This window comes from Tasmannia lanceolata, unplaced genomic scaffold, assembly GCF_043159265.1.
Source record: "Tasmannia lanceolata isolate RefF3 unplaced genomic scaffold, GAP_Taslan_0.1 ptg000002l, whole genome shotgun sequence".
NCBI classification, from domain to species: domain Eukaryota; kingdom Viridiplantae; phylum Streptophyta; class Magnoliopsida; order Canellales; family Winteraceae; genus Tasmannia; species Tasmannia lanceolata.
The window spans coordinates 39,699,221-39,762,140 of NW_027518679.1; the positions used below are offsets into that span (position 1 = coordinate 39,699,221).

Below are 62,920 nucleotides of genomic sequence, written 5' to 3' on the forward strand. Positions count from 1 at the left end.
GTGGTGGAAATAGCAACAGAGTTTTGTTTCTTATTAAACCAAGACAGCAAGGATCTCCCTAAAAACTTACAAGTGCCAGTAGTACCATTTCTATCATTTCTACATCCGAAAAAGTCAACATCCGAGTTTCCTACTAGGTCAAAAGTGTTTGACTTTCCATACCATAGACCTCGAGTAGGGGTCCCTCTCAGGTACTTAAGAATCCTTTTAACATAAAGTAGATGAGATTTCCTAGGATTTGACTGAAATCTAGCACATAAGCATACACTAAACATGATATTCGGTTTGCTAGCAGTCAGATAGAGAAGACTCCCTACCATTCCTAATGAACACATTTTAATGTGTGAATTTAGGTATTAATTCATACATTTTTAATACTTGGAGCAGAGTTACTCTACTTGTTTTCTCTTGTTTTTAGGTTTCAGGTCTAATGAGGATAATGTCACAGAAAAACACAAAAATCCAAGGTTTTGGCCTCTTTCTAGCCCAAGACAAAAGGGTCGAATCTTATTAGTGATGCCCACATGGATCTTTTCTAATTCATACATGGTTTAATTTGTGATGCGCAAATGGAAAAAGGAAACATTCAATTATTAGAAAAACAACCACTTTGGTAATTGAATTAAGAGAGGGAAGAAATGATATATAAGGCGATATATATCATTAGGACTTCTCAAATTGGTAATTAGTGATTTTTGGGGAATCTCTACTTATTCTCACAAATAAATATTGTGCAGCTCATAGGAATCGATCTTAATTTCCTATTGGTGAGGGGTGTCAAGTTGTGGCAACTTTCTCTCATAAAAGTCAACCACTCCTCTCCACGTGGGAGATTTTTGGCAGTTGTATCGCAAGGCTTTGAAGAAAAATCTTGAACCACTCTTTTATTATAAAGATTGCCATAACCTTGGGTCTATCCAATGAGGAAAAGATTTTTGGCAATCTTCTTTGATAAGCCTTAAAAGACAAATTGCCTTCTATCTTGAGGGCTCTCTTAGAATTTGAGAATTTTTATGTTTAGATTTGTCTTTCGATTTTTAGGGGGATGTAATCAAGAATTCAATTGGAGAAGATGCTTTGTTCTTTGGAGATTTATTGGTGCATTACAATACCTTCTTCAATCAATCTTTTTTTCTACTTCGATTCCATGAATGTTCTTCTTTGAGATAAGTTTCTTATATTTAGATTTATTTTGGGCAACATAGAGTTTAATTTTCAGCATAATAGTGTAATGATTTACATTGCTTCAACTCATGCTTCTTCAACTCTCACCATGGATAACTAAACCCCTCAACTTAGGGTTTGGATGAAGCCATGAGAGAAGGGAGGATTGATGATCTTCATAAAGCTGTGTGCTTGTTTTTATTAAAATAATATATTAGAATTTATATTTACACAATCTAAATTATACATGCCATCCTTTGAGTTCGTATGTATAATTGCCGATGTGTCTCATATAAATTCACGTATGTTCATTTATTTGAATTGCTTGTTTAATGCGTTACTCATAGGAATAATTGTCTTTTGACCTTATTCCCTAGTGACCTAATTCATCATACTTGTAATTCAATGGTGTGATGATCAGTAGTTTGATGCTCTCTCATGGTGGATTTCATCCCCAAGTATTTTCCTTAATTGAATTTTTCTCATCTCGTTAAAATTTGCCAATTTTATTTCACTTGAGCCTCGTGATCAGTTAATTTGTGACAAATCCTTGGATAATTTGTGCGTTCTGCCTTAGTTGAGAATTAAAACTAATCAAGATTACCTTCTTGTGTTCGACCCGCAACTACACGCGATCTGTGCGCTTGCGGTATAATTTTGTGCAAACAAGTTTTTGGTGTCGTTGCCGGGGAGGTGACTCTTGTTTATTTAAGTTCTTGACTATTCAGATTTTTTTGTTTATTTTGTTTCTGAAAAAAAATAATACTAAAAGAAGGAGAGTGTTTCTAATTTTGGTTTCTTTATTACATGCATGTTTGGGTTCGAAATTCTAAGAACCGTTTGCAAAGAGTTAAGATTCCAACTATGGGAGAAGAACAACCTAAGACACTTAAGGATCGTTTTTACCCCGTGCGAGCAGCTCAACCTTCATGCATTAGATTGCCAGTGGCCCAAGGGAACAACTATGAACTTAAGTCCCACTTCATTAGTATGCTACCACACTTTCACGGGATGGCTAATGAAGATGCTTATTTGTTTCTTCGGGAATTTCAGGAGGTTATTGTTCTAATTAAGGTCCAACAACTGACCGATGATGCGGTGAATTTAAGATTTATAACTTTTGCAGTCAAGGACCAAGCCAAGAAGTGGCTCTATAGTTTCCCAAGAGACTCAATAACCACTTGGGAACAGTTCACAGTTGTCTTTTTGAAGAAGTTCTTTACCTTGCATAAGACCAATAAAATCTAGAATGATATTCTTTAGTTTAGTCAAAAACCCAATGAGTCTTTTTTCCAAATTTATGGAGAGATTTAGGAACTTACTCCAAGAATGCCCTCATCACGGACTTGACACTTGGCACTTGTGTCAAATTATTTATGAGGGTATTGACTATCAAACCAAGTAGTTGTTAGAGTCTATGTGCCCAACAGGATTTACATCATACACTAATGAAAACAATGCTTGGAACTTTTTGGTCGACCTGGCTGAAAAGACTCGTGAATGGGAATCAACTCAGGAGAGTAAGAGAACAGTGTCGGGTAAGGGTTTCTTTGTCGACGGAACTGTTTCCAAAGAGGCTCAGTTGGATTGTCTTATCAAAAGACTATAGGCCATAGTCGTTAAGGGTCCAGCACAAGTCAATCAAGTGAATCAAGTGAGTCAAAATGTCCCTATATGCAATTGGTCCCATTCTCTAGTCCATGTCATGGAAGAATTCCCCAATGTTTCTAGGGTAAATAATGGTCATGAGAATGTGAGTGCTATGTTCCAAAATAATCCCTATAGAAACAATTACAATCCGGGATGGAGGAATCATCCAATTTCTCATGGAGCCAAGGGAATTCCAAGCTGGACCATCAAACTTCCAAAATCAAGGTCAGTTTGGTCCTCAAAGGCCCAACCCTCCTTCTAATCTCATTAGGCCACCACCCCAAATTCCAAGTCAGCAACCCCCAGGGTTTCCAAAAGTGGGTGACTCGGCCAGGATCAGCTCCTTGGAAAAGAGTATGGAACTTCTCATGAGTACCTTCATGACTAGTCAGCACAATATGGAGAAGCAAATCTCCCAACTTGCTACGGCTTTACATGAGATGGAAAAAGGAAAAGTGCCAAGCCAACTTGTTCCAAATCCTAGGAATTTGAATCTGAATCAGCAAGGATCATCAAATCAACTGAATTCAATTCAACAGAGTCCACAACAACAAGAGCCCTCCAACTAATGTAATGCCATTTATGCATTAAGGAGTGGTCGTGAGCACACAGGGCCTGCGGCATCTAAATCACCTGAAGATCCCAAGGACGACTCTGTTGAGATTAGTGCTTAGCCTCCTTTACCAGGTTTGTCTTAGAAATCTTAAGTCATGAGTGATGAGTAACCTGAGCGAGTCCATGTACCTAAGGCTCCCTTTCCCAAGAGGCTTGAGAATAACAAGAAGGTTGCTACCATAGATAAAATTCTTGATGTTTTTAAGCATGTGCAGGTCAACATTCCTTTGTTGGATGCAATTTCCCAGGTCCCTGCTTATGCTAAAGTCCTCAAGGACTTATGCACTCAAAAGCAAACCACTAATGTGCCCAAGAAAGCTTTCTTGGCTACCAATATTAGTTCCATCTTGTCCCAACAGATGGTGGCTAAGTACAAAGACCCTGGATGCCCAACAATTTCTTGCATCATTGACAGTACCAAAGTTGACCATGCCCTTCTTGATCTTGGAGCAAGTGTCAATCTCTTGCCATATTCAGTTTATCAGCAGTTACACATAGGAGAACTCAAACCAACCAATGTCACGCTACAGTTAGCAGACAGGTAGGTTTACTCCTAGAGGGATAGTTGAAGATGTTCTTCTAAAGGTGGGTGAATTTTTATTTCCTGTGGATTTTACAGTTTTAGATACCTAACCTGTTGGTTGCAATAAAGATCAAATTCCTATCATCCTGGGTAGATCATTTCTTGCCACTAGCAATGCTTTGATTAACTGTAGAAATGGTTGTGGGAGCCGATTTTTCTCGCGCGTGTAGGATGGCAGGGGATCTCCACATCGAGTTCTCCGGGGATGTTTATTTGATCTTCGTTACTTGCGAACTCGGGACCGAGGTCCTCACTTCGCAAGAAAGAGAAACTCAGAGTCACCACTTAGGTCAGGGCCTAGGACCCGTGCCTGTTCTTCCGATAAAAAGGGGAGTAATACCCGAGTTTTATTGGAGAACAGTAACCAAAGGGATTCTTTTTCTCTGGGCCTAGAGCCTTATATTTTGCTCTGTTTGTTTAAGGAATGGTCCTTACAGATATCTTGGTAAGGGTTATGGTTACAATCGGAGAAGGTGTTAGAAACCCCTCTTGCGTGGATGAATCCGGTCTCTGAACTTAGATTGGCATTTTTCGAAGAACTTTGACTATGATAACTTATCTTTTTATCCTTTATTTAGGTTATACTTAATTCCAGGATGTAAAACAATTGAAGCATCTGAGGTTGCATCAATCGGGGATACACGACAGATGGGTGGTTTCGCTAGAATAGGCAATAATGAGATATTAAATGAATTTACGAAAATCCCGAAAATAAGCGATAGTTATCCCGATCGAGATCATTTTTTGGTTATGAGTCCCGGAAGATCTAATAGAAATCCTGATCGAGATCATTTTTTGGTTATGACTCCCGGAAGATCTAACAGAAAATAAGCGGTAGTTATCCTGATCGATCAAATTAACTTAAACCTAACAGAAAAGACAGTGCGGAAAATAAAAGAAAGGCAGAGGGATTTATATCATAAGTTTTGATGGCAATATGAGCCGGAGATCTTATGATGTCACCACCTCGTACCTTACTTTGTAAAGGAAATAACATAAAGCTGGTAAATAAATGTAAATTTATCAAAAACTGAGGAGAAATAGGCAGAGTAGCTGCACTATTCTGAAAAAGAGGGTTCCGAGATTGCGAGGAAATCGACGGCGTAAGACACAATTCGGAAAAGGGTTTCCGAAGTTGCAGAGAAATCAGCGGCGTAATAGCACTAGTTAGAAAGAGGGGCTCTGATGTTGCAGAGAAATCGACGGCGTAATGCCGCAATTCGGAAAAGGGTTTCCGAAGTTGCTGAGAAATTGGCGGCGTAACTGCGTTGTTTTGGAAAAGGGCTTTGGAGTTGCCGAGATTTCGGCTCAACAACGACGCTATTGTCTAAAAATAGCTTGTGGTTCTGCGAAATTCGACAGAACAACGACGCTAATTAAAGGATGTCGCTCTGAACCTTCAAAATTTCAGCAGAATGCCGACGCCCAGTGTGAACTACCTAGAGTTTCTCCACTTTCTCTCTTCTAAAAAATAAGGAAACAAGGGTCTTCTTGAAAATTTGGGGGGTGTGTGGATTGGGAATACTAGAAGAGGAGAAAATCAGGGTTTTCAAAAAACAAAAGAGAGGAGAGAGAGGGTGAAAACTATGTGATTTACACTTACCCCCCTATTTATAGGTTTGGGGGGCAAATTGTGGTAATTTCGAACACAATTTCGTTGGGGGAGCAATCCAGCGAAATTGTGATGTCATCTGTATGACATCATCCAGATGACATCACATTTCGAAGGGTGTGATGGTTCGTTTCTTCCTCGTATTAAAAAATGTGATTTTTCATCTTTTATCAGTGAGTTTTGAGCGTCCGTAACTTCTCCGATTGAATTCCGAATCACACGCAGTCAGATCCATTGGATTTCTCGTTCTTGGGACTTTTCAATGAATCTAATATCGCTTACTTTCTGAAAACGAAGTGCCATTTGGGTAAAAACAGATATTTTCGACTCAAAGTTAACTTACCGATTGAAATGCCGTGTGAAAACGGGCATACCGGTTTAAGCCGTAAAAGGCGGGTGCTATGTAAAAATAGGCTTTCGATTTGCCAAAAAGGCAGGTGCTGTGTAAAAATAGGTTTTCCGGTTGTAAAAAATGATTTTCGGAAATCATTTTGTTCTGAAAATACCCTAAAGAGAGATTGAGAGAAACTAAACTGGTGGTCTGGGACTTGTCATAAGGTTCTTCCTCGCAATAGCTATCATTAGTACCGCCTTGACAAACTTGGGTGTCTACAATGGTCTAATGAAACTTTCTTTTGGTATTGCCTCTGTTGATTTCAATATTTTTAGATTGGGAAAGCAACCTAATTTGCATGAAGAAATTAATGTGTTGCAGGAAATTCCAGATTATATTGAAACTAACTTCGACATTAATTTTGATTCAGGTTTTAAGGAATGTATGGAGCAATTGAGAGACATTGTTGGAGATTTGTTTTTTGATGTCTGGAGCATGCAGCAACCATTGGAACCAGTAGGACCCTTGTCTACAGTTCTTCCTAAGCTGTCCATTGAACAGCTTCTGTAGCTTGATTTGAAGGCTTTGCCCTCAAATCTCAAGTATCCTTTCTTGGGTAATGATCAAATTCTTCCAATTATTGTTGCTTCAAATTTAACTACAAGTCAAGAAGACTATTTGATTGCAGTTTTAAAGGAAAATAAGGAAGCCATAGGATGGACCATGGCTGACATCAAAGGAATTAGCCCTTCTATAGTCCAACATCACATCAACCTTGTTGAGGGGTCAAAACCTTCAAGGGAACCTCAAAGAAGAGCTAATCCTGTGATGAAAGGAGCTATTCAAAAAGAGATTTTGAAATGTTTGGATAATGGGATCATTTATCCTATTTCTGATAGTCAATGGGTCAGTCCAGTTCAATTGCTGCCAAAAAATCTGGAGTCACTGTAGTGCAATCCCCCGCCAATGAATTAATTCCTACCCGTATCCAAACAGGGTGGTGAGTTTGTATTGACTACTGTAAGCTTAATGCAGCAACTTGGAATGACCATTTCTCATTGCCATTCATTGACCAGATGTTGGGACGTCTAGCTGGTCATGAGTACTACTATTTCTTAGATGGGTATTCCGGTTACAACCAAATCCCTATTGCCCTGAGGACCAGGATAAAACGACATTCACATGCCCTTTTGGAACGTTTGCATATCGCCGCATGCCCTTTGGGCTATGCAATGCCCCAGCGACTTTCCAAAGGTGTATGATGAATATTTTCTCAGATACGGTGGAAAACTTCAGTCTTTATGGACGATTTTTCCATTCATGGGTCTACCTATTTTGGATGTCTTTCTCATCTCTGTTTGGTCTTGGAGAGCTGTAGAGAAAAGAATTTGGTCCTCAATTGGGAAAAATGCAATTTCATGGTGAAAGAGGGCATTGTTCTCGGTCATGTAGTTTCCAAGGAAGGGATTAAGGTTGATAAAGCCAAAGTGGACACCATTGTCAATTTACCACCTCCCAAAACCATGAAGGACATCCGATCGTGTTGGGACATGCTAGTTTTTACCGAAGTTCATTAAGGACTTTTGTACAGATGCTAGACCTCTAAATCACAACACTAGAGAAGCCATTAGCTGACTACAATCAATTTGGTTGTTGATCATCAAGACATCAATCGGTTGTTGATGCAGGTGAATCTCACACTATCACGAGATCAACGGTCAAAGATGATCGGAACATTAATCGAATCATCCAAGACACGACATCTAAATCAACTGCCTGCGTTGATCTCTAGTGTTTGATTTATTAGACTTTTTCCTTTATAATTTTATTGGGACGAATTTAGGAGTAGTCGCTCAAAAGTATCTTGGATTTTGGATACTTTTAGATATTTTAGGAGAGTTTGAGAGATTATAGGATTTTAACAAGATTGAGTTGTTTTAGAATTTTGATTTGAGAAGTTTTAGGAGAATAGATGGACGTCTATTAGAGTTTTAGGGCTTTTTTTGTTTCTTACTTTGAGTAGAAGTAGGAACGTCCATAAAAGCCTATAAATATGGTACCCATGTAATCCTTTTGATTATCTCTTAATTGAATTAAGTTTGTTGCCTTTTGTTGCCGTTGCCGTGAAATTTGTTCACTGGAGAGAGAGCCACCTGCTGCTATCTCTACAACAAGCCATCTGCTGCTTGCTTTTGCCGCCTCAATTCAACCTCCTGCTGTTGAATATTTCAAATACAAGCTTCCACTATACGCCTATGCTTTATTTGGTATCAAAGCGTAGGAAAACAAGAATTCCATTTTTCTTGTAATCTTGGGTTAGGAAAAAAAAAACAAAGTTGGACGATGTCTTCACCACGATCTCATGTAAACATAATATTTGAGATGTTAAACCCCATCAGTCAAAAGCAAGAAGAGATTTATGAGAGGCAGGAAGAGATGTATTAGAGACATGAAGGGATGTACGAGAGACGAGAAAATATGATTCAACAGGTTCAGGGAGTGGTCCAACGTTTGAATGAACATCTTGATGAAAAGGAAAGATCAACGTTCAGTTCGTCAACAAAGGATATTGAAGATTTCCTTGAATAAGACAAAATTCAAGAAGAAGATCCACCGAAAATAGATGAATCTCTTCAAGATGCCGATGATCACGAATCGATTAAAAACGATCTCAAACCAGAAAAACATCGTGTCTGCCTCGATGAATACGAAGCCCTTGATCCCGATCGAAGTGAAAGCTACTTTCTGCCTTCACCGGCAAAATTCTAAGACTACATCGAGGGCCTGCTTTCCAATCGAATCAAATCCTGCCGCCAGTCAAAGCATGTCAGAATAATTGCTCAATGGAAATATTTGACCCGTTGGAAAGGCCTCCAATTCGAAGTCGGAGCGAGAATCACATACGGTTTTATCTACCTTGATATGAACTCGTGGTCGACTTCTTTTCAAGAAATGGGGTCTGATGCAGGTGCATCTCGCACTATCACGAGATCAACGGTCAAAGATCATCGGAACATTATCGGATCGTCCAAGACACGACATCTAAATCAACGGCCTACGTTGATCGCTAGTGTTTGATTTATTAGACCTTTTTCTTTCTAATTTTATTGGGACGAATTTAGGAGTAGTCGTTCAAAAGTATCTTGGATTTTGGATACTTTTAGATATTTTAGGAGAGTTTGAGAGATATTAGGATTTTAAGAAGATTGAGTTGTTTTAGAATTTTGATTTGAGAAGTTTTAGGAGAATAGATGGACGCTTATTAGAGTTTTAGGGCTTTTTTTTTCGTTTCTTACTTTGAGTAGAAGTAGGAACGTCCATAAAAGCTTATAAATATGGCACCCATGTAATCGTTTTGATTATCGCTTAATTGAATTAAATTTGTTGCCTTTTGTTGCCGTTGCTGCGAAATTTGTTCACTGGAGAGAGAGCCACCTGCTTCTATCTCTACAACAAGCCATCTGCTGCTTGTTTTTGCCGCCTCAATTCAGCCACCTGCTGTTAGCCACCTGCTGTTGAATATTTCAAATACAAGCTTCCACTATACGCCTCTGCGTTAGTTGTACCCTTGGGTTTACACACGTATCGTTTTTCCCTTGAGCAATGCTGCTAATGAGGAGATTGCATCTGGAACCCTTGTTATGGAATCAAAGACTGGAATCAAACCACACGCGTTCAAGAAATTGGGCAAAAAGAGAAATGGCCAAGTCGAATTGACAATTCCAACAGCCAAAGATTAATGAATTCCAGGCTACCAAATTCTTATACGACATACCGGAAAACACGCTTATTGCCAACTCAGGCAACCTTCATTTCACGTACATATCTATCAAAGCACAACCTACAAACACATCTGATCATGTGCCATTCTTGATAACAAGTCCATAAAGTTGACAACACAATTGCACATTTTCTAAACTTAAGCAGGCATTGATCACACTTGCCGCAATTTCCATATCTGGTTTCAGTCCTTCGATCAAGCTCCATTGCTTTGAATGAATCCAAACCCTCCACAATTTTCATATTTTGGCAGAATCCCATGGTCATGGAGCCCTAGGCAACCAAGTCTCTTTCCTAAATTGTATTAAAAACTGAATTAGCTTCTTCAATTCTTCCACATTTAGAATGCATTGTCAACAGGGCACTCCGCACAGCGATGGTAGTAGAGGCCGCCGCCAGACTTTTCACCAGTTCTCCATGAACTCTCCACCCAAAATCATATAAACCAGTCATATTACAAGCAGAATAATATTTGAAATTGTGAAAGAATTTAGTCTTAATCCGCTTAATCTCATCCGATTATAAATCTCGAAAGCTTCATTTACATTATCATTACAAACATAAGCAGATATCATAGCATTCCTTAACTCAATTCCTCTATTAGACATACTATCAAACAATTTGTTTACTTCTTCAACTAACACACATTTTCCATACATTGCCAATAGAGAAGTGCAGACGTAAGGATCATCAAAAAACCCATCTTTATCACATTGCAATGAACCTCCTTTCCAATAATCATAGCCTCTCCATATGAACATGCTGTTAAAACACTCGAAAACATCGAAGACCAACTTCAAAACACAGGTTCTTCAGAAGTTTGAATAGTACCAAACTTTGCTCCCAGCTACCAATCTGATAATACACCACCCCACCCCACCCCACCCCCCGCCACCCCAATCATGGCAGTCAAAGCAAAGCTGTTTTTGTCCACCAATTTGTCAAACACTTGACGGGCATAAAATAGCCGCCGGCATTTCATAATACATGCTTATAAATGTAATACCCAAGTAAGTGTCATGATCCAAAGCATTCCTAACAACATAACCATGAATTTGCTTCGCATTATCTAAACCAAAATACTCACTACGAGCCCAAGCATTATAATGGTTACTCGTCTTTTCTGATGCCTAAAATGTGCATCCGATGAAAAGAAAAGAGGACCCCAGCCTTATAACTATAGCGAAAGTGGCTATCAATCATGGATTTCTGAAGAGTGACATCTTTTAGGGACCGTTAGGATACACGGATTTTAGAATCCAGGTTTTTAGTTTGAAAATAGTGTAAAAGAAGGTTCATGTTCAAGCTGTTGTATGCTGTCCTGACAGCATTTCTTGGATTTTAAGTGAGAAATTCAGGTTTTAAAAATCTCTCCTACATCTTGAGATTTCAAAAACTTGGAAATAAGGGAGGATATGCTACTCTCTTGCTGAGGGAAAGAAGGGTGAAAGAAGAGTGAGAAGTCAAAAACAACGGCTGGTCCGCTTCTTCTCTCATCTCTTAGCTACAATTTTGAAGAAATCCCGGATTCTAAAATCCGCATATCCAAACGGCCTCTTAATTAATACTCATTCTCAGACAATTTCACAAACACATGGGTGGCATTATCAATTGAACATGTTTTCCTGTGCATGCTGACTGATCAAAGCACTTGCAATGTAAGAATGGACTGAAGACCCATTTGAATGATTGGGAAGCACAGGTCTTGAGGAGGGAAGGGAAGGAAAATCTGTCTGGTTTTAGGGAGGAATGAATTGTTAGTAAATTGGAGGAATTTTCATGAAAATAGAAAACTGAAATCCATGCCATTGTCACAAGAATTGTCAATGGGTAAGGGGGAAAATAGAAGATTTGTCAAGCGCAAAAGTGGAAATAAAAAAAAAATAGGGGTCCTGCCAATCTCCTGCTTACCAATAAAAATACACATTTAGAATGCCCTTGGGTCCGAAACATTTATCCTTCACTTTGCCTAAGCAAGTACTTGTTCAATGCTTATTTAAGTATCAGCATTAGTATTAGAACTCTTTGACGTATGTGATCAAAAGACAAGCATAGTATGCATTCAAAATAAATCCACACTATTCCCAATGGTAAAAAATGGTTTCATTTGAATGTCATTTTCCTTGAATTGAAACAATACTTTTGGCCACCATGATTTCTTTTTTTCAGGGGATTATTAGTTTGCTAGAGGGAAAGAATTTGAGGGGGCTAGGGGTGAAGAGATAGAAGGCGAGCTTTGGCGCAATAGTAAGGTTGCACCTTTGTGACCTAGTGGTCACGGGTTCGAGTCACGGAAACAGCCTCTCTGGAAAGCAGGAGTAAGACTGTGTACATCTAACCCTCCCCAGACCAAGCAATGGCGAGCGCCATGCACTGGGCCGCCCTTTTTTTGTAGTGAAAGAGATGGAGCTAAGTAGCGGAAAACAGGAAAAACAAAACAAATTTTCCCTGCAAAGAACTAAATGGCTTCCAAGTTCCAATCATGGGCCTAAGGGCAATGTGATGTCAAACCATTTAAGTTGCCCATGGGCCTCATCAACTCATTCCACTATTGGCAACTGCATTAGACTCTTCAATTCAATTAATTTTGGATCCGATTATAGTTATTATTAACCATCTAGAATTCAATTAAGATTTGACTCCAAAGAATATTTAATCGATTTAGACGCTGTTTGGACTACAAGAAAATATTTCTGATGGAAAATCATTTCCTCGGAAATATTTTTCTTTCCAAAATTTAGAGGGACATGATAGGGTTTTTGTTAATTTAGAAGCATATTATTATATATTGAAAGTGGTCTCAGCAACACACTTTTTAAGATACTGCTGTTGGATCAAATATCAAGGGCGGCACTTCTATCGTGCCACTATACCAATCTACATGGTCATTCACCATATAATTTCTCGACATTTTAGCAGTTGTCGATTTCTTGGAGGATAGAGATGAGCTTAGTGCGAGTCAAAGGCTTCACGTAGAACACGTCAATTCCAGCCCCTATGAATAGCTGCCTCGGTCTGCAAGTTTCCGCTCACCCCCACAATCATGCTTCCCTATCACATGAAAAAAAATCTAAATATTTAAGGGAAATATATATGGAGACACGAATTTCATTTCTATCAAAGTTAACCCAAATAGCACTAGTAATATTGAAAAGTTTACTAAAATAGGAGCATATTATTACTTTATTAAATAATATGGGCACTTCTGTTAAAATATATATGGAAGCAAGATTTTCATCTTCTATCAGGGTTAACCCAAATAGCACAACTAACATTGAAAATACTATAGTAGGGGCATATTTATTACATTATTAAATAATATGGGCACTTCTGTTATAGAAAAATGCATCTTTGAAAAGAAGACAGAATCGAGAGGCAAATTTGTGTCACATGCGTATCTTCTTTGCATTTCTGTTATTAAAATAACATAAACGTAAACATTTTCATGAAAATTGAGGGTATTTTGTTCATTTAGGCATTATTTTGGGAAGCTAAATTATATGGGCATGAACTCAACTTGTCCCATATGCTATAACTAGCTGTTAAAGGCTGTTCAAAGCTTTTTAGGAATTGTAACAACTGGTTAAGCATATAGGACAAGATGAGTTTGTGCATATTATCAAAACCTGGTTGTGTTGATATCATTTCCTTTGATAATTGATTTTGAGAACAGAACTGTTGGCCTCAAAATTAGATGCCGCTATGGGGTAAAGTTTCTAGTCATTTTATCCTCTCAGAATGAGTTTGATGTGATTGAATGACAATTTGGCCCCCACAATTTCGCCAACAAGAATGAAATGGCAATTTCCTCCCTACAAGAACTAGAATGCTTTACCTGTGACCCATCCATGATAGGCATCTCCAGGGTGTCCACCAAAAACCAGCTCCATTGGATCACCATAGGGTGTCCATTTGTGGGGCCAAAAATGGACAGATACTGTTTGTCCGCAAATCTGTCCATTTTTTGCCCCACAAATGGACACCCTAAGGTGATCTAATGGAGCTGATTTTTGGTGTCCAATAGGGTGTCCATTTGTGGGGCAAAAAATGGACAGATACTGTTTGTCCACAAATCTGTCCATTTTTTGCCCCACAAATGGACAACCTAAGGTGATCCAATGGAGCTGATTTTTGGTGGACACCCTACCCATGAAAGGGCCCATCAAATGAATGCTTCGTACCCCACCCAAAATGTGGCCCCACCCTGTTTCTGTGCTCGAGCGCAGATAACCTTATCTGCCCTCGAGCGCAGAAACCATTTCCTCATTATATATATATACACACGGGGCGACATAAAAAATGTATGTTTTAGAATTTATTTTTAAAAAAGAGAGGAGATCGAAGATACATCCCTAAAGAAGATTAGGAATTAGCTATATCCAATTGAGAAAGTAATAAAATTATCAATAATGAAAGTAGAGAATGAGTAATAAAATTATAGAGAATGAGTGATAAAATTATAGAGAATGAGAAATAATTATACATTTGTAAAGAAGATAAGGAATTAGCTATAATTAGTTAGTGGGACAACTTGTGTAATGCATGGGTTAGTGAAAACTCAAAATTTGAGAAATGAAAAGGAAAAATTTAAATGAGTGTAGAATAGAAATAATAAATTATAACCTCATAATAAAAAAACTTTCAATAGCTGAAATAGAATAAAAATATTTCAGTTGAGCAGCTAATAAAAATAGGGAAATGATATTAACGCCCCTTTTGATCACCAGAGACACCCATTGACAGTGTATGTTGCAATCAAAGCCCTTGAATTTTTTCTGACATCAAGTACATTAGGCCCCTTTTTGTCATTGACACACTGACACTAGGTGTCCCTGGTGATCAAAAGGGGCGTAAATATCACTTCCCTAAAAATATTATATTACAACTAATAAAAATCCATAAGAAAGCATATAATTAATTAGGTGTAATGTTCACATTACAACTAATAGAAATTAAAAGCAATTTTGAGTCCAATAGTCAATTTCGGACCCAAAGTCAATTCTCAAAATCTAAAAAGAACAGGGCCTAAATCGTTGATGAATGGCATTCCAAATGCAACTCACCAGCCCAAGCAGTCCCAAGAGCTGCTATGTAAGTTGGGATTGTAAAAGCCACCATGTGTCCCATAGTCCAGATAAATCTCCTTCAAAGTTAGGTCATTTGATGGCCTGTAAAATATAATGAACAACACATGTTGGTTAGTTAATAAATGATAATGGATCAAATGGAGATGAGGAAACGTCCAAGAATAAATGAAGCCAAAAATCACCATTTTTGAAATGGAATAAACACCTGAAAACCAACACGTTGACAAACTCAAAGAAGAGAGATTGGGAAAGCCAATGTTGGTGAACCAACAATATTGAGGCTTGAGAGACATCATCTCTCCGCGACAATATGACCTAACTCATCCATGAAATTCAAACTCCATTAAAATAAAGAGGTAATGTGAAAAATAAAGAGGGCGAGCCTCGGCACAATGTCAAGGTTGCTCCATTGTGACCTGGAGGTCATGGGTTCGAGTCATAGAAAGAGCCTCTTTGCAAAGCAGGAGTAAGGCTGCGTACATCTAGCTCTCACCAGACCCCGCAATGGTGGGAGCCTCGTGCACTGTGCCGCCCTAGTTGAAAAACTGGTTTATGTTATGCATATTTATCTCAATACTTTATGAATGCAGGCCATCTTAATTAATTGGAGTTTTAACTAGAAAAAATTTTAGCCAAATCTGAACGCTTTCAATCATGATCATGATCATCATCAATAACACTAATAATGGTAACATATTATATAATTGCAACAGGAAGCAGCAAGACATAGTAAAACAATTAGAAATTGAACTGTCATTAAAAAGTATACAAGAGAGTAGGACATGAGAAACAGAGCATTAAAATTTCAAAGTTGAGGGAGGAAGAGGAGAGCTGCCACTTGGCGTGAAAAGTGAAACAGCCCTTCCTCCTTATTATATATAGATGAGAGAGATGGTTTGAATCATTATTTGGATCGACCCTCTGCATTGATTCAACCTGCGTATCTAGAACGCCCTAGAGTATTTAAGTGTCCATATGGATTGACTTGGAACTAGAATGTTGGTTAGTTATCATTTTCTAAGCAGTTGCTTGGATGGCTAGGATCATCACATGCATGTGACTTTCGCCTAAAAGTAAGTTAATTTGGGTTGAAAAAGGTTCTTTAGACAAATCTAAACCCATTGGACCCAAGTTAGTTTAGGTTCCAAAGGCCCCAACTTAAGTTTGATATGCTTTGCATTAGATTAGGGGCTTGTGCTAAATTGAAAAATCATTTTATTTTGTTGCCCAAGGTTCTTGTTTGATTTGATTTGTCATTACCTTGGCAATTTGTTTTGATAATCTCCATTACATTCTTTCTTGTAATTCATTTAGTGGGAGATTTGATTTAGGGGGAGCATTATATGCATTTTACTTTGAAAACCCCATTTATGCTTAAACCCACCTTGTTTTGCATTTTGCTATTTAAAAAGGGGGAGTTTTGTAAATTCCTTGATAAAGGGAGACTTTTATTTGGATATCTTATACCCTTATGTTTTATAAAACTCTCACCCCATTTTTTTGTTGATAACAAAGGGGGAGAAGTTTTAGGCAAATTGCGCTAAAATGTGGGAATCACCTTGTGTGTTGCCATATAAAAAAAAGGGAGATTGTAAGCCCAATGGTTCCCACCTTGGAAATCTTCTATGTTTTGATGATTCTAAACACAAGTTGATTTGTGTTGTTTGTCTAATGTGTTTGATTTTTCAAAGTGCATGTATTGGAAATCAAGGAATCAAACACCAAAGCCAAGGAAGCATGAATCAAGGCTTGAATTATCATGAAGATCATTTGAAGCCAAAGGAAGATGAAGTCCTGGAGCATTTCATAAAGACCTTGTGAAGCTAAAAGAATGGAAGAAATGATCCTTGGTGACAATGAAGACTTGACGAGGAAGATCATTGTTGAAGATTTAAGTGTGTCTCAAGTCTTTAGAATGTTAAGCCCAATCCTTTGCTTAAGATCTATTAGAGGGTTAAGGCGATATTAAATAAGGTCCTAAAATATGATAAATAATATTGGGAAAATTTTTAGAAAACACACCCAAAAGATAGACATCATCGGCACTTGCTTAGTAGTTCACTTAGTGACCATAGACCTTAATTTGATAATAATTGGGCCTAAACATTTTCAAATATTTTCAATGACTCGTGTTCATTACCATCTACAAACCATTGGTGGGCCGCTTTGATTCAATTCTCCAAGTAGTTTCGCAAACAATTTTTTATATTTTAACATCGTTAAACAAACAACACCATTTTCCAATGCAATAGCCATTCCTAAGAAAAGAAGAACCGACAGAATTTCCCTGATTCCAAACACAACCAATTCAAAGAAAGCAATAATAATTCATTTGGCACAAACTCCAATTGCACCAGTCAAATTTCGAAGCAATAATAATCTAGGCCACAACCAAAAAATATTGAAAGCTACAAAAAAGGAGCAATCAAGTATACCCAATCCAATTCTTTCACGTGTGGAGATATATTGTATAGACTATCTACCTAGTGTGTGCCATATTGGATTATCCAACGGCCAAGGATTGTTCTCTTAGGATATCATGATTATAGGATCAAGATCTAACACCTCCAACCTAAGTTAGGGTCCACTAGATGGGTGATCAAGATCGATGATCGGGTAAGATGGGTGTTATGAATTTGTAGCAGAAATTGAAATTAGGAAAAAGTTTATGGGTTTCTTTGGATATCTCTAATAATTATTTGTATATAATCTTGCATTGAGATGGGTCTAAAGTTAAATATGATTATTTGCAAATAATGGTTATAACAGTCTTAGAAATGATATGGTTAATGCCTTCCTAAGAAGTCTAAAAATCCCATCTGCAAATAAGATTAGATTAAAATATGCTTATTTGCTAATAGGAAACTGGATTCCAAAGATGCTTACTTAAGACCCACTGAATATTTTTAAAATCTTAACGGTAGTTGGTTATTTGACAAGTATAGCCCATGTGAGTAGCTTAAAAAACAGTTTGCAGATGGATGGAAGCTTGATGTGGTTCGGTCAAGTTTCGGACATCCCGTCTAGAATTAGCTGTGGCTAGTGCAACTTGGGTCGGGCTCAACCCAAATTGACAGGTTGAAGCTGATTTTGGCTTCGGTGGGAAAAATGCAACCCGATTGGGCTATGACTAAGGTCTTGGGCAACTCGATCCAACTACGTCTACCTAATTTTTTTACTGTGATTTTTAAAATCTCAAATTTATTTGTTAATAATTTTTTCAGTTTATGCCATAGGTAAATCCAAAACCAACCCGCCATGATTTCAGAAATCAGGTTAGATGGGTTGGATTAGGGTTTGGTGATTTAGAGGCAAGTTGGGTTAAGGTTGACCCTTCCAAACCCAAGGTTCAGAATGGATCAGATTCGTATTGAGTTAATGCCACATTGGGTTTGGCTGGGTCAAGGTAATTGCCTTTTATTGATGATAGTAGAAGTAGATTTGCCAGGCAAGTCCTCTTTCAGAAATCGCGTCAGATGGGTCGCCTTTTATTGTTTATAGAGCATTAATTATTAGGACTTCAACTGTACTCAAAATTAGATAATTGAAATGGAAGATTTTTAGAAGGCATGCATGATATTTAGTTCATAATGAACTCCTAATTAATGTTATTATTTACAAAAAAGATTTAATTAAAAGAATCTTATCAATAAATAGAGACTAATGCACAGTGAGATCGATATGCAACAGAAGGTTCGCTAGAGCCAATGGGTCGGTGGTATCGGTTGCGGTGGACCCCATCATGAAAGACATATCGGCCCCGCCAACATCGACCTTAGCGGCCACAGCCGAAGCAGAGTCTTCAGACGTCCCCACCTCTCTTATCGTTTCCGTTAACAGAAACTAAAGCTGATGAAGCCTCACCGATCTTATCGTTGACGTTAACAGAAACTAAAGCCGATGAAGGCTCCGAAACGAAATTTGGAAGAGGATCTCCACTGTTAATCTCTTCCTCTGGCCTCTTCACTTATTCTCTCGTTATCATCTCATGAATCGGATAATCCCATATGTTAATATCCGATACAGCGGGAATCTTTGCCCTCTTTTCAGCCTCCCCGCCGACATGGTCAGACATCGAACGTTTTCGACGACATTCCTCTCCCATTTCTTACATGAACGAAAAATAAAAGAGACAGAACAAAGTAGCCAAGGAATGAGAGCCAAGTACAGAAAAGGTGGTGAATATATAGGGAGAGCGTGGCTTAGCAGGTTCTGCCACGTAGGATCTCACTCTAGGTTATTGATTTCCGCACTTGGATCGAATACCAAGTGCGGAAATTTTGATGCACCACCTATGCTCCAGCACCATATAATATCTCTTCTGATTCAGTTAATATTAAAAAACAAAGAAATCAATACTCCATCCACATATAAAGAGCATAGAAGTTTAGACTCGTACCTCTTTTTCCTATATCACCCATTCCATTCAACATGTTAATCCTGTCAATTGAAACTTACATATAAGCACAAGGAAATAAAAAAAGACAATGGTATTTTCATCTCTTGTTTTGGTTACTTCTACCATTTCTCTTTTACTCAAGCTCGTTTGTTAGAGCTTCAATTAACTAGTTAGAATGGATGAAATAATTTTAAGAGAGCACCGAAAGGATAAAAAAAGGGCTGGCAATTGTCTTTGTATTTTAATTATTAAATGAAGGTGATATTTCTGAGATTTTATATGGTGGATACGCATGTAGATCAGTACTGGCGGTACCACCCTCAATATTTGATCCAAAAACATTACACTTTGTAAGGTGCTGCCGGAGGATCAAATATCAAGAGCAGTACTTCTATCAAGGTGCTGCCGGAGGATCAAATATCAAGAGCATTAATTTTGCAAGTTCGATTCACTAATTGACTGACATGCATGGTTTTAAACTTCCTCTTCTGGGATCCTAGAATCCATCGTTCACCTTTGATCATATAGTCATTTCTACAAGATCAATGGTCTAGATTGACCATACATGCCCCCCACATTTGGGACCCTAGAATTGATGGTCGGTCATTTCTTTAGAAAAATTCTATCAATCAACTACTAAACTAGTAAACTACAGTTGGACCATCCTCGTATAGGAATAGAAATCTTCCCATAAAATCGAAGAGATTTCCATTTTACACTCCGGTGAGGGTAATTCCGTCAATTCAACCAAATCCAATCTATTTTTAACGTGGGAGTATTTCAGAGAATAGAGCTGAGGAGATATCTAAAAAACCCCCCAACCAAAAAATAAAAGAAGAGAAGAAGAGAGGATGACTCCGGTAGGTAGCAGGGAGGTTAAGGAGGGACCCACTGTGTATGTTGGCAAGGGGCAGCAGGAGAAAGAGGGTGTTGTTATCAAAGGGGTGTCGTGCTCTTCTGCCCACTTGGACAGAGAATTGGTGGGGAGGGATGGATTCTGTTTGGATTGCTCGGAATCGACGGTGGAGAGCTCGTCGATCGGCGTTGGAGGGGAGAGCTCGTGCAAATCAACAGCGGAGATTGATCGGGAAGAGGAGGATGATGTTCAGAGTGAATTCAAAGGTGGTTTGGTTTCTATGGGATCATTGGAAGAATCTCTTCCCATCAAGTGGGTTCTCTTTTTTTCTCTTATATTTTGAAAAAAAATCACTTTTGAAGGAATATGAATTTGGTTGGATTTGTTTCTTATATTTTGTTTTTGGGTTTTTTGGTAAATGGACTAAAACCAAAAAATAAAAATTATATCGCAGCCAATTGGGGAGCCCTTTCACCTCTTTTTTGCAAGGGCTCCCTTCAGTTCAGACTTCCTCCTGATTTTAAGGCACTGTTTTGCTAAAAGAGGAAAAATTATAATATGGCAATACTTGAAACATGAGGAATTCTAGACTGAAGGGAGCCCTTGCAAAAAAGGGATGAAAGGGCTCTCCTATTGGCTACACATAACCATCATGCATTAATAACCGCTGAAAAGTCAAACATGATGATGATGTGCAGCCAATGGGGGAGCCCTTTTACCTCTTTTCTGCAAGGGCTCCCTTCAGTTTAGACTTCCTCTTGAAAGATATAGGTTTTTACTAGGAACATTTAAATGATCTTGGAAACATCAATTTACACATGTTTTCAGATTTGTGCACTATTATTTAATTTTAACTTGTGGGGTTTTGACAATTATTAGTTTCTTATTATTTTGTTTGAGTTAATGTGAGTTCTCACATGATCAAATTAGTATGTTTTTTTCTCTTCCTTATATTCTTTTGTTGAAATCTTAACTAAGTTGCATTGTATATTTCTCCAAATTCAAATTGATAATTGAATCCATCTTTTATTTATTTTTCAGAAGTGGTTTGTCGAATTTCTTTGCTGGGAAATCAAAATCTTTTGCTAACCTAGCAGAAGTGACTTGTGTGAAAGATCTTGTAAAGGCAGAAAATCCCCTCAACAAGAGAAGAAGAATACTCATGGCCGCTAAGTCCTCAAGAACAACTCCTTACAATACTCTCAATACTTCTCTTCCTCTCATAGGCCCTGACTCTTTGGAAGAAACACAAGAAGAAGAAGAAGAAGAAGAGCACTAAGAGTCCCCATTGGCACCTTTGCCACTCCATGAAAAGAAATTTCAGTCCTTCAAATCACCAAGGCCTTCCTCCCTCTATGACTTGAGAGATCCTTAATTATCCTAAACAAATAACTAATTTTAAATTTCCTTTTATCTCTGTTAACAGACCCAATATCAGTTTCTTTTGAATTATATTGATTTCTTGTTCTTGTTTTCTCTCTTATCTTTTTTATTTTTATTTTTTTGGGTTACTATATTTGGTTTAATGTCTCTTGGGAAAGAGACAAGGCTTTTCTCCTTTCCCTATTTAAATAATTGGGATAGAAACAAATTTGGAGATTTATTTATTAAGTAATTGATTACCTTGTTTGTGTAACGCCAAAATGGTAATTGGGAGTTTGGGACATGAAATCTTCTACTGAATATGGACAATGAAATTGTTCTCTTGGAAGCTAAGCAAAAAAAGGGTTGTGCTAAATACACTATAGGGGGGTATAGAGGGGTGGCCCAGGGAAGAAAAGGGGTGATATATATCACTTCCCATTATAGAAACTAGAAAGGTTGCATTCTTTAACCATTTTCAAGAATAACTTCTTCTATATTAATGCCATGTTCGTTGTGATCTGTTTTTCTAAGTTGATTTCTTCCTCAATCTCATGAGGTGAGTTATTTGTTGTCTAACCCGATAAAAGTATTGACGCGTGCTTAAATATGCAAATGATGATTCACAAACGCCGTGTTCGGAATTTGGATTGCAAGAAATATTTCTTGTAAAAAAAGTATCCTAAGAAAATTTATTTTGCCTCCACGATCGAAACTGATATAGAAATATCCTCTAAATAGAACTTGAACTGTTGTGGTTAGAGTTACTTTTTTCAGTATTAATCAACCAAATGAAAAATAAGAAATTTTGGAAAAAAATTCTTTTCCAAAGATTTCCAAAAAATTCCTGCAATCTAAACAGTGCCAATAATGTTTTGAACAGATTACATCATTATCATGACAATATGTTTCTGCACTTTCTAAAAAACTTTAATCCAAAAGGCTATAGAGACTCTAACAAGCCCGGTTTTGAAATGAATAATTAGTCATTAACACTTGAAAAAAGTAAAACAAAAGAATCAGAGGGAAGACTAGAGAAAAACAGATTAAAATTTTGAATATGAAAAACCCTAGATCTATCACTCGGGAAAAAAGAAACAAAATTTGAGAGAATAAAATCCTATTCAAAATGGTAAATGGGCAGACTTAGTTGAATATCTACCAGAGAAAATGAAAATCCTCACCAAGATGACTCCATCTCTTTTTCTTCCTCATTTCTTACTCTCTTTCCTTGCTTCTCTCTCAGCCCTAATGTGGAACAAGAGAAGAGGAGGTGTCCTTTTATAATAATCCTTAGGGTAGTGATATCTCCACTCTTTTTTTCATTTTCACGATTTCTTCTTATTGGGTGGAGGTATAATATTGAGCTTTTGCCAAGAAATCTTATACTTTGCTTTATTTGGAAAAAGAATGTTCTAGATTGACAATTTGGTAATGGCTGGAGTCATGACATTTGAATTACCTTGTACGTGGACAGACAATTTGACAATTTGCTAATGGCCCATTCCTCTTATACGTGGACTGCCAAAAATTACCTTGTAAAAGGACCAAAATAGCCATGACATTCAATGATAAGTAGGGGTGGCCAGAACCGAACCAGAACCGAAGAACCGAACCGGAACCGAAGAACCGAACCGGAACCGAACTGTAAAAAAATATTTTTGGTCCGGTTCGGTTCCACTGATGAAGAACCGAAAAATTTCGGTTCGGTTCCGGGTCTAATGTTCTCGGTTCGGTTCCGGAACCGAAGAACCGAACTTTGAATATATATATATATAATATTTTTATATTCTATTATATATATACTTAATAATATAAATTACTTATAATATTAATAAGTAATAGTTAATACTATTCTTATAATAAGAAAGTAACTTATATTATAACTTTAATTAAAAGTTTTTATAAATTATAATTAATAATTAATAATTAGCCATTAGAACCGAAGAACCGAACCGGACCGAACCGATTATTTTCGGTCCGGTTCGGTTCGGTCCTACTGTGTACTACGGTTCGGTTCGGTTCTTACGGTTCATGGAACCGAGAACCGAGAACCGAAAAAAAATGAACCGAGAACCGAACCGGTTGGCCACCCCTAATGATAAGTTCCGGATTTGGGAATATCATTTCTATTTACTAGTAAGTAAGGAACGATTTTCAAAGATTTTAGAAAATCGTTTTGGAGAAGATGCCAAAAAGGACACCCCCTCCCATTGCTCTCAAATATATCCATTACATCTATATTTGAGATGCACATTAAGAACCTCTATAGATAGGAGGGCTAGGATCATCCTATAGAAATGTTTTTTTTTTTTTTGGCACAACCTATTTACGTTGTGGCCCATCACATGGACGGTTTGTACTGGAGCTCTTTTTCTATTATTTGTTTGTCATATCCTTAATAGCGGGTTGGTTACACCTAGGATAATCCTATAGTATGATCTGTACAATACTTTTGGAAAAATAAGGAACTATAAGGGCTTACACCATATAAAAACTCCACACGAGAAACTTGGAAAAGTGCATGGAAAAAGTCCCTTTTCCCCTTTTGACAACCTCGGATTTGTTGCATGAGAGTACACTACAATCATTCTCTCTGGAGCCTCGCTTTCCAATATTTTACTATTTCTTATTATTTCTTTCCGCGTGCATTTAATACATATCGCGTCCCACATAAATGCATGAGACTCTTGTTGTCTGCAAACAACAATCTTGCCTTTGAATGCTTTTCTTTTAAAGCAAAAAATAAATGAAATGACGCTGTCGTTTATAAATAGATATCACCATTATTTAAGAACGACAATGTTATTTAAAAACGACAGTGTTATTTAAGATAGTCGATTGGTTCCGTAGTATTCCAGTAGTTTAGGAGTGGCAATGTTATTTACAATACCGGCATTGCGACCTAGGTTGAATAGGTGATTCGGTTCCTTCAAATAGGCCCATTAATGGAAACCCTAGCTAGATCCAAAATGACAAAATTTCCTAATCTAGGCGTTATTACTCCTGATCGATCCGTTGTCGATTAAGGTAGTCGACCCGTTCCTTAAACTAATTAAAAAGTACATTTTCCGCTTTAAGTGGGGCGTATTTTGGGTATTTACAATCAGCCCTAATGTGGAACAAGAGAAGAGGAGGTGTCCTTTTATAACAATCCTAAGGGTAGTGATACGATCCATAACAAGTAAACTAGCGTCGCAAAAACAGAGAAAACAATCCAAAACCCCAAGCGAGCAAAGCTCCAATAAGACTGTGCTAGTCTCTAATAAAGAAGAAAGACTACAGCTCTAAAGGAGAAGCTCCCAGCTACCAACACCAAAGAAGGGGTGCAAATGAGTCAATGACTCTAATAACGTTACCAAAATTTGAGGGAAATAAGCCAAGACTCTCTCCAGAAGAAAGGGGGGCTCTAACATGAGGCTAGGTAAGCTTCCTAAAAGGGGAACTCTCTAAATGAGACAAGGCTTGTCTCCAAACAGGGACTCTATAAATGAGGCATGGCATGCCTCTTAGACACAAATGGTGGGCTCCAAGTATCCTTATCATTGCCCTTGCAATGATAAATAGGATCAGGGCAACTAAAAAGTCTAAGTTAGTCTTCTACTTATGCGGGGGAACAAGTTGGGGAGGTTCTATAAATGAGGCACGGTAGGCCTCCTGTGGGTATCTTTCTAATATAACCATGATCGACTCCCTAAGGGGAGGCTCTAAGCAATGAGGCTTGTCTCCATAGGAAAGCGGCCTAGCGAGACGACTCATGTCTCCTAACCGGGGGCTCTAGATGACTCTTTCATTGCCCATGCAATGAACAAAGGATTTTATCTAAAGGTATTTAAAAGACTAGAAAAGTCTACTAAATAAAAGAACGCAGACTCTACTAGGACCGAGCAAGTCCCCTAAGGATGGGCTTAGGCTAACGCCTTCATCGCCCCTGCAATGATAGGAATAAATACCTAAACTTATCTAAAAGATTACATACCCTTATGGGATTTCAGGTTATGCGCAATTTTTTCCTTTTTCTTCAAAACATAAAAGAAATCACCAAGCTTACTTAACCAACACTTTTAACCACTATTATTATATGACAATATAGCTCAGGGAAAGAAATTTTCAGAATTAACTTTAACTCTGGAATTATTATAATCTAAAAGGAATTTAAAGCAATCATTACAATAGAGATCATACCCACAGACGAAAACAATTGAGATTTGGATCATCAACATATAAAATCAAGAATTCATCTCAAAATCTGGATGAGAGCAAATATGATGGCGTGGTCTAAAACCAACATGTTTGACATAACTCAAAATTCCAGATCCACCATATTGTATGCAATTTCAAAAGGACCTTAAACCTAACAGAGTATATGCTATTTTTAGAAACAAAAGGGAAGTAAGGAGATATCATTGAAACCTAAATGACAATAACCAAAACAAGCTTCTAGCAACTATCCAAAACCCTTCTCAATTACACCCTTTGCCCATTTGGTATTACATGCGGAATTGGCATTAAAAGATTAAACAAGAGAAAATAACAAGTCAACACTATTGTTAATTATCCATACATGGACATACAAGCACCTATTCTCCAAAATGATTGCACTGATAATTTCTAAAGTTACGCTAACTCATCTTACCTGCGACTAGTTACTATAAATGAGCTGTACCGGCCATTGAATAAACCAAATGTCAATTTCCTCTCGAGTATGACTAAATGAAAGTAAACAAGCCAACAATATTTATTCCATAATAAGAGCATAACTAAAGGTTCACACTCATACCTCTTTTGACAACAAATACACAGTTGTTGAGTGTATGAATCTATGGACAACAACTATATACCATTTAACCCAACCAAGATCAGAAATATAGAACATATAACCTTTATAAGACAGCAGCTACACACTGTAGAACAGCAGCTACACACTGTAGGATAGTAGCACATTCACTTATTCAAAGCACACACAGACAAACTCATACATACAAATGTACGCACACTCATACAAGCACATATTCACAATTATAGACACACACATGTACACACACTTAGAAACACATAGAGACACATATGCCCACATATAATTACCTACATATATACATCCACACATATGTTCACAGACACGCACACACTCACATACAACTGGGGGAAGAGATCATTTCATAATTCTATAACATCCATGTCATTGCAAACATTAAATGCCACCGATTTTAATTGCTCATAATACGCTAAGATGAAATGGATCATAGACCAAGCTATGCTACTATCCCAATAGTCATCATTTCTAAACAACATATTGACCAAGTAGTCCTCATCTGAGCAATGAAAACAGCCCAACCACACTTTTAATAGCTACAGCCACTACCCTACCTTACCTAATTTAGAGAGATGTAGTGAATGCAAATTAATTGGAAGCAATCCTGAGACTTTCAACCTACTACACAATGGCAGTAGACTTATTTCCATCCGAGCTACAAAATTGGTCTTGAAATCACTAGAGTTCAATTGTATATGCTCACAGAAAGCTAAATTGGCTAAATGACATTGACTCTACCTGGTTTTGATAATTACATAAATTCACCTTATTTAATAGAAGACAAGATAGTTTAGCACAATCAAGAAATATGGTCTCAAACTATGGTATAACGCATATCAATAATTTTCGAGGAAGACAATTACAGACAAACATAATTTGCACTGTACATGACAATACTCCAAATAACTTGGGTTCGCATATAACATAAAGAAATGATCCCGAGCCATATCATGCCCAAAACATATAAAAGACGAACTCCCAATTGGTTCAAGAATATCCTAAGTAAAATTTGCCATGAATTTTCTTCTTTCTTTTTTTTAAACCTGAGTGAGCTGATGCTATTTTCCGCAAGGAACAGGGAAGGGGAGTCTTAGCTCCTTAGAAAAAAAAAATCATTAGCAAATAACACACAGAGCCAAAAAAATTGCATCACCATCTTTATCTAAATCCAATCATAAGTAAAAATGAAAAGGGGAGAGCATCACCTGAATCTGCCAATGAAATCCGATGAGGGTTATGATGATGAGAAGAATAGAGCGATCGGAGAGGGGTTTCTCTTGTCGAAATTGCGGAGCAGGGGTTTGGATAGGGTTATATATAATAAAAAATGAGAAGGGGGCTGTGAAGATGGGAGGTGGGGTTTTGGAGAAAAAGAGATGGAGGTGTTGCTCGGCTGGGTTGGGGTTGAGAAAAGAAGGTGATAAAAATGGGTTTCAAGGATTTGAAAGGTAGAGAAGAGAGGTGGCTAAGAGATGGTGATGGTGGATGGATTCCGGCAAGCTTGCCGGAATCAATGGAGATGGGTATGGCCAGTGAAATAGGGAAGATAGTGGTTGAGGGTGGAGTCGGTAACGAGGCAAAATTAATGGCAGGAATGGAGGTTGAGCAGAGGAAGATGGGGATGGGGTTTAGGATAGTGAAGAGGGTTTGAAGAGAGGGTGATAAAGAGGGTTCTCGGTCAAATTCCGGCAAGATTGCCGGAATTAATGGAGGAGGGTTTGGTGGTTGGATTTGGAATAGAGGAGGCCGAATTTGGGATGAATGGAGGAGTGGCCGGAAAAAGAGATGATGAAAATGGGTTTTAAGGGTTTGAAAGGGTGGAGATGGCTATGATGGAGGTTGTGAAGGTTGAAGATGGTGGTGAGGGGTTGATCGAAGCTCCGGCCGGAGATGGGGTTTGTGGTATTAATGGGGTAAGTGAAAAATCAGATCCGGGCAAGGGCCGTCGGAATTTCTGGATAATGGTCGGAGAAGAAGATGTTGGCTGAGATTGAAAGTAGGTAAAAATGGTTGATGTGTGATGGTGATGGTGAGATTTGCAGAGGTGGTTTTGGGGAGAAAATGGGGTTGAAGATGATGAAGGTGGGGTAATAGGGAATGATGAAGAGGTTTTTTGTAATGGATTTGGTAGAAATGGGATGACGGTTGGAGATGGGGTGGTGGCTGGAAATTGGATGAATCCGGCCGGATTTAATGGTGGCTGGCCGGATTCCGATGGGTTTCCCGAAGGGTATGGCTGGAAAATGGGGGATGTGGATGATGGTGGAAGAAGAGTAGAAGAAGGGTGGCTATGGTGGTTCAGTTGGGTGAAGCTCGAGCTCCCTCTTGCTCTGCAGGTTTCTCCTCTCCTTCCTCTCTCAAACCCTCTCTCGAAAATGAAGAACCCCCCTCATGCCCTAATTCGATGGGCATTTTAAAGGGAAATGATCAATTCACACCCCCCTTTCCTACTTGGACAGCCACCTATAGGTATATTTATGACTACCCTTTACTCAACAGGGGGTGCCCAGGAAACACTAATGATGAATAAGAAAAGGAATAATATATTCCATCCCTTCTTTCTATCTTGGACAGCTCCAATCCATGTATCTGTGACTATTCTTTTATGGGCTAGTGGTCCAGAGTAAGAGTAAAGGGGGAAATTTTATGGAAAATATCTCCTTTAAAAAATGATATCAACCCTCCAAGTCCTCTTTATGATCAATGGTGAGGATTTGGAGCTTTTTAACAGGAAGCTTCATTCCTAAGATCCTCCCATAACTAATTCTAGCCCTAAACCTCCATTAATCTAGATTAGGCTCTAATTGTGACTTGAAAATGAAGAAAAGAATCTTCCATATTTACCAAACTGCCATGCTCCCGGATAATGCACCCCTTCACATATTAATCTGCACACCCGCATATCTTCCTGGACAGCCCATTGCAGTAAATTTGAACTGGCTTTCCAGGTTCAAGAGCACCCCTTTTTCTGGCTAAATCGCCACCCTTATTCCTACACTATACTACACTACAAACTTCACTTGCTTACCAGGTAAATCGCGACGGATTCAGATGAAAATTTAAAGGGACCTACCTGGGATCCTAGCCTATCTTAAGGTACCAATTGGGACTCTAGAACACCGATTTAACAGGACTTCTAATCTAACGACGCTATGAGGGTTCGGTCAAAATGGGGTGTCTACACATTCATAATCAGGCACGAGCCTATATATATTTCTGGTTATCCATGGTATACAGAGCATATTTTTTTTTGGGGTTCCATGGCCTATCCATAGATGGTGACTCTGAGGTTGTTTTAGGTACATCTTGGTTTGATGATTTATCCTTAGATCAACAGGTATGTCATTTATCGCCACTCGTGCTATGCTATGAGGGTGGCATCCATTTCGAGAGTTCCTTGGTAGAGCTCTCCTTCACACGTGGATGATCCAGAGGCCGCTGGGGGCTCGTCCCCCACCTCTCTCTCTCGGATGGGGGTCCACAAACCTCAAAGATTATTGATTAGGTCTTAACATGATGAAGGAACCAATAGAATTGGAGCATAGGAGAAAGATTAGTTGAGCACCTCGTAACTGTCATATTAGACACATATAGACTCAAAATCTTAAGGAAAGTTTCGAGTTAGGCCCTATTTGGATTGTGAAAAAAAAAAAAAAAAACCTTTCCTATGCAAAAAAAAAATTCACTTCAAAATTTAATTGGAAATAATAAGATTGAAGTTAATTGAGAGGCATATCATCATAAATTGAATGTCCTATTGGGTTAAAGTTCTCATTTTAAAATGAGGTACGTCTAATTTATGCTCATTTTTCGCGTAAAATGGGTGTAAAATATGATTTAAAAAATGGGCAAAATTTTTTTTTTACATTCATTTTACATCGAAAGAAACGACATGATTGAAAAAAGAGAGGTATGTTCGGTCTGAAGGCTACCCTCGGTGCAACATGTGTGGATGTGTGTGCTCGTGATGCACGGGCTTGCTAGCCTCCTTGGAGGCAAAGATTGGAAAATCAATTTGAGGGCTTCGACAATTAAAATTATTGACAACCAAGAGGGGGCCGAATTGGTTGGGTATTAAAATTATTTGTCTTTTTGAACTTCTAAGCTTAACTTTAGACTTCTCTATGTGATTTAACTCACACTAAATGATTAGCTCTTGGATTAATGAGAGTTTGTTAAATGAAAATTGACGGAAGCAAACAACACAAAGTAAAGCAAGGAGAGAAGAGAGTAAAGAGATACACACAAGATTTATAGTGGTTCGACCCTAAAACCCAAGGGTCTGCTCCACTCTTCTCAAGTTTGTATCTTTGAGGAATTCCACTATAGTGATCCTCCTTGAGACGACTGGATGGGAGCCCTTTTAAAGCTTTTATGCCCCCAAGGGTTTAAGAACGGTGCCCTTCCACCCTTCCAATGTTCTTCAAGATTCAATGTGTTGTGCCTTCTTGTAAGGCTAATACGCCTCTTCAATACAAGTTTTCTTCTCTATAACTATTACAAGTAAGCTTGACTTCTTCAAGGAGATGTACAGTGATCTTTAAGATTGTTGATGGCAAGTGAGCTTGAGTGGGTCTTCTCCAAATAAGATTGCAAGTAGACTTACGGAGATCAGGGTCTTCTCCAAATAAGATTGCAAGTAGACTTGTGGAGATCTTCCCTCTCCGTCGGGGTTCCATGGTCGCAAGAGCCTCGCTGGTGATCACTCATCTCTCATCGTCCCTTCCAACAACACCTTTGGTTCACACCTATGCCATTCTCTGCGTGTAGCAAATACCCCAAATGTCAACTAATCTTGTGGAGATGAAGAAAGAACCAAAGAAGGCAGGTGTACATGAGAGAAAAGCAAGATAAAAAAAGATCGTTAGTGCATTGTAAAATGAGCTTAGAAGGAAAAATGTTCAAATAAACACCCCCTCATTTTACTCTAACGGTGCTTTCAAGTGTCTTCCTTTCTAAGCAAAATAACCATTCCATCATTTTACCCAACAATACACCTCTCTCTTATCTTTTATAAAATCTCCACTCTTTCCTTTGATTTCAGCATCCCATTGGAATGATTGCCATTTTTTATGATAACCAGATTTGATATTTACTACCCCCTAAATTCTTAGCCACTAATTGATGAATAAAAGGACAACAATTGTAGAAGTGAAGCCCATGTGCATTAGCAATGAAGGATGATGGATCTGATGAGAGTCCGAATTCGAAGAATTTTCATGAAAGAAGTAAATTGAAATACATGCCATTGTCACAAGAATCTGGACTGGAGTGTGAATGGGTAGGGAGAAAAATAGAAGATTTGTCAAGCGCAAAAGTGGAAATACAAAAAAATAGGGGTCCTGCCAATCCCCTGCTTACCTATAAAAATACACATTTAGGATGCCAAAGTGCCCGAAATATTTATCTTCACTTTGCCTAAGCAAGTAGTTTTCCAATGCTCATTTAAGTATCAGCATTAATGTTAGAACTCTTTGCCGTACGTGATCAAAAGACAAGCATAGCATGCTTTCAAGATAAATCCACACAATTCCCAAGAGTCAAAAATGGTTTCGTTTGAATGCCATTTTCATTGAATCGAAACATTATGTTTGACCACCATGATTTCTTTTTTCGGGGAATATTAGTTTGCTGGAGGGAGAGAATTTGAGGGGTTAGGAGTGAAGAGATGGAGCTAAATAGCTGAAAACAGGAAAAATAAAACAAATTTTCCTAGAAAAGAACTTCATGGCTTCCAAACATAGACCTAAGGGTAATGTGATTATAAACCACCTAAGTTAGTCACGGGCCTCATCAACTCCTTCCCCTAATGGCAACTGCATTATAATCCTCAATTCAATTAATTTTGGATACGATTATAGTCATTATTATACAGTTCGCATTCAATTAAGATTGACTCTAAAGATTTTTTAATCACTTTTGACGCTGTTTGGACTAGAAGAAAAAAAAATTCTAATGGAAAATCTTTTCCTCGGAAATATTTTTCTTTCTGAAATTTAGAGGGAAATGATATGGTTTTGGTTAATTTAGAAGGATATCATTATAAATTGAAAGTCGTCTTAGCAGGACACTTTTTAAGATACTGTTATTGGATCAAATATCAAGTCGTACCACCAATACCAATCTACATGCGCATTCACCAAACAATTTCTTGACATTTTAGCAGTTGTCGATTTCTTGGAGGAAAGAGATATGCTTAGTGCGAGTGATAGGCTTCATGTAGAACGCATTGACTTCAGCCCCCATGAACAACTGCTTCTCGCTCCGGGAGTTTCAACTCACCCCCACAATCATGCTTCGAGTACCTGTTACCATAAAATCCATCATGCCTATCACATGAAAACAAATATCTAAATATTTAAAGGGAAAATATATATGGAGACACGATTTTCATCTTCTGTCAAAGTTGCCCAAATAGCACTAGTAATATTGAAGAGTATATTGAAAATAGGGGCATATTTGTTACTTTATTAAATAATTTGAGCACTTCTGTAAAAATAAATATGGGGACAAGATCTTCATCTTCTATCAAGGTTAACCCAAATAGCACTAGTAATATTGAAAAATATACTTTGTTATTTTATTAAATAATATGGGCACTTCTGTTATAGAAAAATGCATCTTTCAAAAGAAGACAGAATAGAAAGCGAACTTTGTGTCACACGAGTATCTTCTTTTCATTTCTCTTATTAAAACAAATCAAATCATAAACATGAACATTTTCATGAAAAATAAGGGTATTTTGTTCATTTATGCTCTGTTTGGTTCACGGGTTTTTTTTTTACCCTCGGAGACTCAAGGAGTTTCCGCACAAAACCCATGTTTGGTTAGTGGGTTTTAAGGGGGAGCAAAATATAATCCCGGGACGAAAATTTGCTCGCATTCCCACCCGTGAAAACCCAGAAGGGCAGAAAAACCCAATCTGACGATCGATTCAGGAGAAAACCCAGAGGGCAGAAAAACCCACTCGTCTCTCTCGAATAATCTGTCCCCTCCATGTTTTTGGCTTCTTCTCCTCACCACAATGAAACCCTACCCTCTGATTAACATGTCCCTTCCACAACAGAAGCTCTTTCCCAGTCAAAACCGTAGCCAGAAAAAATAAGCAGAGAACAAAATCTACAACAAATCCTGCAAAATAGAGGTCTCACCTGAACAAATTCGTGGTGGTAGTTCGTCCTACGGTTCTATAAGAAGAAGATAGTTGATGAACAAATTTGATGGTGTATGGAAGGGAAAGGGAAGAGATCTGCTGCTGCATTTGAGGAGGAGAGCACAACTTCTAGCCCATTATATTCGACAAAATCGACCCACCGAAGAGGAAAGCGAGCTCGAGCAAATCTTCAACAGGTAGAACCCTTGTTGAATCTGTCATTTTCTGGTTAGAAATCATAGTGGAAAAATATTATGTTAGGGTAAGAAGATGAGAATGTCCTGAAACAGTAGAACCTGATGAGAATTATTAAGCATTTGCTGCTTCAATCTGTCATTTTTTCTTCTGAATGGGTAGAACCCCATCTCAATTTCTCTTCTCATTATGTGCTTCAATCTGTCATTATATGCTTCTGGAATGTGCGTTGAAGGAATCTGATGTCATTTTCTGCTTGAATCTGTCATAATCTGTTCTCAATCTTATTAGATTGTAATTAAGGCCAACGAATGCATGGTTCAGCAATGCTTAATGATTGTTGTTATATGTCCTGGTTTAAGAATGCATGAATTTGATGACGGAAGAGATAATTTCCTTCTATGGACAGGATGCTATGTATATAATTTTTTCTCCACGAACAAAATAGGATTATTTGGGTCAGCAGTGTTCAAAATTAAAAAAACATTTACTCTCTAATTATTGGATATATACGTGACACAGTTACTAATCACTAACCCTCAATGGCTTAATTGAAGACTCAAATCAACTTTTCCCATTGGAGAATAATGAGAAGTTAATATTGTTAACTAACCCATGTTGGTACCTAAAAATCAGTTCATGGGGTTAGTGAGAGACATTTGAGTTTTGAATATTGTATATTCAATTTACATCCTTGTAGAGTGAATCTTCCAGTCATAATACTGACCTATACTTACATCCTTCTTTCATGAATAGATACATCCTTGTAGAGTGAATCTTCCACTCATAATACTGACCCATACTTACATCCTTGTTTCATTAATAGATACATTCATTTCTCATTGCTTGAGTATACTTATTCATTTGCAATGAGCTTACTACCAACCGAAGACGATGGTAATGGAGATGATGGTGGAATGAATTTGGCGATACAGGGGGTGCGCTTTGGTTGCAGCTGGTACCGCTGTAGCCTTGGCAGCAGTGATCGAAGAACAAGAAGCGTTCTTCGAATGTTCTCCTTATGAGAACACCTATCTCACCCCACGCACATTTCTCCCCTACGCTCTACGAACAGACGAGCACTGCCATGATCTCCTTCGAATGAATGTTGAATGTTTCACAAGATTTGTCCATATATTAAAGGGTACCGGGCGGCTAACTGATACGCTCCACTGCTCAGTGGAAGAGCAGTTCGCGATTTTCTTACACATCATCTCACAAGACCTGAGGAACCGCTGTATGAAAGCATATTTTAGAAGATCAGGAGAAACTGTTAGTCGATATTTCAGTAAGGTTCTCGACGCAATTATGAGTTTGTCAGACTTACTCAAAAAACCTCCATCACCGGATACACCGTCACAGATTAGAGCGAATGGAAGATTGTATCCTTACTTCAAGGTATTGACTTTGTAGCCTTATAATTATGCCTTTCTTGTAGACTATGTCAGTAACATTTTTTCTTCCTATATGATAGAATTGCATTGGGGCAGTCGATGGGACACATATTCGGGCTAAAGTGCCATTTGATACGCGAGGTCGATTTTTATGTCGTAAGGGGTGGACTAGCCAGAATGTACTAGCTGCATGTGATTTTGACTTAAAATTCACATTCGTCGAAGCTGGTTGGGAAGGATCTGCGTCTGACTCGAGACTGTTGGCGGAAACGCTTGCTAACGAGAGGGGAATTATCTGCCACCCTGGGAAGTATTATCTTGTGGATGCCGGGTTTCCCTTGCTCAGTCATTTCATCACCACGTTCCATAAGACGATGTATCATCTGAATGAATTTCGAACCAACAGGCCACGAACCGCTGAGGAACTATTCAATCATAGGCATTCTTCAGCCCGAAATGTAATTGAACGTGCATTTGGTGTGCTTAAGAAGCGTTTCGCCGTGCTCCACAGGGAACCAATGTACCCCTTCCCCAAACAGGTTGATTTAGTGATAGCCTGTTGTTGTATTCACAACTTCATTAGAGGCGTAATGCCTCGGGATGGGCTTCTTGGTGTTGTCGATCGTGAATTCGCTGCTTCTGGCGATAGTGAATTAGCCTCCACAAGTAGGCAAGGTGGAAGACCAGAAGATGAGGAGGAATTACATGAGGAAGAACTGCGTAGGGAGCCATGGCTAAGTAGAGCTCAGGATGGGATAGAAGGAGATAGAATTAGGACAGAAATATGTTCAGCTATGTGGAGAGATTATACACCCTCTGCTTGATATGGTTGTTGTTTCTGAAATTTGTATGGTTCATGTATGGTGGTTGAGGTGGATTGTATGGCACATATTTTCGTATGCCACGTATATGGTCTACTAATTTTGGATTCTATGTGACTAGTGCTTCATTGTAACACCCTTCTATGTAACTTTATTCTCTTCAAATTCGATACTTTGCTCGACTCACAACGAGGTTTAGAGCGACTCTCTCTCTCTCTCTCTCTCTCTCTCTCTCTCTCTCTCTCTCTCTCTCAGTTTGGAAAAACTGGGTTTTCTAAAAATGTGTTTCTCATGGATTTTTTCTGCAACTTCCTTCTGTTTATCCTTATGCTGATTTTTCTCCTTCCTCATTTCAAATTTTATTTGTCACTTTATTTTATTTCTTTCACTATTAGACGTCATGGGCTTCTCTGCAATCTGATCACATTCTGAAAAACACAGATTGCTCCAGCTGTTCTTACAGTTTCTAGAGAACAGGTTACTACTTCTCTGTCTGTTAACTTCTGTTTGCTTTGAACTGTCTGTTAACTTCAACAATTATTAATAAACAAACCCAGTTTACTACTCCTCTTGTCTGTCAAATGTCTCATAAATCTGAAGTAGAAATACCTCTGTATCCTCAACTAAATTTGAAGCAATAGCCATCAGTTCTTTAGAAAATCGTGCAGGGTCTACATCCAGCTCTGCCCACCTGTTATATATTAACAGGTTTCTGGGATCCAATCTCGCCCTTTTATATATTAACCATTGATTTTTCAAAAATATCGCTGCCAAAAAACAATAATGAGCAAACATGCAATGGTTTTAACATCATGTTTAAAGCCCAGCAAGATATGCTAACAGACACAATTCTAAAAACTCAATGAATTTACCTTGGACTTGGTCGAGTTGACTCAGTTTCTGATTTGAAATTTTCTTGAAACAACTCATAAAGTGAAAATCTCACAAAGAAAAAAAAAATTCTCATCCTATTGTGGAGGATCATTATCAAAATAAGGGGCCTGGGTGTCATTACCAATATCTAGAAATAGAAGAGAGAAAGAGAGAAGAGTGTGAAATCCCAAGACTACTAGGAAAGCAAAAACCTTTTCCAATTAGTTTGGTGGGGGGACAGAAGGCATGACATATGGACTACAGTAAGTAGTCTCCTAGATACAGTAAGTAGTCTCCTAGGCAACCAAACACTACTAATAGATGACGTGGCACCTCAAAACCAACAAAACAAACTAGTAAACCCCAAAAATTGTGCAACCAACCAGACCCTTACATATCTTTAAATGAAGTTCAGAAATTATGAAAAAAAAAAGAAAAAAAAACGTTTAAAGATGTGTTCTTTCATCCTTAGAACACACTCTTTTTTTATTGACAGTGAAGCCTAAGGTTTTGGTTGAGACTGTCATTGTAATTACGCTATGGAAACTAGAGACAGAATCGGACTTTGATTAGTCTCTAGTGTAGGCAGGTCAAGACAAAGCTCGAGTGAATCTCTAGCCAGTTCACAGCACAAACCAAGGTTCATGGTTTTTAGTACCCTTCATAAACTGGTTTTTCTTAAAAAAATATTGTAAACATAAATGACACACTAATCCACTATCCACAAAGTCCTCTACTTAAACAAATATTGTTGGCTGTTCTGCGTGATGCAATGTACACACTGCTGTCTTTTTGGGTGACCATTGCAATGGCATATTAAATGGGCATTTGAAATGTAAATATCCATTGTGCTAGAGAAAAACACAGCATCCATCTATGGCGTAGGTAAGTCAATCCCACATGATAAATAAGAAGAAAAGATAAATGAAGGTTTCTGATGCCTAACCAATTTTCACAGTTGGGTGTTCCTTCTCCTACGACATTAGTGTCTCCCTATATCTTCTTTCTTGCAGGATGAGCATATAAATTGGTGGCATTGGATGAATCTGTATTGTGTCACAAGCATTCTATTCTCATTCTTTACGATACAGGGAAAGAACAGGGCAAGCTAATAACATATTCTATGTGAAGGCTATGGAATAATCAACTTATACAGAACTCTGTATCTTCTAATACTATATATTGTTCGCTGTTGGCTGTTGGCTGTTGGCTGTTAGGTAATTATTGTATTCAAAATATATTATAGTCATGCGTGCTTGCCTAATCTGTATGACGGTTGGATTGCATGGGTTGGTGAATCAATTGTGGTAATACAGAATGACAAGATGAGCCGCTGCAATTCGGAAATCATGGTTATGAGAACATTGTAAAAGCATTGATAATGTTCTGTTTTCTTGCATTTTGCCCAACTGATATCTTTTCAGGTTATGGATGACGAAGCTGAGACCGATAAAGGTAAGAATGCGAGATAGTCTACAGAGATGGATAAGGTCTTACTTGCAGCATTGAAACATCAATTTGCGGAGGGGCAGACATGCCTCAACGGATTCAAAGAGAGTGCCTATGTATACTGTACGACGGTTGTGAATGAGACTTTCGGCGTCCATATGAAGCGCACACAAATCGAGAATCATGTGAAACAAATGAAGAAAATATTTAAGATCCTGCATGGCTTAGTAAACAGGAGTGGGTTCGGCTGGGACTGTGAGTTGAAGAGGCTCACGGTTACGAATGATGTTGGTGAGGCTTATGTTAGGGTAAGAAGTGCCTAACTACACTACTTAAAGCTTTCCCTTCCCACCAGTCAATATATTTGTTAATTGATATAGTCTCCTTTAATGTGTAGGATAACCCCGATACAGGTAAATTCTTCAAGAAACCTTATGCGCTGTATGATGACTGGGTTGAAATATTTGGGAAGGACATCGCAGATGGGGGATTTCGGAGAAATAACAGGGATCCGCCACGGCCAGTTGTCGAGGAATTCTACACTCCTCAAATGCCACCTACCGAAGACGATAGCTTCACAGAGTTCCTCTCCCATGATGACTGTTTGGGTGAACATTCTCAGGATTTCAGTGCTCCTCAGATGCCGACCCCTATGACACACACTTCATCGAGTAGGCCAAATATTCGTAGGTCGACCTCTCGTTAGGCACCAAGTCCAATGGACACGAGTATGGACGAGGAGGGAAGTAGGGAAGGTGGTCCTAGTAGACGCAAGAGGCGAGGTTCCACTTATTTGAATTCCACTATAAACACTTTCGCCGCCAGTGTCTCCGAGGTTGCGGTTGCTATTAAAGAGAATACCGCTGTTCTTAAAGAGAATAATGAGAAGGAGAACATTCTGTGTGACCAGATCATGGAGGCACTGCAGCAAATTGATGGTCTTGATCGTGCAGCGGTCGCTGACATATATGACTATCTGAGCACACACCTCGCAGAGGGGCGATCGTTTGTTCGCCGTCCGAAGGACCTCCGAGAAATGTATGTCGCAAAGTTCTTTCGGACCCGGTCAGTTGGGAGGGAGTGAGTAGAGTGACTGATCTCCTTCGGACATCAGTTGTGTTACTGTTGTGCTGTGGTTGTGGTTGCTTCTATGGTTTTATTTGGGTACTCTGCTTGAACTTAGACAATATGGTTGGCATGTTAATTTGCAAAACAATTGTTATTAAATTTCCTTCTACTGATGTAAGTGTTATCTACGCCTCTTGCTTTAATGACCATGCTTTATAAAACATTGTCGTAGATGTTACCATGTATTTTACTGAACAATCACATGGGGTACTTGTGACATTCATTTAATTCATATCATGTGGCTACTCTGTGATGGAGAGTAATCGTATGTGAAATGGCTTCCTGCGAAAGTGCAGGAAAGGTGAGTCTTCTACTGATCTAAGTGTTTCTAGGTGGTGGCTACTTAGATGAACAAAATGCTTATGGAGGTTAATTGTGCTTCAAGTCTTTCAACATTCTTTTAATTTGGTTATGTTTATGAACCCTTTCTCTGTTGCATGTCTATGGAAACTATTGTTTACTTGTAATCTTATTGTGCGTTCCTGTAGGTGAATGGCAAAACAGAAGTTCTACGTGGTTTTCAAGGGAAGGCAAGTTGGGGTTTTTGACAATTGGCAGGACTGCCATCTTCAGGTGAACAAGTTTAGTGGAGCTTGTTACCGCTCATATGGGACGAGGCAGGAGGCAGATGTTGCCCTTCATGGGTATTTACTTGCTACTAGTGGGTGCACACAACATGGGGAAGAGGAGACCAGCGTTCAAGGGTATCCAGTAGCGTCAACAAGTTCTGTCGGCTCAACTTCCTCTTCTACTTAGATATGGTTATTATGTGTCTTGCTGGTGTACATTTCTTTTCTGAGCACATGTGTATTGCTTGTAAATATGTTTCGGATTGTACTTAATGATGCAAACCGTTTTTTTTTCCCTTCACTCTATATAGAAATAAACAACGTTCTTATGTTCTCATAAAATGTCTACCCTTCAGATGTAGAAAAAAACAATCGTATAAGTTCATCATGATTTTCCAAATGCAGTGGCGTCCACCCAAAAGAGAATTTTGTTGGGGCCCAATGTAAACAGGCCATGCCCCGAAAATCCTGTGTTCTTGTTTTATCCCAACCATCAAATATATCAAGATTCTTCCATTTAAGCTTATTTACGATGATTACGTGCCAGTCTATTTATGCTGGGCCCATTGAACGTCTGGATTGGATCATAGGCATGTAGTGAACCCCACCACAAAATAAATTAATCGGGACCATTTGATTCAACCATGTAACGTGGGACCCATCTAACTACAGAGAAAGAGTATACTAGACCTGGCAAAAGCGACCCGTGCCCGCAGGTCGACCCGACCCACCCGCAAATTTGCGGACACGGGTCTAATTTTTAGTTACCCGTCAAAACTAAGCTGCGGGTGACCCAACCCGCAAAAACACGGGTCGGGTTGGGTCAACCCGCGGGCACCCGCATTTTTACCGTCTTTTGAAATTTTTTTCAGAATGTTATGTGCAGGACGGGTTTTTTATGAGGGCACTCCTCACTTTATAAAAAGTACGGTACGGCCCGCACCATAGGATTATCCAAACCGTCCATTAGATGGGCCATAGCCTAAATAGGTTATGCCCCAAAATTATTTCCATTGGTTAATTCTAACCCTCCGATCTATAGAGGGTTAGGATCAACCCTCTAGCATAGTTAGTTGTGCCGTTATTAAAATATGGCCATGTCGATATCACTCCCCTTCATTTATTGTATTATATATATTACTGGACAAATTGAAGGGGCTCAGAGATTATTTAAAGCCTTATAAATGTAAAGTTTATTTAACAATTCAATATGGTTCTTATGCGTGGTGGTGTCAAATTACTAATCAAATATAGCTTCCAGTCAGAATTACGGGAAAAACAGATGCTGTATAATCATGAGAATTATTACAATCCCCATATTTGCGGCTGACCCGCGGGTTGACCCGGCCCACCCGCGGGCTTTTGAGGGTCACCTAAATTCTGACCCGCAAAAATGCGGGTCATTTCCTCACCCCACCTGTGGACCCTCACCCGCGGGTTGAGCCGGCCCAACCCACCCGTTTGCCAGGTGTAGACTATTTTTCGTAATAAGATAAGAGAGGGTTTTTTTTCCCACCATAGTCCACCCAACCAAACATGGGTTTTGTATTTTACCGGGATACTTCTAGGACTTATTTTTTCCTACCATAGTGTGGTGAACCAAACATGGGTTTTATATTTTACCGGGATACTTCTAGGATTTTTTTTTTCCCACCTATGTGCCCGGGTATTTTTTTTCTCCCACATAACTCCCGGGCAAAAAAAAAACCCGTGCACCAAACAGAGCATTAGGCACTCTTTTGAGAAGCTCAATGATATAGGCAGGAACTCAACTTGTCGCATATGTTATAACCAGTTGTTAAAGGCGGTTGAAAGCTTTGTAGGAATTGTAACAAATTGTTAAGCATATAGGACAAGGCGAATTCATGTATATTATCAAAACCTGGTGGTGCTGATATCATTTCCTTTGATAATTGATTTTGAGAACGAATCTGTTCGACTCAAAATTAGATGCCGCTAGGGGGTAAAGTTTCTAGTCATCCTCTCATTGAGTTTGATGTGATGGAATGACAATTTTGCCCCATAACTAGCTTTTGCATGGGATGAGACGCATAGCCCATAGAAAGAATTGTTATTCAATTTTCATGTCAGAGATTTCATAAATGTACGGCAGAAACCAAATGAAGATCGTGCTAACAAGAATGAAATGGCAATTTTATCCCTACAAGAACTAGAATGCTTTATATGCTACGCATCCATGATAGGCATCTCTATGTCGCTGAGATGATCAAAGACCATTCCAAAGGCACAAAAATTGTCAGTTGCATGGCCTTTCTCTACCAACTCGATTCCCACACAAAGGCTGGTGGTTAAAGAGCGTCTTGTGGATCTTGCGATTAATCCTATTTTCATCCACAATGAGAGCAGTTAACTTGTTCTTCAGGCTCAAACCCAGTCTCGAAGAGGAAGCACCAAGATTGGACACACTCTCATCAACAAGAACGCTTTTCAACCAAAATTGGAAAAAAAACATTGCTTTTCAACTTCCTCAAGCTATAAGAACCAAATTTGGACGACATTTTCAAGAATAAAATTGATCTCATATTCAGAGTTAAGTTATTCTCTCTCTCTCTCTCTCTCTCTCTCTCTCTCTCTCTCTCTCTCTCTCTCTCTCTCTCTCTATATATATATATATATATATATATATATATATATATATATATATATATATATATATATATATATATATATATATGTGTGTGTGTGTGTGTTGTGGGGGGGGGACTGTTTGTGCGCTCGAGCACATATAGCTTATATGGGCTCGTGTGCACAAAACTCATATGGGCCCATATTTTTAGGGTGGTCCAAAGCATTCATTTGGAAGGATCTTCCATAGATATGGTGTGTACCAGAAACCAGATCCATAAGATCATCTTAACCCATCCAAAAGTGGAGGGGAAAATGGACATAAACTGATTGTTCATAAATCTGCCCATTTTTTCCCTGCACTTTTGGAGGGGTTAGGATGATCCTATGGATCTGATTTTTTGGGGATACTCTATCTAGGTAAGGGCCTTTCAAATGAATGGTTCGGATCACCACAAAAATGTGGGCCCAACCTATTTTGTGCACTCGAGCGCATATAAGCTTATATGCACGCGTGTGTGTAGGAAAATTGTTTGTGCGCTCGAGCTCATATTGAATAAATATAAACAGAGAACAATTTTCTCAATGCTTTCGGTGAGGTTTTCTCTCCTCACAGATCTGTGTATATAATAGTACTAGTAAAAGTGCACGTGAAACTAAGGTATTAAATAATAAAATTTAGTAAAGACTTGCTTCACAGTTATATTAATAACATCACAATTCAAATAAAAAGCATCCTAGTAAACGAATAGATTCTACTCTTCAGTTGGCACGATCCATTTATGTACTAATCTTATCCATGGCGAAGATTCTACTCGGCAGTAGGCATCCATTTATGTACAAATTTTGTCAATGAATCCTCTGGAATCGTTAAAGACTGTCTGGGTCACTGCTAATGACAGCAAAGGCGTCACTGGCTTTTAGCAAGGGCAACTTCAGTTCAACATTAAGAAAAGAAAGCAGTACGATTATCATGCATGTGCGGTAGGCAATAGAGCAACCACCCATAGAAATTATGATCAAATAAAACCTGATCCCATCTCCAACTGGTTTGCCACTTCTTGAATATCGAAAACTTTGGCCTTCACCCTTCACCCTTCACCGATTGATTTCACCATACCACTCCAGATCTGTCGAACAACAAGAAATAAATCCCCAATACCCCTACAAGCTCCTCATGAAAATGAAAATGAAACAGAAACAGACAACAACATCTCATTGTATTTTTATTATATCATCATTTCATTATATTGCTTACATTCATCCTATTGGATACATCGTTGACATGCTAGTGTCATGTAGTTAATGTTATGCAAGTCTCCATGCAAATTGGCCATTTAAGGTATCAAACTATTGGGGAATAAAGCAGGTGAGACACATACCAGTTGTGTCCTGAGTCACGTTTGTAGGTGCTGACTGGCACTCCTAAAGGGTGACCAATGTTTGTGCCTGTAGCATCAAGGCTCCAGTGTGCTTCTGATCCAACTCAAGCACCGATGTACATTCCTCTGCTGCCTAATATGTTCGTTGGCTCATCAGTTAAATCCACTAAAAATGTGTAAAGGCAAACCAAACATAGGAAAAAGAAAACATGGATTATGACTTTATCCTGTCTAGTGCTATTCTGTAAGGTTCCAGTTTACACATTTTTGAGGCCATCACTACTTTTGGATGTATCTGTTCCCATAATCAGAAACAGCTAAAACCAAAGCCCATATCTATGCTACCAAGGTTTAATGTAAAAAGTATAGCAAAAATGACAAAGATCTAATACAAAAAATGAGCAATAGCAAATTTATCTAAATAAAATTAGATAGAAGATTTTTTTTTTTTGAAAATTGGCTTTTATTAATACATAGAAAGCGAAGAGGGGACAAGGTGTCCCCATCCAAAATACATAGGCTCCAGCCCAATACACTTACAGTAAATGAGTAATAAAATTAGATAGAAGTTTACAACATACATTCTATGAACTAATGTACGAAATAAATCAATAATTGTTAAAACGGCCAAATTACAAGTTAAAATTTACACCAATAAAAATGGATATGATTGTTGAATAAAACTAAAACAGATTAAAAGGAAATGAAAAGAATAGAGTTTCAAGATACTATGAACCTATATATACATTGTTATATCAAGATAACCAAATAAAAAATGAGATAGTAAGATACTTGGATAACCATGTACAGAAAACAAGAGAGGGGACATAAGGGCCATCCAAAATCCAAATTTCAGACCCATTCACAGAGGGATGCAAACAATAGTATTCACACATCAATCCCAAAAAAAAAAAATTAACCAAGATAATGCTTCTCACAAAAGTCACCTGTGATAAAAGTAAAACCCTTGATCTTGTATGTTGCCACGTCCAATGATCATTATTAGCTCAAAATAATGATCAGGAAAAGACAATTCTTGAATGTGAGTTGAATAATGGATGGGGCTGAGTTCAATTACTCACCGAGGAAATATGATAGCCAAAAAATATGAATTGATGAAAATTTCCGGCATTATTTCACCACGGATCTGGTTCATTTGATTTCTGAGGTAGAACTTTTTAAATATTTAGTGTCACAACCAATTTTATCAATAAGATTAGCCCAATGGCCTCCCATTCTCTGAATTTCAAAGCACTTATATCCCTCAAAATATATATAAAAGAACAAGGTCCAGCTGATTTCTTTCCACATCACATCCCTGATAGATCAAACAGAGAGATTCAGAGGTTTTTGTATGATGTATTGAAGCTTGAGTTGCTGTTTCTTGCCAAGGCTTGTACAAATCTTCCTCACAAAAGGTGCAACCTCTCCATCACATATCCCTTTCAACAAAACCAACACTCTTTTGGGAAGAACAGACTCCAACTCAGTTTCAAAGCTATCCACGCTGGAATGACTCGTTCTATTGCATGAGCTCAAGCATCCAGATATAGAAAAATGGCCCAAGACCGATTCCTTAAATTCTTGCATTTTACCTGAATGGTTGACTCGTTATCTGTGATTAGCCCTTGAACAGTGTGAAGGCACTCATGAACCATTCTACCGTCTGAGAATTTTCTAAGTAGCCACAGATACAATTCAGAATCTGGGAAAAAAGAGAGATAGCAAATTAGTTAAAAGTATGATATTCGATCATGAACTAACCAACAATAATATTTTCGTTAAGTTGAAGTAAATCAACTTTATTTAATAGTAAATATAAAAAAGATACTTATGTGAATAAAACACTACTGAATGGACTATGGAGCAAAGCAATACCAAACTCTTGATATATCAAGAAATAACTACAAGAAAGAATCATATTTTTTTAATCACAAGAAAGATTCATATTTGTTGTAACAAAATGAAAAGAATACGGAGAAGAAGAAGAATAAAACCTACAAACAAGAGAGATTCAAAAATGAAACCTACAAACACGAGAGATATTAAAAATTGAAACATATAAAAGAGTAAGATTTGTTGCAATAAAATGAAACACAAGCCTAAGAGAATGAAATTTACAGAACTTATTGGCCACGCATGAGATAAAAGACCTTGTGAATAGATCATTACATGGCTACAAAAAATGCAGTTTATGGTCAAATATGCTATAAACCCAAACCCAAAGCCATTGCCCAAAACAATAAATATTTAGTGATGTGAAACCAAAATGTACTAAAACAAAAGAAGAAACGATATGAAACCAAACAAATTACCCAAAAAGCAATGAAATGATCTGAAACTGATAGGTCCAAAAAAAAAAGGTGTTCCTTCCATTGCCTCCTCTTCCAAATCCTCACCCATTGAACCTGCCAAATGTAACAGATGTTCCTTCTCAGTATGCTTCATTACATAGTTGCATTTTTCTGCAACGTAATTTAATTACACATAAAATATAATTACCACTATCGCTCAAAGAGATACTATGTCTAGATATTTAGTGATCCAATAATTTTATTTTCTGTTGGACTACTTACAGATGAAGTGATCTTTAATAGGCCTTAGCTCCACGTACTTCTCGCAATCATTTCCATGAATACATTCTCTACAAAGCGTACATGTCTTGTCAATTTTGCATAAAGCTACCAATAAAGTGCCATGAAATGAGCATGGGAAAAGAAATGAAAAAAAAATTATTTAGTAATATACCCAAATGTTATTTATATCTTGTCAATTTTGCATAACGCTAGCAATAAAGTGCCATGAAATGAGCATGGGAAAAGAAATGGAAAAAAATCATTTAGTAATATACCCAAATGTTATTTATAAGATAAAGCATTTCCATTACAAAACAGGAATATTCAGAGGAAGTTGTTCCAACCGTTGCAACCAAAGCAAAGATAAGTAATATTTCTACCCTTTCACCATTATACAACACTTACGTGGCTTTGTGATGCCAAGGGAAACAAATAAAAAATTACATAATGTTGCCAAGGATAAGGTAGCTCACCATTGGCAATAAGACACTAACTGGGCACTTTTTTTACAAGCTCCTCTGCTTTATCATCTTCAACTTCTTTCAGTAATACAAACCAATTAAACAAAACCATAGGAACAAAATAAAAGTCAGATGCAAATACTTTTTTACCAAAAATTGGAGACGTTTTGAAGATCTGAGGATGGATTTTGAAGTTCTGATTAAGAGATATTTTAAAGTATTAGATTTTTATAGATTTTAAACAATTATATTTTTAAAAGAGGTAGCAGAGATTTTAAAGAATTTGTTCTGAAACAAAAAAAAAGAAAAAGAAAACCCTTGAAGAGAGATTGAAAGAGAGAGAAATTGAGAGACTGAGAGAGGGGGGGTTGAGAAAGACAGATATAGAGATACATTGAGAGCGAGCATACCTGGAAAAATCGCTGGTAAAAATTGCCGGACTCGCGACAGGGGAAACCCGAGAGTAGAGATGCGTTTTGATACCCAAAAAAAGCCCTAGAGAAGTCTGCTGTTTCGATAAAGAAGTAAAGCTGTAGTTGAAATATGCATGCGAGTCACCTGGCGAGAAGATGAAAATGCATGAGAGACACCTAGCAAATACCCAGAGCAGAAACAAAAAAGGAGAGACATCTGGCAGGATTTATGCATGCGAGACACCTAGCAAATACCTGTAGCAGTGTAGCAAAAGGAGAGACAACTGGCAGGATCTTTGGACGTATTCTAGGGGTAAAAGCAAATACTGAAATGACGATAAGGCCCTAGGGAAAGGGGATATATCCGGAAGTTGTAGGAAATCAGAAGTGGGGCTTAAATGGGATTTGTGCAAAAGTTGGTTGACGAATTTTCCTTGGTTTACGCTTTTAGAATAGTAAGGATTACAAAGGATGTTTACAAATAAAGGTTGTTAGCCACATCAGCATCTGGATAAGAATACAATATGAGATACATGGCAAAAATCCCTCAAATGATAAGTGATGCAAATCAGCAACTGAAATTCAGTAAAGATACATGATAATCCTCGCAAAGTCGTTGTACTCAGACAAGTTAACAGCTAACACTCCCTTTCAAGCGCAAAGGATTGGAAGTGAGAGTAAGCTTGCTGGATAGCAGGTGAAAACGACTTGCAGAAAGGCCTTTAGTGAAGATGTCCGCCAATTGATCTCGGGAAGGCATATAGAGGACTCGAAGTAGCTTTCTCGCAACACGGTCGCGGACAAAGTGATAATCAATTTCAATGTGCTTTGTGCGTGCGTGGAAAACAGGATTGGCTGCAAGATACGTAGAGCTTATATTGTCACAATATAGCGTTGGAGGGTCACGAGGAGAGATTCCCAGGTCGCGAAGGATGTATTGTATCCAAATTAATTCAGCAGCAGTTCCGGCAAGAGCTCTATATTCAGCTTCAGCACTTGATCGAGAAACTGTAGTTTGTTTCTTGGAGGACCATGAGATCAAGTGGTTGCCAAGAAAGACACAAGAGCCAGATGTAGAGCAACGATCATCTGGATTGCCACCCCAGTCAGCGTCTGAAAAAGCAATTAAGTCATGGTGATAGGACAGTTTGAAGGTCAAACCAAGCGTAAGTGTGCCTTTGACAAAGCGGAGAATCCGTTTAACTTCTTGCAAATGACTGGATCTGGGGTTTTGCATGTGTTGGCAGACTTGATTGACAGCAAATGTCAGGTCTGGACGTTTGAGCGTCAAGTATTGAAGGCCACCAACAAGACTTCTATAGGAGGTGGCATCATCCAATAGAGTTCCATCATAGGTAGAGAGTTTGGATCCAGATGCAACAGGTGTTTTCCACGGTTTGCAGCCTAACATTCCAGCTCTCTGAAGAAGATCCATGGCATACTTTGTCTGGGTGAGGTGAAGGGAGCTATTGCAAGACACTTTGAGGCCAAGGAAGAGACTTAAGGCTCCAAGATACTTAGTGTCAAATGCAGTGGAGAGCTTTTTCATAACAGCATCTAGTAAGACTGGATTGTTTCCCGTAAGTATAATATCATCGACATACACAAGAATAACAATTTTGTTACCTCTATAATGCCGTGTAAAAAGAGAAGGATCTGCCATGCTCCCTTTGAATCCAAGAGAAATTAGGAAAGTACTAAGACGTTGATACCATGCTCGCGGGGCCTACTTAAGTCCGTAAATGGCTTTATGAAGTTTGCAAAGATGATGAGGAAATGTGGCCAATCTTGAAAACCAGGTGGCTGTTTCATATATACTTCCTCGTGCAGGAATCCATGTAAGAAGGCATTATGGACATCTAATTGATGTAGCTGCCATCGCCGAGATACTGCAACGGATAACACTGTGCGAATAGTGCCTAGTTTGACGACAGGACTGAACGTTTCATTGTAGTCTAAACTAGCTTGTTGGTGGAAACCCTTGGCAACTAAACGCGCTTTGTAACGTTCAATACTACCATATGCATGCCTCTTGGTCTTGAAAACCCACTTGCATCCTACGACATTGATTTTTGATGTAGCAGGAACTAGTGACCAAGTTCCATTTTTAACAAGCGCATTGAATTCTTCAACCATTGCCTTGGGCCAATGGGGTCCTTGATTGCCTTGGTGTAGCATGTGGGCTCCATTGGAGTGGAGACAGTGGAGACAAGGCAAGTGGGAAGTGGATGCCTTGTAGAAAGGTATGCCACATAGTCTGGTAGGGCCTTTGGTTGGGTAATCCCATCTTTAGATCTTGTGGTCATTGCGTGAGTATTGGTATGGTTAGGTGCAGGATGTTCCAATGGTTGCACAGATTGAGGAGGATCAATATTTGATAAATCAGTATCAATTGGAGTGATGCTTGAATTGGAGTGAGGGAGAAAGAGGGTAGGATAGCGACATATGTCAGATTCAAGTGGTGTGGAAACTTGAGTGGAGGAACCTGGTGGGATAGAAGGAGCATTAGAAAACCATCCAAGATGTAGAGGTGGTAGAGGACCCCAAATCGATGGTTGAGTAGGAGTTGGTGTGACTGGAGCTGGGGGGTATGGTCGACCGGCTAGAGGATAAGTGTCTTCATCAAATAGAACATGAAGAGAAATATATAAACGACCTGTGTTTGGATCCATGCATTGATACCCTTTGTGGTTAAGGCTATACCCTAAAAAAATGCATTGCACAGATTTCATCATTAATTTGTGTGAGTTAAATGGAACCATATAGGGATAGCAGGCACACCCAAAACTCTTAAGAAAGCTGTAGTGTGGGAGCCTCTGAAATAAGAGTTCATATGGAGATTTGTTTCCCAACCTAGGCGAGGGAAGCCTGTTGATGGCATAGATACCTGTAGAGAAGGCTTCAACCCAGAAGGTAAGAGGGAGACCACTATGAGCAAGAAGGCATAGGCCAGTTTCAACAATATGGCGATGTTTGCGTTCAACAACACCGTTCTGTTGGGGGGGGGGGGGGGGGGGGTGTGTGGACAAGACATACGATGCTGAATCCCTTCTTTCGCTAAGAAATCTTTGAAATTATGACTAGTGAACTCTCCACCTCCATCCGTTTGTAAGATTTTAATAGGTCGATTAAAGAGTTTTTTCCACAAACCGTTTAAATCTAATGAATATGGAAAAAGGGTTGGACTTTTTATCCGTAGGAAAAAAACCATGTGAAGCGTGTCTTGTCATCCACAAAACTTACATAATAGTGAAATCCAGAATTTGAAATAACATGCGAAGGGCCCCACAAGTCACAATGTATTAAATGTAAGGCATCTGGTGCCACATAATTTGAATTAGAAAATCGCAATTTTGAGCTCTACCCAATGGGACATTTAGAGCAAAAGCTAAGCTTATTAACAGAATCACTAAAAGAAATTAATTTATTCCGAACCATGAACGCAGTAGTAGCAGTAGATAGATGTCCTAAGCGGCGATGCAAGACCTCAGATGGTGCACGCGAGCCATAAAATGAGTATAGGCCTGATTTATTCGAAGAATGATCATTTCGAACAGCAAGTGGATAGAGTCCTCCATTACTCGGTCCATATAGTAGTGGCCTCCTCATTTGTCGATCCTGGATACAGAAACCCCATGAAGAGAATTAAAAAATACAGTCATTTTCCTTTGTAGATTTCTCAATAGATAACAAGTTTTTCTGAATGCCAGGAACGTGTAAAACATCTCTCAATTGAAAAGAATGAGACGGAATTGTGAGAGTATAGTTACCGATTTGTGAAATGGGTAGGCGAGAGCCATTTCCAACCATAATCTTATCAGTACCTCTGTATTCTCTGCGATTGGAGAGGGTGGAGGCATCACACGTCATATGATTTGTTGCCCCAGAATCAGGGAACCAAGTGCTTTCAAGTGGTTGGTGGAATTGGAGATCTTGAAGGGATTGACCAATGCGATCAACAGATAGAGCAAAACTGGGTAGACGAGGGCATTGTGTGGCATCGTGCCCTATTTCCTGACAGAGTTGGCATGCATCAGATTTGAATTGAGGAGTTCTAGGATTAGGCGGCTGAGTATATTGAGAACGTCCACCACGACCACGACCCCGTCCACGAAAGAAGGTTCTACGATTTCCGCAAAATCCATATGAGCGCCCATTGCCGCGTCCACCAGGAGAAGAAGGATTATTTCGAGATTTGAAATGACGATTATCATGATCCCTTGTAGTAGAGAGAGCAACATAATCATTGGTAGATTGACGGTGGAGACGTTTAAGGCGAAGTTCTTGATGGAATAACAAGTCATGAAGTTCAGAGAAAGAGACATCTGTGGTTCTGGTGTTAATGGAGGTAACGAAGGAATCAAATTCAACACCTAGACCTTTGAAAATCCGATATAGGGGGTCCCAAGTTATAATAGAAATGGCAACTATGAGGAGGGAGAATACGGTTGTTTAAGAAAACTAGAATTTACCAATTTGAACAACTTAAACCGATTAAGAGATCAAAAACAATATTTTAAGCATACAAGTTAAATCTAATGGTGCAATGCAAATGAAAGAGCAAAGAGATAGAAAGAGTGCACCCGAGATTTAAAGTGGTTCGGTCCTCAAACCCGAGGCCTACTCCACTCCACCAACCAAACCCGTTGATGGCTTCACTATTTGATCTTCTTAACCTTGGCGAAGATCGGTGCCAATTACAATTGCTTTAACCTTGGTGGCAATCCTCACCACGGAGAAAAAAGGGCTCCGCTTCTCCGAATACTCGCCCGAATACAAATCTTGAAAGATGAAAGAAAGAACTAAAAGATCCCTTCACAAGGGTTACAAAAGATGTACAATTGAGAGCCTATGATCCAAATCCTAGAGTTGGTGATGAGAGGCACAATTGAAGCTTGATTCACTCTTGGGTATTCAAATGAAGTTTAAGAGTGTTAGGATTAATGGTTTGTATGTTTAGAACACCCATATTTATAGGAAAAACAAAATATGACCGTTCAGTGGCATTACGGTAATTCCAGCAAAATTCCAAACGGCTCTTTTTCAGACCGTTGGAGTGTTCTCGGAGTTCCGAGAATATTTCTCGGAGTTCCGAGAATATTTCTCGGAGTTCCGAGAAGCCACACAGAAATTGGAAAAAGTCTACTGGACCATTTCTCGGAGTTCCGAGAATAATTCTCGGAGTTCCGAGAATTCTCGGAGTTCCGAGAATTCTCGGAGTTCCGAGAATTCTCGGAGTTCCGAGAAAAACTCTCGGAGTTCCGAGAAGCCTATGCAGAGCAGATTTTCAATTCTGTTTTTGGGCTTCCAGTTCTCAACCAAGATGGGATTGCTATGAGGGTTCCAAGGTGTTGGAACTCCACAAATACAATCACTTGTTTATTTAGGGTGTGTGAGATTACCTTAATTATGCCTCTAAAAACCTAATCTAGGTTTGGATCAATTACATTAAAAAATGGTCTTCAATATTAATTTCTTCATGTCTTCAAGTCTTCATGACTTCTTGCTTGATGACTTTGGCCTTCCAATTAGTGGTCCAATGTGGGCTTCTTGGCCTTCAATCCAAGCATCCTTGATCTTACTTTATCAAGATCTACAACTTAGACAAACAAACACATTAGTGATAAATGATCACTTGTGTATTGGAATCATCAAAACAAGATGGGAATGCCAAGGTAAAAACCATTGGGCTTACAATCTCCCCCTTTTTGATGATGACAAGCACAAGAGATTTACAAATCAAAGCATATACTCTTTTCACATTTTTCTTACACTAGAGACTTTACTCTAGATTCTTCTCCCCCTTTGTCATCAACAAAAAGAAGGGGTAAGAAAAACAAGGGTTTAAAATTTACAATTTTAAAGCTCCCCCTTTTTCAAAGAAAAATTCAATTTTAACTCCCCCTAGTTAAAATAATTTTACAATACAAGAGGGGTTATCAAACAAAACATACAAATGAAATATATTCAATTTTAAGTTCAAAAACCGCTAATCTACACAATATGAATATCATCATATGGGGGTTTTGGGAACCCAAGATTTCTTGGTCCCACATCTAGCCCTACTCTTGGATGCACATTGGAATTGGTAATGACCATTCATTCCACAAAAATGGCATTTAACAAGAGGGTTAGATACACTAGTCCTATCATGATAAGCATGTTGAGGTCTAAGACTAGTTTTACTTAGGATTATGTCAATAATTTTATTTCCATTTAGAAATCCATGTAAACATAATCTAAGTCTTTCATTTTCATTATGAAGATGGGATGTTTGAACTAAAAGCTCATTTCTTTCATCTTCATAAGAATTGGAGGAGCTTGCCATATTTTGAAATTTTAAAAGTTGGCAAGTTTTCTCATCCAAGCTACCCTTAAGGGTATTAATCTCAAGTTTATGATTTTCAAGTGTAACTTGTTCTTGAGATATGGAAGAAGATAAATCACTTTTCAAAAATTCAAGTTCTTTTTCTAACTTTAAAATGGATTTTTTAAGAACTTTGTTTTTGGAAATTTGGGTATGCAAGGTTTCACATAATTCATCATAAGGTATGCTATCACTTTTACTACTAGATGAAGAATATGAGGGGTTAGAGTTTACCTCAACTTCATGGGTGATTGTCATGAAGCAAAGATCATCTTTTTTATTTTCTTCCCCTTCACTTGAGCTTTTGCCCGATGTGCTTAACGCATCCCAACCGGCGGCAAGAGCCTTATGCTTCTTCCAATCCTTCTTACCCTTGTACTTAGAGGAAGTTGATTTTAGAAGTGGACAATCCGGTCTTTTGTGTCCAATCTTCTTGCAATTGAAGCATCTTAAGGCTCTTTCAACATCACTTTCCTCTTTCTTCTTCTTATCTTTCTTATGCTTCTTTCTCCACAAGCTCTTGAATCTTCGTAAAGCTTCTTCTTCGTCACTATCCGCTTCACTTGATGAGTCTTCCTTGGAAGCCTTGAGTGCTAGGGATCTAAATTCCCTCTCCTTCTCCTTTGGCTTCTTTTCCTCTTGTCGGCTAGTAAGGAGCATCTCATGGGTTATGAGAGATCCTACAAGCTCCTCTATGGTTAGAGTCTTGAGATTTTTTGACTCTTGAATCGCGGTCACCTTTGGATCCCAATGGGGAGGAAGAGACCTAAGTAACTTACTCACAAGCTCATCGTTAGGATAAGATTTACCAAGATTAGCTAGTTCGTTAGAAATAATAGAAAAACGAGTATACATTTCCGAAATACTCTCGTTTGGACTCATTCTAAACATTTCATACTTGCTCTTTAACAAGTTTATTTTGGAATCCTTGACTTGTGATGTTCCCTCATGGGTAGTTGCAAGGGTATCCCAAATAGTCTTGGCGAAATCAAAAAGAGCAACTCTATTAAACTCCTCGGTAGCTAAGGCACAAAACAAGGAATTTATTGCTTTGTAGTTCAAATTAGCTTGCCTTTTCTCTACCACATTCCATTCTTCAAAAGGATTGGAAGGTACATTGTATCCATTTTCAACAATGTACCAAAGTTCCACATCTATCGAAAGAAGATAGATGCGCATCCTTGTTTTCCAATGTCCATAGTTTGACCCATTGAAGAAAGGAGGTCTAGTTGTGGAATGGCCTTCCGGAAGTCCGGTTCCAATTTGGTGTGCCATTTCACAATTAGAAGTTGCCAAATAAAATCTTTCCCTAGTTAGATTTTGAAATAACTTTCACAAAAATTTTAAAATCTTTTAAGAGCCAAGGCTCTGATACCAAGTGAAAATCCGATATAGGGGGTCTCAAGTTATAATAGAAATGGCAACTATGAGGAGGGAGAATACGGTTGTTTAAGAAAACTAGAATTTACCAATTTGAACAACTTAAACCGATTAAGAGATCAAAAATAATATTTTAAGCATACAAGTTAAATCTAATGGTGCAATGCAAATGAAAGAGCAAAGAGATAGAAAGAGTGCACCCGAGATTTAAAGTGGTTCGGTCCTCAAACCCGAGGCCTACTCCACTCCACCAACCAAACCCGTTGATGGCTTCACTATTTGATCTTCTTAACCTTGGCGAAGATCGGTGCCAATTACAATTGCTTTAACCTTGGTGGCAATCCTCACCACGGAGAAAAAAGGGCTCCGCTTCTCCGAATACTCGCCCGAATACAAATCTTGAAAGATGAAAGAAAGAACTAAAAGATCCCTTCACAAGGGTTACAAAAGATGTACAATTGAGAGCCTATGATCCAAATCCTAGAGTTGGTGATGAGAGGCACAATTGAAGCTTGATTCACTCTTGGGTATTCAAATGAAGTTTAAGAGTGTTAGGATTAATGGTTTGTATGTTTAGAACACCCATATTTATAGGAAAAACAAAATATGACCGTTCAGTGGCATTACGGTAATTCCAGCAAAATTCCAAACGGCTCTTTTTCAGACCGTTGGAGTGTTCTCGGAGTTCCGAGAATATTTCTCGGAGTTCCGAGAATTCTCGGAGTTCCGAGAAAAAATCTCGGAGTTCCGAGAAGCCACACAGAAATTGGAAAAAGTCTACTGGACCATTTCTCGGAGTTCCGAGAATAATTCTCGGAGTTCCGAGAATTCTCGGAGTTCCGAGAAGCCTATGCAGAGCAGATTTTCAATTCTGTTTTTGGGCTTCCAGTTCTCAACCAAGATGGGATTGCTATGAGGGTTCCAAGGTGTTGGAACTCCACAAATACAATCACTTGTTTATTTAGGGTGTGTGAGATTACCTTAATTATGCCTCTAAAAACCTAATCTAGGTTTGGATCAATTACATTAAAAAATGGTCTTCAATATTAATTTCTTCATGTCTTCAAGTCTTCATGACTTCTTGCTTGATGACTTTGGCCTTCCAATTAGTGGTCCAATGTGGGCTTCTTGGCCTTCAATCCAAGCATCCTTGATCTTACTTTATCAAGATCTACAACTTAGACAAACAAACACATTAGTGATAAATGATCACTTGTGTATTGGAATCATCAAAACAAGATGGGAATGCCAAGGTAAAAACCATTGGGCTTACAACCTTCAAGAGTATAGTCAATAAGATCTTAGTCTGAAACAGGATGGCCGGCTGCAGCAAGAGAATCACTGAGTGTTTTAACGTAGTGGAGATAATCGGACATAGATTGAGAAGACGGTTTATGAAGATTGTGAAGTTCAGAGCCAAGATGCATAATGCGAGATCTAGACTGAGAGGAGAACATGCGTTCAAGAGATTTCCAGACATCCTTAGATGTATCACAGCCAACAACATGGGCTAGAACTGAATCTGATAGAGTGGCATTCAGCCAACTAAGGATCATCTGATCCATTTTCATCCATTGGAGATAATCAGGGTTGACAGTAGGCGGATTAGATGACTCTGCATTCGCAGGAACAGGGAGGTATTATGGAGGAGGGATGGAGGAGCCATCGACGAGAGAGAACATATCATGGGTTTTGAGGATTGCAACAATCTTACTTTTCCAAAGTAAGTAGTTGGTTCGATCAAGCTTGATCGAAACCAAATGAGATATGTTAGAGAATGGATTGATAACGGTGGGAGGTGATGGAACAAAGGAGATAGGGGGGCAGGTCTGAGTTGAACTTACCTCAGGAGAAGAGACATTGGTGGCCATGGTGGTGAGTAGCAAGAGGGCACTAATATGACTGCAGATAACTCACGTGATGGGATGTTGTGGTAAAAAAATCCGTGAGGATATCAATATAGCTCTGATACCATGAAGAAATATAAACAGAGTACAATTTTCTCAATGCTTTCGGTGAGATTTTCTCTCCTCACAGATCTGTATATATAATAGTATTACAAAGGATGTTTACAAATAAAGGTTGTTAGCCACATCAGCAACTGGATAAGAATACAATATGAGATACATGGCAAAAATCCCTCAAATGAAAAGTGATGCAAATCAGCAACTGAAATTCAGTAAAGATACATGATAATCCCGGCAAAGTGGTTGTACTCAGGCACGTTAACAGCTAACACATATAAGCTTATATGCGCTCGAGTGCACAAAACAAGTTGGGCCCACATTTTTGTGGTGATCCAAACCATTCATTTGAAAGGCCCTTACCTAGATAGGGTGTCCACAAAAAATCAGATCCTATGAATCATCTTAACCGCTCCAAATGTGGAAGGAAAAAATGGGTAGATTTGTGGACAAACATTGTATGTCCATTTTTCCCTCCACTTTTGCATGGGTTAGGATGATCCTATGGATCTGAGTTTTGGTACACACCCTATCTATGGGAGGGCCTTCCAAATGAATCTTTGGATCAGCCTAAAAAATTTGGGACCCATGTTTTTGTGGCACTCGAGCTCATATAAGCTATATGAGCTCGAGCTCAAACAGTTTGCTTGGATCATGAGCAGTTTGCTTGGATCATTATTTGGATCGACCCTCTGCATTGATTCAACCTGCTTATCTGGAACGCTCTGGAGTATTTAAGTGTCCATATGGATTGACTTGAAACTAGAATGTTGGTTAGTTGTCATTTTTTAGGCAGTTGCTTGGATCATGAGCAGTTGCTTGGTCATTCATAGTAAACTGAAATGGATCAACAATCCAGACTAACCATGTATGATTACTGTGTGTAATTCACACAATTATGATTATTAAGAACCTGTACAGATGCCGGGAGAAATATGATTGTTTTCAGTTACATGTAAGTAGTTTTCAGTTAAATATGATTGTTTCATTGTTCGCAAATCATGGTTATAATAGTTTTAGAAATGCCATATTTAATGGCTTCTTTGGAAGCCAAAGAACCCATAATGTCCTATTTAGAAATGAGAAATTAAATGGTGGCCGAGTATTAAGTCTCCGGTGTGGGTTGTACATCAAAAATACTACCCTTGATGTTTGATCCAAAAGCAACTTCTTTAAAATGTGGGTTGCTGTTGGGTCAAATATCAAAGGCGGTACTGCCCACATGGGACTTATACACTCGGCCACCATATAAAAACTCTTCAGAAATCAGATTAAACTATAAGAAACTTATGGCAGTATATCAAATCTAGTAAAATATGACCAATTGGATCAAGGGCGTTAGATGTTGTAGATTAGTAATTAAGCATTCAGGTATTAGATTAGGATTATCTTTCATAAGCTTTTCTGTCTATGCTTATCTTCTAAGGACATAACTAATTGACTTCATTAGCCTCCTTAACCTATTCCCTTAGACCATCTTTAATTCCATAATCTAATTGAGTAAATCCGGAGCCCAAACCTTTCCCTAGATGGGACAGATATCCCTTTCTCTTGACTGTCCTACAACATCAATTGGTATTGGAGCTACAATACCTATTGTTTTCTTTTTTCATCCTGCATCACATTGGATGTGCATGCTCCGGCTTAAAAGGGGAGGTTCATCAGCTTTATATTTTTTTACCTTGTGTGAAGGTATCCTTGCAATTCTAATCAAACTCTATAATGAGTAAATAATTTCACCAATATAATGAACGCTTTTATACACAAATAAATCTGTCTACCTACTTAAATGTGATTAATATGTGAAAGAAATATAGTAATGGAAGCAAGGATCTGAACTTCCAAGAAAGCATATACTAACGCATCCAGGTAATCCAGCAATTGGCCTACCTAATAATTAGATGGGGCTTATCATTGAACTTCAAAGCTTACTTCTGGAAATGTTTTTGAAACAAACATAGAAGACATATTTTTCATAATAATAGTTGGGAGAGAAGATAAATATTGAAATTTGAAAGCAATAAATACATCACCATCCAAAACCTCGGAAAATTTCTAAATGGCTAGTGAAGCAATCGCAGTTTTAATGAGATCATCCAAAATGTTGAGGGGAGTACTCCTTAGCTCTTGAACTACATCACACTATGTTTTCCTCTTTAGCTCACACAATGTTTTCCCATTCTCCAATAAAATATAATCAGATGGGTTTAGAGAATAGCAATTGACCACCTGTTGACCACTTGATTCATTAGTAAGTTAAAGAAACGTAGTATTAACATAATCGGCATACTAGGGGGAAACCAGTTAGAACAAGAACTGACTTACTTTAGTAAACTTGCATGAAGGACAGCCGCACAAATATCCATAATCTTTTAGATATCTAGCAAGGCATTTCTGATAGGCATCATAAACAAGACATGTTACGATGGGTCAAGTTAAATATGGGAGACATATGGGAAATAAAGATCTAATAAGTAACCTTACCGGCTCTGTCCACGAAAAAATAATATACACGAAAACCTTCTATCAAGCCAGTGGCTAACAACCCCTTGGCATTTGAAGGAAAGTTGTTCAGAGCTACTTTCTCAGACATTTTTAGTTCCATCTTTTCCTTAGGACAACATTGACGGGTTGTTTCGATTCCCAACACACCCATCGCATTAGTACTCGTGAGGTTACCCTCACTCAAATCAACCTCTCCCTTTTCCGAAAGGTTAGTTTGGGGTTCGTGAGAGCTACCATTAGAGTGGCCACTGTCATCTAGATTATTCACGGTCAGGCCCGTTGTTGTGGAATTGTCATTACCACAGTTCAAATTATTATTTAATTTGAATTTAATTTCATAGGTACAACCATTACAATACACGAGTTGGAATCGTCTATTTTCAGTGGGGATTGAGAGGGAGCAGAATAATCGCTTCCACAATGCTCCACATTACTTTCACTGCTACTGAAATTATCGAAGCCAAGATCGACACTGTTCATAATCTCAGAACTCAGTAACTATTCATCAAGTAGGCTCCATAGGGTCTTTGTTGGATGTTTCGGTGGCCTGTCTCTTATCGGACAATGGCTCATGTTCGTTACCATCAACACCCCATTGGTAGACACACTTTGATTCGAGCCTCAAAGGAGTTTCACAAACCATTTTTCCATCCAAACAGCACCATTTTCTACGCAAGAGCTCCCCTGTGGAGAGAAGAGGCAGAATTTCACAGATTCCAAACAACCTATTCAAAGAAAGCAATAAAAAATTATTTGGCTTAAACTCAAATTCCACAAGTCAAAATTCAGACCAAAAAGAAAATCTAAGCCAATACCAACAAACATTGAAATCTACAAAAATAAAATAAAAGAGGAGAATAAAAACCTAATTAGAAACTGGAGAAATCTTCCAATTAAAATTCTATTTCTTCCTCTTTTTTTTTGAAGTAGGGCTTTGTATTAAATGGAAAGGGAGCAACCGAGAAGGGGCAACCCAGAGAACAAAAACAAGAAAGAAGAAACAGGAAAGAAGAAGAAAAGAGATAACAAAAATTACAAAATTATACTACGGGGGAAGATGATCGAACCAGAGAATACTCTTCCCCCCAACTCTCTGCTTGGCTTACAAATCCGTCTTTTCGTTTCCCGACCTCCAAAAGTTTTTAAAGACAATAGCCGAACCCGTAACAAAATCCTCAATTTCATCAAATAACGCCAAAATTCTCCAAGGAGGAGCTACTCCACCCTTCAACCACCGAATGACATTCAATGAATCCCCTTCAACAATAAAATGGTCCAAGACTTCCCTACTCAACTTCTTGATCCCAAAATAGGCCGCTTTGAATTCCGCCTCCGAAGAATCACACACACCAATAGGGCCAGAAAAAGCCCAAAGTATCTCACCAAACTCATCACGACAAAGTCCCTCCACCCCCACTGGACCCGTGTTTCCAAAACAAGCACCATCAAAGTTGATTTTCAACATTCCTAACATCGGAGGCTCCCATCTTTTGACTACGTTAATTTTCCTCTCACTACTCGAGCACACTTCCTCCAACCTTCCCAAAGATCAAAGGCCGATACAAAACGAAAGGATGGAAGACATCTAACCCATGATATGACCAATGCTATAATCCGCATGTACAACTAATAAGGTGATTTGGCCAAACCACCCACCACATAGCTAGCAAACACACATTCCACAATAATTTCCCTTTCTTTTTCTAGCAAAATTCTATTTCTTCCTTCTTTGAGATAAAGAGGAAACGAAGAGAAATATAGGGTTTCAATGTTTACTGTCATTGCAAAAACTTGGATTAGGGTTAGAGTTTTCCTTTTTTGTTTTCCTCTTTGAGATTCAGTGGAAACAAAGAGAAATCTGGGGTTTCTATGTTTCCTATTATAGCAAAAACTTGGATTAGGTTTAGGGTTAGGGTTTTACGTTTTCTCTCCCGTTTTTTCATTCAAAACCTTGTTCGCAGTATGAGAAGACGGAAACAAAAGGTCACGACGAATATATCTATATATAATAAAGAGGAAGGGAGGTTTACTGTTCACCGCTGATGTGACAGCCATCCCCTTCCTCCCTCACGTCTATGTGGCAATTAAATTCATAGGTGTCATTGAGAACTAAATATTCTAAAAACAAACAAATTCTACTCTAACGCTTCCACTTTCCAATATGCATAGAACTCTTTACTGTTATTTGCATGTCCTTCCGTTTTCAACACATCGCCACAATCCGGTTGATTGGGAAAATAATCTTCCCTATTTTACGCTTCCACTTTCCAGTATGCATAGAACTCTTTATTGTTATTTGCAAGTCCTTCCGTTTTCTACACGTCGCCACATTCCGGTTGATTGCGAAAATAATATAATTTTTCCCTATTTTATAGGTATCACCATTTAATCTTTCCCTATTTTATAGGCTTTACCGTTTAATCTTTCCCCAAACGTCAACTAGAGAATTTCTTTCCAATTACACGTCCATTACTATTAAATAACTACCGATTCCTGTCCATTTGTTTCCAAAATGGCATGATGGATTCGTGTTAATTTGCCTTCCATTAATATTGTCCAATCAAGGATCCCTTTTATTTATTTTCCATATAAATCGTTTCTTATTCCATCAAAGCTTCCTCCCATATCCTTATTTCCCCATTCCTCTATGCCTCTTCACCATCCACTCTCCTCTTGCGGCTACAATTTTGGTAGAACAAAAGTTTTAGGAGCATCCGCATCTATCGTATAGAGAAGTCTTTTGGAGAACTGCCTATCTACGTTGGGGCCCACAAAATGAATGGTTTAGAAACTTTCTATTAAAAGAGCTTTAAGAGGAGGTGATAAGCAAGAAACTTATTAGTGCTACTTTATAAGATGGTTTTATCGACAATCATAAAAGGGATGCTTTCCATTTTGTTTTGAAAAGTATAAATAGAGAGATTATATAGGAATTCTTTATTTTTAGAATTTATATGTTGCCATCTATGAAGCACGGGTGCGACACGACACGGGTACGCGGGTACGTGATTTTCCAAAAAACTTGGGTGCGGGTGCGTTCGGGTGCGTTGAATATAATAATAATTTTTATTAAATTTTTAAAAGAAAATAGGAAAGCAATCAAATAACAATAACATCACCATTCACCAAAATGAAAAATTCTAATATTACTCTTCATTTCATACGTGATTAAGTTCATCATTAAAACACCAAAATAACATAAAGCACCAAAATAACATAAAGCATCAATGCATCATCAATCCTAGAAGTCAGTCGCTTCAGGCTTCAGCTCCAATATCGCCAACATCGTCCTCTACGTCGTCGGTAAAAACAATGGACTCCAACTCCGGCTCATCCAAAGAAAGACTAGCAACTTCAAGTACCCCTACATCCTCGAAGGAATCAAATGTATCTCCACCTATGTCCCACATCTTTGTCTCTCCTTACTTATATTGTGGAGTTTGTCTTGA

The 62,920-nt window shown here is 38.4% G+C and overlaps 2 protein-coding genes, 2 long non-coding RNA genes and 1 pseudogene across 4 annotated transcripts; 3 read left to right on the plus strand and 2 right to left on the minus strand.

Annotated features, from left to right (window-relative positions):
- Positions 1-20,073: 20,073 nt before the first annotated feature.
- On the plus strand, positions 20,074-21,455 carry LOC143891555 (uncharacterized; annotated as a pseudogene).
- An 11,579-nt stretch (positions 21,456-33,034) lies between these two features.
- Positions 33,035-39,394, plus strand: LOC143884717 (L10-interacting MYB domain-containing protein-like). The gene is made up of 3 exons (XM_077388459.1): positions 33,035-33,605; positions 38,116-38,448; positions 38,538-39,394. Exons 2-3 carry the CDS (start codon positions 38,173-38,175, stop codon positions 38,844-38,846), a joined length of 585 nt encoding a protein of 194 aa, XP_077244574.1. The 5' UTR covers positions 33,035-33,605; positions 38,116-38,172; the 3' UTR covers positions 38,847-39,394.
- LOC143891561 (uncharacterized) lies at positions 35,372-35,821 on the plus strand. The gene has a single exon (XM_077396060.1). It carries the CDS (start codon positions 35,372-35,374, stop codon positions 35,819-35,821), a length of 450 nt encoding a protein of 149 aa, XP_077252175.1.
- Positions 39,395-43,087: 3,693 nt separating the features above from the next.
- LOC143884725 (uncharacterized) lies at positions 43,088-43,557 on the minus strand. The gene is made up of 2 exons (XR_013253049.1): positions 43,454-43,557; positions 43,088-43,210 (listed from the first exon to the last, which is right to left on the minus strand). It is a non-coding gene; the product is annotated as an uncharacterized LOC143884725 (long non-coding RNA).
- A 15,563-nt stretch (positions 43,558-59,120) lies between these two features.
- On the minus strand, positions 59,121-60,185 carry LOC143884730 (uncharacterized). Its single transcript, XR_013253050.1, has 3 exons — positions 59,451-60,185; positions 59,292-59,360; positions 59,121-59,195 (listed from the first exon to the last, which is right to left on the minus strand). It is a non-coding gene; the product is annotated as an uncharacterized LOC143884730 (long non-coding RNA).
- Between the last annotated feature and the right edge of the window lie 2,735 nt (positions 60,186-62,920).

Coding starts and splice junctions, on each gene's coding strand:
- LOC143891561 (XM_077396060.1), top strand. CDS start 35,372: ATGTATCATCTGAATGAATTTCGAACCAACAGGCCACGAACCGCTGAG.
- LOC143884717 (XM_077388459.1), top strand. CDS start 38,173: ATGGATAAGGTCTTACTTGCAGCATTGAAACATCAATTTGCGGAGGGG. Junction 38,449..38,537: donor TTGGTGAGGCTTATGTTAGG/GTAAGAAGTGCC, acceptor TTTAATGTGTAG/GATAACCCCGATACAGGTAA.